The sequence below is a fragment of the Orbilia oligospora genome (assembly GCF_000225545.1).
Source record: "Orbilia oligospora ATCC 24927 unplaced genomic scaffold scaffold00215, whole genome shotgun sequence".
In the NCBI taxonomy this organism is placed as follows: Eukaryota; Fungi; Ascomycota; class Orbiliomycetes; order Orbiliales; family Orbiliaceae; genus Orbilia; species Orbilia oligospora.
Genome location: NW_011645772.1, coordinates 1,578,824 through 1,646,668, shown reverse-complemented (window position 1 = coordinate 1,646,668; position 67,845 = coordinate 1,578,824). Strand labels below are relative to the sequence as shown.

General features: G+C 45.2%; 17 protein-coding genes across 17 annotated transcripts; 5 read left to right on the top strand and 12 right to left on the bottom strand.

Annotated features, from left to right (window-relative positions):
• Nucleotides 1-600: 600 nt before the first annotated feature.
• AOL_s00215g473 (uncharacterized protein) lies at nt 601-3,432 on the bottom strand (the record flags this gene model as incomplete). Its single annotated transcript, XM_011129675.1, has 1 exon — nt 601-3,432. The coding sequence occupies one exon, from the start codon at nt 3,430-3,432 to the stop codon at nt 601-603; it is 2,832 nt and encodes a 943-aa protein (XP_011127977.1).
• A 2,411-nt stretch (nt 3,433-5,843) lies between these two features.
• On the top strand, nt 5,844-10,121 carry AOL_s00215g472 (uncharacterized protein; the record flags this gene model as incomplete). The annotated part of the gene is made up of 4 exons (XM_011129674.1): nt 5,844-6,282; nt 6,345-6,531; nt 6,593-9,006; nt 9,133-10,121. The coding sequence occupies 4 exons, from the start codon at nt 5,844-5,846 to the stop codon at nt 10,119-10,121; spliced, it is 4,029 nt and encodes a 1,342-aa protein (XP_011127976.1).
• A 1,070-nt stretch (nt 10,122-11,191) lies between these two features.
• AOL_s00215g471 (uncharacterized protein) lies at nt 11,192-12,055 on the bottom strand (the record flags this gene model as incomplete). Its single annotated transcript, XM_011129673.1, has 2 exons — nt 11,192-11,406; nt 11,536-12,055. 2 exons carry the CDS (start codon nt 12,053-12,055, stop codon nt 11,192-11,194), a joined length of 735 nt encoding a protein of 244 aa, XP_011127975.1.
• Nucleotides 12,056-14,429: 2,374 nt separating this feature from the next.
• Nucleotides 14,430-18,014, bottom strand: AOL_s00215g470 (uncharacterized protein; the record flags this gene model as incomplete). The annotated part of the gene is made up of 3 exons (XM_011129672.1): nt 14,430-14,939; nt 14,999-17,318; nt 18,010-18,014. The coding sequence occupies 3 exons, from the start codon at nt 18,012-18,014 to the stop codon at nt 14,430-14,432; spliced, it is 2,835 nt and encodes a 944-aa protein (XP_011127974.1).
• A 2,843-nt stretch (nt 18,015-20,857) lies between these two features.
• Nucleotides 20,858-22,489, bottom strand: AOL_s00215g469 (uncharacterized protein; the record flags this gene model as incomplete). The annotated part of the gene is made up of 2 exons (XM_011129671.1): nt 20,858-22,301; nt 22,374-22,489. The coding sequence occupies 2 exons, from the start codon at nt 22,487-22,489 to the stop codon at nt 20,858-20,860; spliced, it is 1,560 nt and encodes a 519-aa protein (XP_011127973.1).
• An 803-nt stretch (nt 22,490-23,292) lies between these two features.
• On the bottom strand, nt 23,293-23,697 carry AOL_s00215g468 (uncharacterized protein; the record flags this gene model as incomplete). The annotated part of the gene is made up of 1 exon (XM_011129670.1): nt 23,293-23,697. One exon carries the CDS (start codon nt 23,695-23,697, stop codon nt 23,293-23,295), a length of 405 nt encoding a protein of 134 aa, XP_011127972.1.
• A 485-nt stretch (nt 23,698-24,182) lies between these two features.
• AOL_s00215g467 (uncharacterized protein) lies at nt 24,183-25,174 on the bottom strand (the record flags this gene model as incomplete). The annotated part of the gene is made up of 2 exons (XM_011129669.1): nt 24,183-24,806; nt 24,923-25,174. The coding sequence occupies 2 exons, from the start codon at nt 25,172-25,174 to the stop codon at nt 24,183-24,185; spliced, it is 876 nt and encodes a 291-aa protein (XP_011127971.1).
• Nucleotides 25,175-26,467: 1,293 nt separating this feature from the next.
• AOL_s00215g466 (uncharacterized protein) lies at nt 26,468-27,340 on the bottom strand (the record flags this gene model as incomplete). Its single annotated transcript, XM_011129668.1, has 1 exon — nt 26,468-27,340. The coding sequence occupies one exon, from the start codon at nt 27,338-27,340 to the stop codon at nt 26,468-26,470; it is 873 nt and encodes a 290-aa protein (XP_011127970.1).
• Nucleotides 27,341-28,720: 1,380 nt separating this feature from the next.
• Nucleotides 28,721-31,096, bottom strand: AOL_s00215g465 (uncharacterized protein; the record flags this gene model as incomplete). Its single annotated transcript, XM_011129667.1, has 4 exons — nt 28,721-30,447; nt 30,511-30,827; nt 30,898-30,928; nt 31,000-31,096. 4 exons carry the CDS (start codon nt 31,094-31,096, stop codon nt 28,721-28,723), a joined length of 2,172 nt encoding a protein of 723 aa, XP_011127969.1.
• Nucleotides 31,097-33,426: 2,330 nt separating this feature from the next.
• AOL_s00215g464 (uncharacterized protein) lies at nt 33,427-33,928 on the top strand (the record flags this gene model as incomplete). The annotated part of the gene is made up of 3 exons (XM_011129666.1): nt 33,427-33,463; nt 33,573-33,673; nt 33,734-33,928. 3 exons carry the CDS (start codon nt 33,427-33,429, stop codon nt 33,926-33,928), a joined length of 333 nt encoding a protein of 110 aa, XP_011127968.1.
• A 2,477-nt stretch (nt 33,929-36,405) lies between these two features.
• On the top strand, nt 36,406-38,799 carry AOL_s00215g463 (uncharacterized protein; the record flags this gene model as incomplete). Its single annotated transcript, XM_011129665.1, has 5 exons — nt 36,406-36,591; nt 36,669-36,792; nt 36,851-36,988; nt 37,044-37,487; nt 37,553-38,799. The coding sequence occupies 5 exons, from the start codon at nt 36,406-36,408 to the stop codon at nt 38,797-38,799; spliced, it is 2,139 nt and encodes a 712-aa protein (XP_011127967.1).
• Nucleotides 38,800-40,109: 1,310 nt separating this feature from the next.
• Nucleotides 40,110-40,588, bottom strand: AOL_s00215g462 (uncharacterized protein; the record flags this gene model as incomplete). Its single annotated transcript, XM_011129664.1, has 2 exons — nt 40,110-40,253; nt 40,391-40,588. 2 exons carry the CDS (start codon nt 40,586-40,588, stop codon nt 40,110-40,112), a joined length of 342 nt encoding a protein of 113 aa, XP_011127966.1.
• An 863-nt stretch (nt 40,589-41,451) lies between these two features.
• On the top strand, nt 41,452-44,832 carry AOL_s00215g461 (uncharacterized protein; the record flags this gene model as incomplete). Its single annotated transcript, XM_011129663.1, has 4 exons — nt 41,452-41,583; nt 41,692-42,087; nt 42,167-44,356; nt 44,488-44,832. The coding sequence occupies 4 exons, from the start codon at nt 41,452-41,454 to the stop codon at nt 44,830-44,832; spliced, it is 3,063 nt and encodes a 1,020-aa protein (XP_011127965.1).
• Nucleotides 44,833-48,818: 3,986 nt separating this feature from the next.
• Nucleotides 48,819-51,716, bottom strand: AOL_s00215g460 (uncharacterized protein; the record flags this gene model as incomplete). Its single annotated transcript, XM_011129662.1, has 7 exons — nt 48,819-49,259; nt 49,355-49,936; nt 50,001-50,189; nt 50,262-51,019; nt 51,093-51,213; nt 51,291-51,312; nt 51,505-51,716. The coding sequence occupies 7 exons, from the start codon at nt 51,714-51,716 to the stop codon at nt 48,819-48,821; spliced, it is 2,325 nt and encodes a 774-aa protein (XP_011127964.1).
• A 2,559-nt stretch (nt 51,717-54,275) lies between these two features.
• AOL_s00215g459 (uncharacterized protein) lies at nt 54,276-60,837 on the bottom strand (the record flags this gene model as incomplete). Its single annotated transcript, XM_011129661.1, has 14 exons — nt 54,276-54,643; nt 54,760-54,830; nt 54,897-55,099; nt 55,171-55,334; nt 55,401-55,648; nt 55,726-55,777; nt 55,835-56,166; nt 56,246-56,289; nt 56,345-56,502; nt 56,567-56,813; nt 56,873-58,213; nt 58,275-60,377; nt 60,446-60,682; nt 60,754-60,837. 14 exons carry the CDS (start codon nt 60,835-60,837, stop codon nt 54,276-54,278), a joined length of 5,652 nt encoding a protein of 1,883 aa, XP_011127963.1.
• A 636-nt stretch (nt 60,838-61,473) lies between these two features.
• AOL_s00215g458 (uncharacterized protein) lies at nt 61,474-63,310 on the bottom strand (the record flags this gene model as incomplete). The annotated part of the gene is made up of 5 exons (XM_011129660.1): nt 61,474-62,360; nt 62,423-62,481; nt 62,566-62,695; nt 62,774-63,096; nt 63,204-63,310. The coding sequence occupies 5 exons, from the start codon at nt 63,308-63,310 to the stop codon at nt 61,474-61,476; spliced, it is 1,506 nt and encodes a 501-aa protein (XP_011127962.1).
• Nucleotides 63,311-64,639: 1,329 nt separating this feature from the next.
• Nucleotides 64,640-66,846, top strand: AOL_s00215g457 (uncharacterized protein; the record flags this gene model as incomplete). The annotated part of the gene is made up of 9 exons (XM_011129659.1): nt 64,640-64,720; nt 64,810-64,877; nt 64,945-65,092; nt 65,169-65,212; nt 65,316-65,929; nt 66,012-66,148; nt 66,232-66,291; nt 66,413-66,477; nt 66,546-66,846. The coding sequence occupies 9 exons, from the start codon at nt 64,640-64,642 to the stop codon at nt 66,844-66,846; spliced, it is 1,518 nt and encodes a 505-aa protein (XP_011127961.1).
• Nucleotides 66,847-67,845: the final 999 nt, after the last annotated feature.

The following is a 67,845-nucleotide window of genomic DNA, read 5'->3' as shown; positions in this document are numbered from 1 at the left end:
CAATTTTGTTATTTTCAACAACGATTTGTGAAATGATAAGAAGGAGCTATCGTTCCCCGACAATGGCATTGGAAAGGAGGAGTCGAGGCGGTTACAATGACCCACTTTTCATACCGACTAGGTGGCTGGTCGTCGAGATAACCATGGTTGATGGTTTCTGATAGTTGTTGATGGTTAGGTGGTTTCACGAATCTGGGTATATTTGATGACCTTACTTATGTGATATGCCGGTGTTGTTAGTAATATCATATCCCCGTGTCAGTAGGACCTAGAGGTTATCTTCCTTGTTTTCCACTACAAGTTGCTCATGGATGTAGTCTACAGCCGATAATTCAGTAGGAAAATCGTATTGAAAGAAGAGAGCAAAATATATTCAATTGATCTAAGTTGAGAGATGACTCTTTTATACACATATATAAAGTAAAGATTCCACTGGCAGCCTAATCGTATTTGTCCGACTACGAGACCGCTGTAAACCGCCTATAAGTAGCCCTTATACCCAAATCAATACCTATCTTACAAACCTCGAGTCAAATTAAACCCGAACCCCATACCCCCACAACCTCCTTGTAACATGAACCCCAGATGCGCAAGGATAACTTATCCCTGCCACTTGAACCTCGACTGCCTCAACATCGCCATTAGCCCCATGGGTAATAGCCCTTCATCCACAATCTTCAATCCTCCAAACCTCTTCATCATGTCTTTCGCATACAGCTGGAAGATCCACTTGTCGTAGTTCTTCCACTGATCCCTCCCCCTCTGCCCTCCTTTCGCGGCTATATTCAATATCGCCTGAACATCCCCAGTCAAATCCACCCCAATCTCAGACGGTTCAAAGGTCAACGCCTGGAATGTTTTGAGGAGTTGATAACTCGTCTCCTCCCGGTAGCTTCCATACTCCTCGCGGGTCAGAAATTCCAAACCTTGAAGCTTCACAGCTTTAGGGTCCCTAGACTTCTTCCGCTTTTCAAACTGTTCCTTCTCTCGGCTATACTCTCTTTCCTCTTCTTTAAAAAACTCATCCATTAACTCGTAGGGGTCATCCTGATGGAAGGAATCGCGGATGAGATAGAGATTGACGAAGGGATTTTGGAGTTCCAGCCCTCCGAGCTTGATGGGGAAGTAGAGGTATCCATCTGGGATATCGCTAACACCGAATCGGTCAACAATCATCTTCTTCAAATGCTCGCCGACGCCACCTGTAGTAGACTTGAAGATCTTCTGTTGGATTCGTTGGAAGGTCTCGAGCATTGAATCGACATGTTGACGCCCGAAACAGACAGATGCTTTACCACAGTTCGTTCGGAAGAACCGTGCACCGTAGATGTTCCAGGCCTGAGTAAAATCGAAAACACTCTTGCAGGCGTTAAGTTGTAGGGAGAGCTCTTCGATATGGGAGTCGACCTTTGTGTTATTTATGGTGAAGAACCCGGATACAGGGTCGAGCTTTAAAAACCCCCAAACCACATCACCTTCAGGAAGCCCGGGATAAGTAGGCTCTACCTTCTTGTTTCGGTCACTGTAGATGTGGACAGACCCGGTTTTCTCCTCGTTGAACTCTAACCCGGTGAGTGTTGCAAATTCGGTGAGGGCACTCCAGCCCTTGCGACAAGAGTCCTTCTCTCCCCACAACCAGATGTCATCGTGAAGTCGGTATAATCGCGCCCCGTTTGCCTTCTGATTGACTGCAAAGTCGGTGCAGAAAAGCAAAGCTTCGCCGAAGAAGTAAGCAATAGGGATCCCAATGGGAATACCTCTCTGGCGAGGTCGAGGGCTTGCACCGATATCCTCAGCAAATGAGACTGGAGCTCTCAGAACCTTTTTAAAGAACTGAATCCAGTCTTCCTTCACTCCGAAGAATTCAAGAACGGCAAAGATTGAGTCGTGAGGAAGTGACGGACCGAACCACTTGAAGTCAGATCGAATAACGGTAGTATCCTTTTCGAGCCGTCTTCGAATAATGATCTCAGATTGAACGATCCGGATCAATCTTTGCACAACAGCTAGTGGACTTAATCGAGTGTCACCTTCATCATTGTCACCCTCATACCCGCCACGTTGTTCGAACATGTTTTCGGGCAGCTGGTCGACGAAAATTTCATTCATCCAGTGATCGGCGAGGTATCCCTCCAAATTTGAGGGCGTGCCTAAAACTGTGTTCGAAAGCTTCAATTTACGGTCTTGCAATAGCTCCTCTGTGATGCTTCCAGGTGCTGACTTCAGGACACCGTAAGTAGTAATGAACTTTTTCAAACTGCTCCGCCATTGCGTCGCCCACACAAGGCCGGTATATTGAATAAATATTGTTTGAAGCAGATCTTCATCCGGGTAGAAACGATACCGACCGTTTAGCTGTCTTCTTTGCTCAATTACCGAAATCCCTTCCCAAGTAAAGGACTTTCGGGATTCCATTCGCATATTCAGAACGTCGGCGATTTCTTTGAGTACGACGTTGTTCCCAAGGAACTCCTTCAATGTTGCCTTCTTCTTGTCATTGATAACATCCACCCGGAGCAATGTTTTGATGGTCGCTGAAACATTGTTCACATCAAACGGCGAGTTATTCCAAAACTCTTGAAGGTTGTGAATCCTGGTACGGAAGTCTTCGAATGCCAATCTGACTTCCTTGGACGGATTCTTGCTGAAGAGTTTCTCGAGGTATGCCTTGATAGCCTCAGTATCAACTTTCTTCTCATTAAGGACGTAACCCTCCCAAGTAGCCCGCTGCTTATGCATTTCCTCCCGTCCAACAGGAACCCAATCCGCACCTGCCTCACTACCTTCACCGTTACCGTTCTTTCCCGCTGAGATCCATTCATTGACTAGTTGGCCGTAGAGTTTGGCAAATGCATATTTATTTGATTGCACATCTAACTCATCTCGAATCGTCTTTTCGTAGTCTCCAAGGAAGCTTTCCGAAACAGAGGGGTCCCGTTCAGACTGTGAGGTAAACCTTCGTATATTATAAAGAGGCAGGGTAGGGTTCGCCCTCAAAGAAGTCATCGTGGGGAGGTACTCTGCACCATTGATGAGGAGACGAACTCGTTTTCGACTATCTAGTTCATCATCGGCATTCTCGAGAAGAGAGTGCTTTGCTGATTCATATGCGCTTGTCTGTTTCGCTAGCTGATCAAGCTTTATGCGAGTGACGGCGTGGAGAGTTTCAGAAAGACCATCGGAAGACGCCATTGGTGAATTCGTAACTAAGGTCCTTGATGTCAAAGACTGAGAAGGAGTTTTGAGTGGAGATTTGGGAAGATTGTATTTATAACTCGAGTGGAGTTCTCTTTTTTGGTCTGTAGAGCTGTACTGAAACTGCTGATATGCTGATCCTGCGGAGCTGATACCGACTACTCCAGCACGGAGAGAAACAGTATTTATACCAAAACTCGAGGGAAACTTGACTAGACATTTTTTGTTACGAAGCATAGTTTTGGAAACTTTGGTGGCCTTGAATTGAAGTTGAGCAAAGCTGACTTTTCTTTGACTGTGAGTGCCTGCGAAGTCATGATATGCACAGATGTGCATATATTATGTGGTGAATCAATCGTTTGCAATGCCTGAGTTGTGCCTAGGCCCGAGTTAAGGTTAAGGTTGTGCCTGAGCTCAACTCGACTATTCAACAAGAAAATATAATCGCATAGACGGGGTTTACGGCCCCGATAAATGCCTATGTAAGGATCCAGTTTCAATATTTTCATTAGCTGCTTTGTATTTCATAACTAGGTACCTATGGCTAGGTATACGTACCACGAGGTTCATTCACATTAACACACCTACTCTAATTAAAGTCGATACTTAACGAAACGAGTTAAATCGAGTTTTTTTATCAAAGATAATATGATCATATCTCTTAATATAATTTTTTATATTATTTTCAACCTTTACAACTATCCACTCTATCTTTAGCGTGATAATTAAGCGTATCATAGGGCTTAATATTAATGCGCTGATGTTAACAGCTTGCGGTTTCAATCGAGATATCGACCATATATATATATGACCTGCAGATCGCAACGGCAAGATATGTCATCCACCAGCCCTGCAGGGAAAATGATACTTTATTTTACTTCATTTTATTTTATTTCGGATCCTAGGCGACCTACGAAGAAATGCAAAATCATGTAGACGATCTCCTAAGCCAATCGAATTGTCGATATTATAATCAATATTTCTTCCAATCCCTAAAGGCATTGAATTTCCACTAGTTTGTTAACATGGTTTCGCGGACTGCGAAGCTTCGATCGTATCAGGCGTGCCTGGAATGACGAAAGAATCTTTAGCTCGAAGATAGCGTTTATATATATAGAATTGCCATTCTAACTTGCAATTAGAGTCAAGGTCAATAGCTAGGGCCTAGGCGCGGAGGCCTGGTCCGGCCAGGCCTGCCTTAAACGAAACCGAATTAACTATTGATCGGTGACAACATCAGCCAATGCTACCGCACGCCTGGTCCGGTGCCATACTCCTGGTAAATGGAATAATTAGCTTGGTCTCGAAACCATCACGTATTATCCAAAGCAGAAATAACCAATTCAATATTCACTGTACCTAACCGACCTCAGCTTTATAATACAGTTTAGTCATATTACTGCAATACTTGGGGTTTGTTCTACTAAAAGAAAATAGCACGACAAAAGTACTAAGTGGAGTTGGCGTTGCGTCTAACGTGTACATGTAACGACGGGACCCCAATATAGGTAAATCATACGACTGATTACAAAATTTAGAAGGTATCTTATTAGTTAGTGAACATTGGTAGATGTAGAGGTATGCGATTAAACATCAAACAAATATGGCTTTTCCAGTGGTCACAGTGATTTAATTTACATGAACAAGGCAAGCCCAAACTCTGGCTAGTGCATCTAGATATCTGCTAGTGTTCTGTATCCGGTCTAGTCTAAAAACAAAATATCTCCACCAACTTTATATGAATCCATAAAAGGCTAAAGGACCAAGAAATCACTTAATCTTAGCTATCACCTAGTTCCTTCTGGTAGTAACACAGAAGGTGGGGTGAAGTTGACTTCGAATTTTTGTCTCGAACTAAAACAAAACGGAGAATTATACTCCAAACCCTCCCTCCACGTGATGGCTCTAACTATTGAAGTCTTTATATAAAAGGTATTGATATTTATTAGCAAAGCTGAGTTTTTTTTACGTTAAAAAATATTTTATCGCAGTATTCATATTCAAAAATTATATTACAATTTATGTAAGTTAGGGGTTTTCGGGGTAGCGATTAGGAGGCCTTTTACCACTTCCCTAGTGAAAATATCTTCTTTTTGTGAATGTTCTAGAACTTGTCATTTAGATTTTCTACTAATGTGATATTTTAAGCTAGCTGTTAGCTCGACGCATCAAATTGGTCATGGCATTAGGTAATGATCAAATTAGCTTGGGAAGCAATGAATGGTGATATATTGCAGCTGACCTTATATCTAACTTATGAAATCCCCGCCAGAGGATTTCTTAGATTAATGTAAAACTACCCCAAAATTATTAGTGTATTCTCTTAGAGTTCAATATACTCTAGATATAATTTATGCATTTATAGGGGCATCATGCAGAAATATAAGTCCGCTTTATATGCACCGACTGTTAACAGCTGTTGCATTTTTGGCCTGACTTGCGTTGCTCAAGATCCCTAATTCGGAGCTCAAACAAACGTTAAACGGGGCTGTGCAGCTTCAACCAACGGACCAGCTCCAAACCACACGACTCCGACCCGTGTCCTCCCATCACGTCCTGTCCGACGTCCCACCATAACTCCTCATATAAACGACAATGTAAACCTGGTCTACGATTCCCACCATAATCTCCCCCTTTCATTCATCAAAATGACCTCCAATCCGATCCGTATTCTGCTGAAATCGCATCCTCATCGGTCTATCGCACTATGCGCGCCAAATCACGTTCTAACCTTCCGACACAACCCGTCGGCGTCCCACCATGCCCCGGCTCCATCTTTCGCCGCTAACCTCCCTTACAACAACAACAATTCCGGGTCCAATTCTAGCTTGAATGTATCTTCAGGTGGGACGAATGGTAATCATCATCATGGAGTCGGCTCTGCGGCCTGCATGGTCGACTTCTCGGAGCGCAACGAGGTCGATTTGTCCGAGTACTATCCTATGGGGAGTGCGCTTCCATGCCGAGGGACGCTGGGATTAATATCGCTGAACGGGGATGTTTTCCTTTGCGTGGTTACGGGAGCGAGCTTGGTGGCTACCGTCAGGCCTGGAGAGACGGTTTACCGGATCCACGCAGTAGAATTTCGTATGCACGTCTTCCTCTCCGAGAACAATGGATTTGTATCTCTGACTTCTACATCGCGATAGATTGCCTAAATTCCTCCGAGTATGATAACATGTCCTTGGACGATATCTATAGCCAGGATTTTGATTACAGTAATAAGCACGGAGATGCGGTTTTTGAACATCCATGCGCGGCATTACGCAAGATGCTGTCGGAGGGTACATTCTATTACTCAACTGATTTTGACTTAACAAATCGGCTACAGAATAGGTACGAATTAATCTTAAGGCTCTTTATTCCGAATATTTTACCTAATGAAAAAAATGTATAGATCCGTAGATCATACGTCGACTTCCACTCATTTTTCGATCGATACGTTCAATGAATCCTTCCTATGGAACATGGCTCTTATCAAGCCTTTACTTCAATTCCGATCCCGGCTGCCCACATCGGCTCGTTTAGCACTAGATTCTACTCGGATACTTACTTCTGCGATCCGTGGCTATGTTGAAACAACCACTGTGAATAGAGGAATAGTCGCAATAAATGCCCAGCAACGGTTCGCAGGGAAAACACATATTACAATCATTTCTAGGTTGTCATGTAGGAGAGCAGGCACTCGTTTCAATTCTCGGGGTATGGACGATGATGGGCACGTTGCAAACTTTGTAGAGACAGAAACGGTGATATGGGATAGCAGGGCGGAGAATAATGTGAGGGGTGTCGGGTTTTCGTACACTCAAGTCAGAGGCTCGGTTCCACTATTCTGGGAGCAGCAGGCTGGATTACTCCCAGGCCAACAAAAAGTCACGATCACTCGAAGTCCCGAAGCGACACAACCTTCATTCGATCGGCATATTGAAGGCATATCTGTCAAATATGGTGCTATCCATATTGTCAATCTGCTGTCGGCCCTAAAACCTGCGGAGGCTGAATTAACGAGGATGTTTGATATTATGATTCAACATTCACCGTACCTCGGCCAAAACGACAAGAACGGAACCGGTGAACTTATCAAAGCCACAAAGTTTGATTTCCACGAAGAAACAAGAGCTGGGTACGAGGCAGCCGCCCAGATCAGACGATACATCGAAGACTCTGCGGATTCATTTGCATATTTCTTAACTGAGGATGTCGATCATGATAACGATGAGGGAACTGCGCCACACTCTACGGTTATCTTACAGCAAGAAGGTGTTTTCAGGACGAATTGTTTAGACTGTCTAGATCGTACAAACCTCATCCAACAGATAATAAGTCAGATGGCGATTGAACGGTTCCTACGGCATCGAAATGAGAAAGCCGTCACCGAACTTTGGTCGAGACATTCTGTCTTATGGGCCGATAATGGTGATGCGTTATCCAGGATATATGCTGGTACCGGTGCTCTGAAAAGCTCGTTCACACGCTCCGGAAAGTCAAGCTTGGGGGGCGTTCTTGCCGATTTTAGAAAGAGCGCTACGAGGATCTATATCAACAATTTTGCGGACAAAGGGAGGCAAAATACAATTGATATGCTACTAGGAAGGCTGGTAGGACAAGACCCGGTTGTGTTATATGATCCGATCAATGACTATGTCAACAATGAGCTTTCGCGGAGGTCCGACCAATTTATGACAACAAAAGTGATTTCGATACATGTTGCAACCATGAATCTTGCTGGGAGAACGGATGGTATCGACCAAGACTTGTCCTCGTGGTTGTTTCCGCCTCCATGTTCGCATTACCAACCTGAGTTGATTGTCGTCGGGTTTCAAGAGATTGTGGAGCTTTCTCCGCAGCAGATAATGTCAACGGATCCTGAGATACGTCAGCTATGGGAATCGGCTGTTCTGGATACCCTGAATCGAGCAAGCAAGACGACCACGAAAGGGAAAAAAGAATACATCTTGCTGAGGGGAGGCCAACTTGTTGGTGCTGCGCTCGGCATATACGTTCGGTCTGATATAATCTCACAAATCAAGAACGTGGAGGGCTCTTTAAAGAAAACTGGTATGAGTGGACTATCCGGAAATAAAGGCGCAGTAGCTATTAGATTCGACTATGGAAATACGAGAATCTGTCTCGTCACCGCCCATTTGGCTGCAGGCTTTGCGAACTACGATGAGAGAAATCGCGACTATCGGACCATTGCCAATGGGCTGAGGTTCCAGAGAGGGCGTTCCATTGATGACCACGATGTGGTTATCTGGCTTGGAGACTTCAACTATCGAATTGGATTGAACAACGATGAAGTTAAACGGCTAATAAAGGCAGGAGATTTGGGCAAGCTATATGAGAATGACCAACTGAATCTTCAAATGGTCGCCGGATTGACGTTTCCATATTACTCGGAGGCTAGATTGACTTTCTTACCTACTTATAGATTTGATATCGGCTCGGATGAATATGACACTTCGTACGCTTCCCTCTTCAACACTGCTAATATCTGGTCATTAATAAAAATCTATAGAGAAAAACTGCGTATACCCGCCTGGTGCGATCGAATTCTTCGCAAGGGTAGCAACGTCCGCCAGTTGACATACAACAGTGCACCCCTGAAGTTCTCAGATCACCGACCCGTATATGCAACATTCGAGGCTACAATCCAGTTTATCAATGAAGAGGTCAAAGAAAAGCTCAGCCAACAGATCTACGCCAGCCGCCGTGATTCCGCCATGAACAAAAACTCATCAACGCCAAATCTCCTAGACGAAGACGAAAGCGAAGAGGATCTAATCGGATACGATCCAATTGCTCCAGGACGTATGTTCAACACCGTACCTTACCTCTTCCTCCCATTCGTAGTCGCGATTGCTATTTTAAAAGCTGGAGATTTGAGAGTTTTGAAATGATTTTAATACGAAAACTATCTTTTTTAAAAAAACTTAGTACCCCCTGCATCAACGGATATGCGAAAATGGTGGCTCGATCATGGAGTTCCAGCGAAAAGTACGGTTAGACCGCCGGGTGATAATTATGAAGTGAATACAGCAAAGATGATGGGGAATCCATTCGCTGCCACGTCAGAAAAGGATTGGGTGAAGAAAGAGGCGCCGGCGCCGCCACCTGCTAGAGGAACGACTCCAAAATTACCATCATCGGGGCAGAACAGTGCATCTCCCACCCCACCGCCGCAGGAGTTTTATTCCCCACCACCATCAATAAGAAGAACAACGACGAGTAGTACCGTTAGTAGCACGAGAGGGCCAAGTTTGAGAAAACTACCACCGCCATATGATCCTTCTGCATTGCCAACGTTGGGGAATCAAATATTACCCCCGCCGGCGGCACCATCGTCGGTGAAACATAGGGAAATATTACCTCCACCATCAGTTTTACACCCTACGAGGAGTATAACTACGACTTCGGTTGCGACACCTATAACGCCGCCCTTTAAGGCCACATCAAGAGCTCAGCCCGTTCCTCCACAAAAACCACTTAGTAGGAGCCCGTCGATTTCTTCCACATCGACAACAAGGGTACCGCCTCCGAAGCCTAAGAAACCAAGCAGCCTAGCCGGGTCGACTATTGAAACTTCGCCCCAGAGTTTTAAGAGTGCGAGAGATTCTGTTGATGATGAGGCTATTCTTAGTGTTGCGGCGAGAATTAGGGGGATGGAGATTGGAGAAGGTGCGGGTGGCGCCAGTGGCATGAAGAGGACGGTTTCTAATCCTGTTGGAGGGGTAGGTCAGAGTGGTGCTATGGCTGGTGGTGTCAGAAGCGTTTCGGCTGCAAGTCGGAGAAACGGGAACTATATGGAAGATGGAGGGAAAGCGCCGCCGCCACCTTTGCCGCAGAGGCGACAGGCGCCAGGAAATCTAATGGATGAAACTGGAGAAGGGGTTAGTGGGTGGTTACCGTTGACACCTGGGAAGTAAATTTCTTTGCTCCTAGAAAGTTTTTTGGTGCCCGTCTTTTTTATATAGATGTTATGCTTTTTTTTCCCCCCGTTTGATTCTTTTCTTTATGGAGGGCTAGCGTTGGTCGTCTGTTTCTTTTAAAAAATAGTTTATTGGACTTGAAGTTTTGGATACACAAAAAGAACGCGGGATTAGAGGGATATATTCGGGTGGCATTCGTTGTATAGAGCGGGAACAAATCAAAAAAGTATTTCATACACTTACGACCGAACGCTACATGCATGAGGTATTGGATTCCAGCTTAACGGCGGCGGATGATCAGAAAAGGACATATATACTAAACAATATACTAGTAGCTAGCAGTGCATAAAAGTTGTGGTGGAGAATATCTCATCCAAAGAGGTTAAAGAGTACAAATGGTCGAGGTCGTATGACAAACAAGAAGAAAAGAAAAAAAAAAGGAAACTCGTGATTATCAGCATCCGTCGACATCATTATCATCATCATCATTATTCGCATAGAACTCATACTCTGCGCCATGTTACAATAAACATTTAATATATCAGATGATTCGTGCAAGCGCTCACTATAGGGGTACCAGCTAACTAAGCTAAATCTTTTTGAAGAAAAAAAAAAAAAAAAGGAAGGAAGGTTCTTTAAGAATGTTTAAACAGGTATTATGTGTAGCTTTCTTAGACGAAGAAATGTAGAGAAAAGTAATACAGCGCTCATACATCGTAATCGTTACAGGGTTGGTTTTTTTTAGCAGTTAGTATGCGAACTGACTAGAAGGATGAAGGAAATTGTAGAGAAGGGAAAAAATGACATCGCAGAGTGGTATAATATATCGTCGGTGGCGGTGGCGTAGAAATCGTAGCGGCACAGAAAGAAAAAGGAATAGAAAGGTAATGTAAGATCGCAATAATCGTTCAAGAAGGAATGTCAACAGAGGAGGGGGTCATTAATGTATCGAAGATCGGTTTTATATCGCACGTCCTGTACAATAAAATCTAGAAGGGAGCCCGGGGAGGAGGCCTGGGGCGGGGGGGTTTTACTCGGCAGATTTTTAGTCTTTTTATGTTTTCAGACTACCTGCTGGTAAAACGGTCTCGATGTCGCTCTGTCTCTTGGACCACGACAACGTCGCTGCGTCTTCTACTACCGTCTTTACTGTGTTCGTAGCTTCTATGACTGACTGAACTGGATCTTGGATCGTATGTGATTGCGCGGGTTTCTCGCATTCTCTTCTCGCGCTCTTGGAGTTCTGCGGCTCTTTGGAGGTGTTCTTCTGCGCGCTGGATTTCTACCATTTCCAATGTAGATATTAGTTTTTGAATTTCATAGATTTAAAATATAATTGGTCTTGAAAACTGAAAATTTGGAGAATTTATGTGAAGTATTTTGAAATTGAAGTAAAAGTGAGATTGCTTACCTGCTCTAACTTCATGATTGCTACCCCTCGGTTGGGGATCCACATATCTATAACTCCCTCTTCTATCATAACTTCCACCGCTCACAACCCTCCCTTGTTCTCTATAATACCCACGTTCCCGACTCCTAGAACTCGACCTCCCCGCCGTAGATCGTCCGTCATGGGATCTTCCGTCATAAGATCTCCCATCATAACTACTGGCAGTAGCAGCATGATGTTGTTGTTGATACCTTCTCGACCGTCTTTCATGCCTCGCACCGGCATAGCCCATGGAACTACGGCTTGAGGTGATACTATTTGTTGAAGAAGCATTTGAAGATGAGGAAGAAGAGTAGCGATGGGATCGAGCCGGTCTTTCGATTACCGCGGGGGCAGTGGAGACGATTTGGGTTTCTCGCTGTTGTGAATGCTGTTGGTAATGCTGGTGTTGGTGGGATCCGCGGACGGATTCGCGCTCGACTACTCGGGCGGGGACGATGACGTCGTCTTCGACTTCGCCGCGGACTTTGACGAGACACATTGTTTCTCCTTCTTCTTTTTTTAGCTAAGCTAAGGAAGGGAAGGTTTTTTTTATACTATTTAATGGGTCGGAGTCTTATGCGACTAGTTTATAGGGGGGTTATTTTTGAGAGAAGGAAAGAGAAACAGAAAGGAATGGGAGTCTCGTCGGCTATTTTAAGAGACACTGTTTATTTTTTCTGGGGGGAAAAGGGAATCGCCGCCGTTGACGTTGGGGGTTATTTTGGATTTTGCGATTGAAGGAATGCGCCGGCTGAAAGTCCTTAAGAATGAGGGGACGATGAGATGGACGGGCGCAGAAGGAGACGAAAAAATGCAAGGAACCGAGCGATTTTTCCCGTGTTCGAGCTAGAGTCGCCGATGCGATACTAATCTAATCGATTGAATCGAATCGCCAGAATTGTTATAGTATAGTTGATTAACAAGAAGTTCAGGGACTGGCGAATATGTATACTCGGAATTGGAGAGAAGAAAAAAGAATAAAAGGACAAAAAAGGTACGGATGTCAGAGGTGAGACTTCCCAGGCTTTTTATTCAGACCTCAGAAGCCCGCTGCCATTAAGTGCAGTTGCAAGTGCAAGTTAAGTTCGGGTGCCTGGCTTTAGCCTCAACTATTGCGCAAGTTCACAGTAGCTAGCTCCTGCCTGCCCACCTTTCCCCCTCCCTCCCCAGAAAGTAGCTGGTCGTTATTTATTATTTCTGGGGAACAGTGGTCAGGCTGGTTTTAGTTTTAATCGTTTTGGGGCACGGAAAAGTAATCAAGTGAGTTGGTTTCGGCAGCTGAACGGTACCTGAAATCAATCTTGGGATCTTGCTCAGGTGAGCTGCGGCTGGCTGGTATCTAATGTTCTGTTCTTCGTCGTGGTGGTAGACAGGGATTCGTGTAGTAGACAGATGGCCGATAAATATAACGTTGATGGAGATTATACAGAAATGGTATTAATCGAATTGTCGAGATGTCGATACATTCATATTGTAAAAGTCAGAATATACAAAACATCAAGTACATATGTAAGTACCTACATCTCGAGTACTAGTTATAACATCTTCGTCCGCTGTCCTTCTTTTCCCTGATTTCGCTGCAAAGCGACGTGGGTGGCTGGGCCGGGGCCCGGTTAAGAGAACTAGCTGCCAGATGACAGCACACCGAAGCTAAATCATATGCGGGACATATATATCAGAAGTAGCACAGCATGAACAGTTAGACTCCTTCGACAATCTTGGAAGGCACTTATTATTTTTCCCTTCTAGAAGATTTCCCGATTTTTACGGAATACAACGGTAACAACCGGTTTGTTACTTTTTCGTTTGCTTCCTTTTTTTTTTTTTTTTTGTGGAAGGGAGGTGGATGCGGGTTTTAGTTAACGTAATTCAAATTAACCTTGCATGGAACGGTTGAGGATTAAGGATGGTCTATGATATCATAGTGCCGTTTATCTCCCGCAGAAGAAAGAAAACTGATTTAAGGATCTGTAGATTGGAGAAGCATTTCAGGCACACACGTCTGGCGAATAGGAAGCCTTGATTGACATGTATTTTTATATATATACCATTATAGTCCTAGGAGGATCCGATTGGGGGCTTATTATTCCTATACGTTTTTGGCATCATTCGATCCATCGATGTTTAGGACTTTAAGCTCGATTTAATTGTAGGTATACGGTTAGTGGTTAATTTGATCGATTAGATATATTATATCGAAAGGAATGGGGGCGGATATATGGTATCAATCGTAAAAATACTTCAAAGGAACGTTGAATATTTGCATCGTGTCAATTCGAAACTAGAAGAAAACTAGCTAAAAAGAGAGAGAGAGGGAGAAACGAGGGAAATCATCCCCTCCAATGAGGAGAACTTCAAGAAAAATAAAAGATAGAAAGTACAGCATATTACGACAGAAAAGGGGAAAAAAACAGTAGAAACGCAACCCCCCGCCTACTCCTTTGGTATTGTTGGAAAACTAAATCAAGTTTCTTATAGGAAGGGAGAAAGACGCAGGGAGATCTTTATATTTAAAAATAGGTGGAGATATAAGGGTTCGAATTGAATGGAAGGGAAAAGAAAGAAGAAAAAAGAAACATCGTCAAGATAGTCAAGATTCTGCGTTATCTCAAATAGCAGACGAATATAGAGATGATATAGAGGGGATATAGAGATATAGAGTCCTGTATGCAGACCAAAGAAAATAGCCTCTTGTGAGGGGAATAACCAGGAATCTAGGTATCGTTTCGGGTAGTTTGAATAGAAGAGAAAGAATTACTTGGGAATCAATCGAAAAGTACAGGGAATAAAAGAAACATAAAAGGGAAACGAATAAGGGCGCCGCCAATGATGAATTTCAAAAAGGGTGTATCACGGAATAGAGGAGATTGGGTTTATTTCCCTCTCTTTGGGTTGTATCGTCCTGCGGTCCAGAGCAAGATAGGGTTGACTTCAGTCGGGCGTGCTTTTTGTGACTTCTTCACAACAACTGGCTTAAGGCTGACTGGCGCTGGAGATGGTTCTATCTCTATTTGGCGAGGCGGAAGTGGTGCTGGAAGGGGCTCGGGCTCTGGCAGTGCAGCGGCTATCTCAGCAATAGTCACCATTGGTGGAGGTGATGGAGGTGCAGCCTCAGGTATGGGCTCCACAATGATAGTCATCTCTTCTGGTGGTGGGAGTGCTGGTGGCTCTGGAACTGGTTCTGGTTCTGGTTCTGGTGGTGGTGGTTCAGGAAGTGGCCACATAACCATGGTAATCGCCCAGTCAGGTTGAACGGTGACATCCCAAACTCCAGGGAGGATGATTTGTCCGTCGGGTCCGTGCAGGTCATAATGTCCGTCAATAACGTGGGGACCGATAATGTCAACATGCTTGAAAGCTTGATGAATAAGACGTTCCATTCCCTGAGTGCAATATTAGTACGGCTCAACGAAAATAAAATCCTTGGGGAACAAAAACATACCTCCCATTTTTGGCAAAGTTGATAAGGGAATTGGAACTTGCGGTTGACAGCATCACGGAATCGGATAAATCGGGGCCTTTCGGCTTCGGCAGCGGCCGCAGCAGCAGCAGCAGCAGCTTCTCCGTCTACTTTAGCCTTTGCGGCAGCAGCCTCCTCCTCTAACTTAGCCTTGAGTGCCGTGGCCTCTTCCTCCATCTTTGCCTTCGCAGCAGCAGCCTCCTCCTCTACCTTCTTCTTTGCCGCCTCGATATCCTCCTCGAGTTTCTTCCTTGCCGCTTCAACATCATCTGCAGCCTTCTTAATTAAGTCTGCTTCGCGCTTCTTCAGTTCCTCCTCTTTAGCTGCAATTGCATCCTTTCGTGCTTGCTCAGCCGCTTCGGCGGCAGCGACGGCGGCGGCGTCATCTACTCTCTTTCTTTCTGCCTCAATGGCAGCTCTCATTGCGTCCTCGATAGCCCTTTCCCTTGCGAGTTTTGCATCTTCAAGGGCCTTTTCATTGGCGGCCTTTGCGTCTTCGAGAGCCTTCTCGTTTGCTGCCTTCATTTCTTCGAGTGCTTTCTCCGCGGCATCTTTCGCAGCTTGTGCCTCAGCGGCTGCCTTTTCAGCAGCTTCTTTAGCCTTTGATTCTTGCTCTGCTAATAATGCCTTCTCTTGTGCCTCTTTCTCGGCGAGAGCATCCGCCTCTGCTTTTTCTGCCACCGCTTGGGCTCTTGCTGCTTCGGCAGCCTTTGCAGCTTCCTCCTCCCTCTTGCGCTCATAATCTTCGAGCTTAGCTTGTCTGTCCCTAGCTTCTTGCTCTATTCTATGTCTACGTTCCTCTTCCCGCAACTTCTTCTCTTCCATCAATCGTTCAAACTTCTTATCCTCTTCAGTTTTGGACATACGAGTTGGGTTGTAAGCCGGTGGAACTGCAAGAACAAGAGCCGTAGATGGGGCAGATGGGGCCGGAGGAGCAGCTGGGGGTGGAGGTTCCTCCTTCTTCTTTTCTTCTTTCTTCTCCTCTTCTTTAACTGGGGGTTGATATGGAACCATTCCCATACTATACGCGGGCATACCCGGCATACCCGGCATTCCTGCCATTCCTGCCATTCCTGCCATACCCGGCATCATACCCGGCATCATACCTGGCACACCAGACATACTCATCCTATGACGCTGCTGCTGCTGTTGTTGCTGCTGCTGCTGCTGCTGCATCGCAGCCCAGGTGTAAGGGTTGACCCCGGGAGGTGGTGGCATATTCGCAGCAGGTGGAGTCATGTAAGGATCATAAAGCGATTCCTGGGGAGAAGTTGGGTTGCTATAAGGGTTATGATGACCATTTGGCATAGTATGGCCATTTGGCATCCCACCAGGTGGCATACCATATGGAGGCTGAGGATAATAGCTTGGTCTAGAGGCAGCCGCTGCAGCCGCTGCAGCCTCAGCTCTAGCTCTAGCCTCTCTCTCTGCCATCTGCCGTCGTCGGTCATCGGCAGCAGCTTCTCTCATTGCTTGATCCCTCTGCATTTGATATTCTCGCATCCGGGCGGCATGTGCTTGCTGTTGCTGTTGCTGTTGCTGTTGTTGTTGATGCGCCGCCGCCGCCGCCGCCCTCCTTCTATCTTCAGCCGCCCTTTCAGCTGCGGTCTCGTAATCATCTTCTACCCATTCGTCATACTCATCATCGTCTGGTCCACCATATGATACCAACGCATCACCGTAGGCGCCCCCTCGGGGCGGCGGGTAATGCGCAGGTGCACCTCGCGGTGCAGCTCTTGGTTGTGGTGGCGGGTGGCCATAAGGCGCTTGAGGCCCCGGCGGTGGCGCACGCGGATGACCATATGATGGAGCAGCGCTGGCCCTAGGCCAAGGGCCCGGTGGAGGAGGCAATGCTCGAGGTTGTGGCGGCTGTCTGCCGCCTGGAGGAGGTCTTTGAAATATTTGTGGTTGAGGCGAGTAATCCTCGGTATCACTCTCTGTGGTTTCGGTGTGATGATCCGAGTAATCACCGTAGTGTGAAGAAGGTGGCGGAGCGTATGATCTGGGTGGACCGGGAAGGTAACTTAATCTGCTAGCAGCCGCCCTCGATGCCGGTTTCCGGCCGCCTGGGCGAGATGCGGATTCAGATGGTTCGATTTCGTCCTGATCTAGATCGTCGAAGGTCTCGCTATCAGACCCGTAGGTGTCGTTGTCTGTATAGTCAGGTGGTGCGAAATGACCCGGAAGCTGCGAAGGGATTCGATTTGGGTATTTGCCGTAATGTTCGTAGCTACTGCTGGCCCTAGACGAGACTAAGCTCGAGCCATCAACGGATTCGGTATGATCGATAGTAATGTTGATTCTATGAATTACATGAGAAAATGCTCCAGCTTTGAAATGAGCGAGGAGAAGACAGTATAGAAGCTATGCAATATCAAAAAAATCTGAACTCGAAATAAGGAAACTAGCAGCTGAGGAAGCTCCAGTACAAGCACAGGATCCGCGGCGGACCCGGAGCGGAGAGCACGTAAGATATACTTCCTCAGGCCGAGTAGCTCGACTTGAAACAAGAGAAAAGTGTCACGACAAGAGATATTTTATGGATATATATGTGAAATGGACATCGAGAGGACAGGTTAAACCGCCTTTGGCTCATTACCTGGAAGGAAATGGAGCGGGGCTGATTTAGACTCAATGTGTCTCTCGATCATCTCACTATTGCAAGCAAGTCGGCAATTTTGGTGTGCATGCAGGGGGTATTTGTAGGCGAAGAGCATCGAAAAAACAAGCAGCAGAAGAGAGAAAAGAACAGAACAGAAAAGTGCACACACACTTGAGTCAAGTCGAGGAGCTTATGTTCCAGCCAGCGCATGCACGTCTGCTTTGGCCATAAGTGTAAAAATAGGAGCCCGGGTATTCTCACTCCCCGTCCGCGCAGAGTTCAAGCAAGTTGGTGGTGGTGGAAACAGACAGCAGGCAAAAGGATTCGTAATGCAAGAAAGAAATTGTGCAGGAACATATCATACAGTAAAGATAAGAAATTGGGTACTTACGGCATCCTAAGTTTGAGCAAAGGTCAAGAAAGACTAGGTCCGTCTTTCTTCAAGAGCGAAGTCTGTCACTGAGAAACCGAAGAGCGAAGCTGAGGGGGAGGCGAGAACAACCCGCAATCAAAAGTTGGTATCCCTATCAGTTTGCGGGGCCGTAGTTGCCCATAATCCCACAATCTCCCCTCGGACAAGCAGAGTGATCCAGGAAGTGCCAGTGGCCGCCAAGGTTATACCAAATGGTCGTTCAAATTCGTGGAGTATATATCCGCTATCGTGGAATATCGTAAAACCTGCATTTCACATGCTTTGGGGTCAGCAACCGTAGACAAACTTACATACGGCGTCTACAATCAACACATCGAAAGGGCCAGCAGGGCAAGCTCCGTGGTGCCACGGACACAAAATTTAGATCTCCCGACCGAAAGATAGTCGACCCTGCCGTGAGGAGGCCGTCTATAGACTTCGTGGCCTTCCTAGAGGCTTTGAAAAAAAAAACGCCATAGTCGACTCTTTCTGGGTAGGTCGAACAATCGACATAAACACGAGATCCACATTCCATCCAACATTTAAACTTGTTCTGAACCCTGCCAGCCCTGTGATGCTAAAATGAACGTCGACCTCGGAGAATAGGATTACTAACAATCGTTTCCTGTTCGCTAGTTGTTCGTTGAGTTTGCTGGAAGATTTGTTGTGATATTGTTGTGATGGTACAAGATCTGATAGCTGTGCCTCATAAATTGAATAAGTATCGAAAAGTGTGGAGGAAGAGGAGGAAATATTAAATGGGAAGATGATTAGCAGGGCGACTGCAAGGGAAAGCTTTCCTCGTGTCTGGCCAGCACTGCTTTGCGTCTAAAGCCGCTTTTAGGTCAACAGATGCTATGCTGGTTTGAAGACTAGGGACAAGGTGCTAGCATGCTTGCAGACCGGAGCTCAAACGACGGTGTGGGAGGCAGGCATAAGAAAAGGAAAGACGACAGAGCCGGAAGTAAAAAAATAACGACAGGCTAGCAGTTTAAGAGGTGGGGAAGGCCATCCTCTTTATTGGCTGGCAAGGGCGGCTTTTGCCAGGGTAAATAGTAACATAGTTCGACGACCTGAACAGCCGTAATCATAACACTTTCCCACCCATCGAAGACAACCTGGGAAATCGCTATTGTACAACTCACCGACTGGGAGTCCCCTATCGAATCCAGGATAGAGATGACAGACTCGAGGAATGGATGGCTAGAACGTTGGTTCTCGAAATTTGCCCCGAGAAGATGCGAATGGTCTATGGCTCCTTTGCCATACGGTACACAACAGCCAGGGGAATTTCCGCCGCAGCTATCGTATTATGCAGGCCGACGGACGACCTTTCCAGCTCCCAAGGACAAGCTCGAAGAGGCTGGCGAATTTAATTGACCCTAAAATAATTGTCAGTCGATAAGCCCGGATCTTATAAGAATAAGACAATTTGGAAACCCGTCATACTTACTATTACAAAAACTAGTCGTAAGCATAGCCATTCTTCCGTAGGATTAGGAGTACATCAACCAATGTATTGTGGACGCTGGTCGGACCATCGAATCATGTGGATGTTTACATGCAACCCGCTGCATGGTGACGATGCAGCTCGATGCACAGAAAGGTAAAGGTCAGAAAAAATTTTCTGCGGGTTTCCTGATGGCTCTTCACCATTCCCATGCCAGTCCTGCGCGATGGCAGTTTCGTTGATGCCAGCTAGGATTCCTAGAAGATGTCGATGAGAGGTACATAGATGAATATAAAATAGAGCTTCAGGCTTCTGAATCTTGTGGTATTTCGTAGTCTGACAGCGTCGACAACACAAATTCCAAGTAATTCGACCGCAGAACGAAATCCGCTCGAAGGCCCCACGTTATCACGTAAGTAGCCGGCGATATATGCATCCTACGAAACGCCATCACTCCCGTCTTGCAGTTCCAATATCCTGTTCCGTGGTGTCTACCAAACAAGCTCCGGCAGCTCCAGGGTCTTGCGACTGCGATACATACGCACGCACACATATATTGTACCCGAGACCTACATCCTCGACGAACCTGCGATGTGCTGCAGCAGGTACAATTGGGTCCACAGCAGCTCATTTACATCATGCCTCTAATTTAAATTGGTTTGCATTAGCCAACCGACCAGGTGTGGGCGGGCCTGGGAGATATTTCTGATTGGATCGACCAGACAGGCTGCCAGACCAATATGATGCACGAAGTCGGACTCTGCAGGCTGCGCACGAGAATCTTAGTCATTCCACAATTTAAATTCCTTCCAGGGCGGTCAAGTCATATACAGGCAAGTATTGATTTACATCAATCCCATGAAAAAGCATTTTTATTGCATTGTAGTTTTCTTTCCCTTTCTCGAGTTCTTGAGGAAGCTTATGTCTTTTGACGTGGATCCAGCCGAAATACGATGCACGTGGTAGTCATAGGAGTTCTTGACATTGATGAGGTTGGCCCTACATAATCACCCCGCTCAAGTAGCTGACCATAGATACCCCGCTATTGTTTTAAACGTAGCGGCACCGAGACCGAATACCATGCAAGTAGATTACGAAACAAAGGCAAGTTTTTGAATGGTCTATGTTAAATAAAAAATATTCGTGTCATTAGTTCTATCGCATTAATAAACAGCCACGAGTAGGCACAGGTGTAAGGCCAGCAATCAGACACCTCCTTCAGTTTCTTTTCCCTTTTTTTTTAAAAAAAAAAAAGTAATTGTCCAATAGTCAACGATAGTTTAGAATTTCTTTTGTCAAAACCCTGTCACCTTCTCGAAGTTCTGTACATGCGTACCAATCACCAAGCGTTCCAGTATAGTCAAGATTTAGAGCGTTTCACTCATCCTCCCATTCGTCATCGTCATCAATCGGGTCCGAACCATGCAGCCAATCATTTTCTCTGTGTAGTTTGTGGCCTTCGTTTTTCTCGGATCGCTCATCAATCTCGTCTCCGTCCTCGTCCTCGTCCTCGTCCTCTTCATCTTCATCTTCCTGTTCCTCTCCCAAACGACCAATAACTCTATACCCAAGGATCTTGATTTCGTCAGGGACAGGCCAGTTATCAACTTCCTCTACCAAAACCGTGTTGAACCCTTTCCCAGCGACTAGCATCTCTTCGTATGGCTTGTGAAACAACCCGATGCACCCAAAATCCTCTTCCTCGTCACTATCATATTCAGACGCATCAGGCCATTCTCCATCCGAGCAATGCCATGATTCTTCATCCGTCCAGTCGTTCTCATCGTCTCCGAGAGGATAATATTCAATAGCCAAACGTTCATTGTTGGGATGTTCGAAATATTGAACTGGTTTGACGATTAAATTTGGCCTCTCTAGTTCCATGGATGTTTGGGGAATAATGGCGACTGGAAGCTCATTTTGTCGACGGGTGACCCTGGTCTCGGCCTCCTCGGGCGCGCCGCGGGTTGGAATTGGTGTGGGTTTCCTTTCGGGTGTTGAACTCCCACTGCTGGAATGGCTGCCCGGGTATATTCTTTCGCCATCTTCTGATCGTAGTCCGACTACTTCTAGCCCTTCAAGCTCCTTTTCGCTAGATGGTTCGAAAACTTGTTTTCTTGGTTGATACTCTAGTGTAGGACGAGCGTCATGCGCCTCCGAGGATGAGGATGACTGGGGCAGCTCCGGTGGAGGTAGTGGATGAGGCGAGTGCTGTCGTTGCGGGGGTACTGATGGCTCTGGCCGTTGTGGTGGAAGTGGTGGCGGTGGGGACGATGGTCCTTCAAGTAATTCCTGAAGCTCTCGATCCGTAGATCGAAGGGTCGGCCTTCTGGCATATCGTCCTCCACCCCGTTTTCGTCTATTTTCCTCCTCAGGTTGCCAAAGACCTAGATTCAACCTACCACCCCTCTGCTGACTTTCGAGGCTGTACAGACTGTTCCCTGCCGTATCCGAGTCACTTGAGGTAACTGACTCTCTGTTGTTGCTAACAGCGATGTTATTGCTAGTGCTAGTAGTAGGTGATACGTATGCATCACTTTCAAGAAGTATCTGTTGATTTTCGTTCTCGTCTTGGGGTGGAGTAGAGTCCGACATAGTGGATTCAAGTCGTGTGGTTTGACCGATGAGGCTCGCGACTCTGGAAATAATTATCCCTTCACTGGGAGCTCCAGGGTTGGTACTGGGTGTTGAGATAGACCTATGATTATTGCCGAGCACGAAGCCTCTCGGCATTGGACTGGGACTACGTCGGTTTAGTTGACTTCCTGGAATGGATTCCCATGAAGGGACTCGTCTAAGACCACGGGGTAGCCCACCCGGTCTATTTGCAGTTTCGGTTTAGTCTTTCTCAAATGGAATACTTCAAACAAGGAATTTTAAAAGCTTAACTTACGGCAACGAATGTACTCGAATCTGACGGTCACTAGAGGCAGAGCTAGAAGAACTAGCTCGGGAGAGTGAGGTGAGGCGGTCGAAACCTGTGAAGGATGATACTCGTCGCGGCGGCATCTTTTGAATTTACCACTATACTCGGCTGGCAATTTGATACGGGTTAGAAAAAGGAAAGTTAGGAGAATCGCAAGATATTGGAGATCGGGGAGTATCAATCGTCAGGAGACTATCCAAACAAAGGATGAGAAGGGTTAGTAGAATTCCAATAAAAGTCAATCTTGTGATGATCTTCAAAAATTGGTTAGAAGGTGATGGTAAACAAGAGAGGGCTCGAGAAAAGTCCGAACCGAAAAGAGAAATGTTTATGGGTTAAAGATTTAGTCTCGTAGTCTTTTTAAGAGCCTTAAATCTGGTTTACGAGATAGCTCGTAACCGAACTTCTGTAGGGTCCTTTTAATTTAGCTGTAGAGAATTGCTAACTTCTGCAGCCTTAGAACCATGACAATAAAAAATACCTCTAGTGCTATGGTGAATCTGGTAAGCACCCAATGGCTACTATACTCTCGTCACGTCAATAAAATGACATATCATTCTGTCCCCCTTTCTCTTCACAGAAACTAAATGCATCCTAAGTAGTAATCTAGAATCCCTTAGTATAACTCAAGGAAGGTCACAGAGTATATAACCAACTTCACGACTTACCCCCCCAAGTGTGTTGATCTGTCGTCTAACCCCCCAAAATACCACACGTCGATCCGACTTCCGTCCTCAAAACGGACATCAATGTTCCAAATCGAGAACAAAGAAAAACTCTATAAATCACCTTTGTACCACCATAGACCAAAAGTTTAGTCTCGTGGGAGGGGTAACAGCCTATACCACTAAGTAACTTTACAAACCTACAGCTCTATAAGACCCACTCACCCAGAGTATCCAAACTTCTCCTCCTCCTCTTCCCTACCCCCAACCTTCCTAACAATCACATCTCCAACTTTCCTCCACTCCTCTACAACCTCTGCTAAATCCCTATCCTTGGGTGCATACGACCTCAAAACCATATCACCGTAAGTAAACTTTGTCCCCTCGGGCACTAGTTTTTTCTCAATAGCTCTCGAAGTAGTGATTGTTACAATTATCATATCATCTTCAATACTTTCTTCAGATTGGCGTGGGGTTGTCGTAATATCGGCGCTACTATCTAGGATATCAAGGCTGTTATAAAAATCATGAAGTGGACGGGAGGTGGCGGGGGTTAGAGGGGATACATAGTCCCATGTTGATTTTACGAGCCTTTGGATTGTTTCTTTTGCGGGTGGACGGCCCATCTCTTTTTTTTTTTTTTTCAAATTTTGATATATATATCTATGCTTTTTAAGCATAGGGCGTCTTAAAATGAATGGCAAATCTTAAGAAAGCTGGTTCAGGGACTACGGAAGACGTATAGGTATACACAAATGTGGCGCGCAGGAATATATATATCTCGACCTCACTAGTTTTGAAAGGTATAAATGTATATCTTAGTCTATAGGAATGTTTCTGGCATCCCTGATCGTGGGCCTGCTTGTACATGCTTGCAACTCTGGATTTCGCAAGCATTTCATGTTTGGGCCTTTGGCGCCCGCACACGATAGCATTCATTACACAATAACGGTGTTAAGCTTGAGGTTGTGATGATGAGTTTTAAATTTGACCTAGAGTCGTTCCCATTTTGTATACCCACGATACTTTTCTAGGAATATATACTACCAAATCCTTTAATGACGCTGATAAAGCAACCACCTAGGAATTGTTAAACATAAACCAAGGCCAACTACTCTCTCCCCTCAGAACCCCTCCTATCACTCCAAACACTATTCTTCCCCCCACAATGACTACAATAAAAAACATGCTGACAGCCAACCTCCCTACCAACCGGACTCTTCCCCCCATCCTCACCAATACATCCCCAAAAAGTAGGTGACTTGCTACCTTCTTTTTCCTTCGCCCTTTTAAACTTACCAAGCGCACTCCCAACCCCCTCGGCTACATGGCCTTTCGTCCGTTCCAATGGTAATCTACTTGATAACGCAACCACAGGATCACGGTATGCTGACCGCGATGATGATGGTAGCGGAACTGTTGGCTGCTGCGGACGCGGATATGAACCTTCTGGGGCGATATACTCCGTAGGACTGTAAGTTGCGGAGGTAATAGGGAACTGGGAAGGTGTCTGTGAACGTTGGGATGGTAGGGTTGGGGATAAGGTGGGTTTATTATTACGATTCGTTGAGGTGGCCATGGACGTAGATGTTATAGATGTAGCTGACTTTGTAGTGAGATTCGGAACAGTTGTGCTATGAGATGGTTGACATTGACAACGGTTTAGTGGCCTTGCTATTGTTGATACCTCGATGTCGTTTATTGTTGATGGTCTGTAGCGTTTATAGATCGGATGCTATATATCACACATCAGTCATACCAGATTGATTAAAATCTACTATTCTTATAAAAATCATACAAACTACGTAGGCATGCACATCATTGTATATATCGAAGGAGGGGGGAACTAACCGGCTCTTCAGGATCATCAGTACCATCCTGCCCCACCGTACACTGTCTATTCGCCTTCCAAAACTGTCCACAGCATTTTATAACTTCTCCGTGTTCTATAATCGAAGCGTTAAGATCGCCGTAAAAATCTGTGACTATGAAGCCTCTGGTACAGTGTCCCGGGTGCCATATCATAGATCTTTTGATACGAGGTCTGTAGGGGGAATCTGGTAGTGGTGGTGAGGAGGGTTTGGAGGATGAGGGTTTGGCCATTTTTTATTTTAATCTAGACTATCCTATTTATTTTCTTTGGTCCTTATAGCGATGGGTACAAGGGTACTTAGCTGACCTAGGTTTATGTATCTTTCTTTGTTTTTAGGCCCGTGATGATGTGGGTGGGATACTATAGAGGTTGTAATTGATGAGCAAACGATATATTGATTTGGAGTAGTGTGTATCGTAATGCTACCTCAGTCAGCACAGATAGAGGGGGGTTCGTATCCTAGTTTTGAAACTTATTCAAGTGAAGATGTTTTTTCTCTATAGTACTCAAGATCTAGAACAACTGACTATGTATTTTTTGTGTCTAGATATATCCCATCTTATAAGCTTATAAGCTAGATGCACAAACCTCGTGGACAATATGATATCAACATTATATTCTCACAATCAAAAGAAACAAACCGTTTCATATCTATATCTATATATTGGATTATGTATCACATTCAACCTTCTAGGTGGAAACAACTATAGCTGTATGAGTTTATAGGACAATAATATATGAAACGAATAGTATACTCTGTGTCTTGTTATCAACATGCGTATCCTTACACTTCTCTTTTTAAGCTAGATCAATAGATTGTGAAATAAAAGTTGCCATTAGGAAGTGACTTTTCTGAAACAGGTTTTTGTAGAAATATGATTCCTAACTAATACGGTGCTGCTCACCAAAAGAAGGATGCGCGGTATAAATATTTACCGAAGTATACCAAGATAAAATCAGCATAGTATCGTCGGCAAATAGATCTAATCGTGTGATAAGATTTGTAGCTCTACGCGGCAGCGGTAGGCTAATAAAGTATTCATCTAGTCTATAGCTAGCTACAGTTAGTAGCTCGTCAATGCTATATCCTTCCAAATCACTTAATTAATAATAAACGTCAGGGAAATGTTGTTTTTCGAAAAGGATAGGTTTTATATTCCACACACGCCACTACTACTACAAACTCTACAGAAGAAAGAATAACTGAAAAATCAAAAAAGTCTATATTAGTTACAATTTAGGGGGGCGGATAGAGGGGGTAAAGTATTAATGAACAAATAAACTGGACAATTGTATGTATCTTGTTATCCGTCTATATTGTCTATTGTCTATAAAGGATATATATATGGTATATGGTTGTTGTCGTACATGAGGCGAAGAGTAGTTTGTAAGGATACATATGCATTGCGTTAAACCGAATAGTTGATTCCGTATACCCTTTTTCATTTTCCAAAAAAATCCTATTCTATATATATAATAAGGAATAGGGAAAAAAGAAAAGAAGGAAGAAAGGGGGGGACCATCTACAAGAAAGCAACGATGGCAACAGCAATGAATCCCAAAACACCGGAAGCAGCGGTCTTAACACCAGCACCGGTGTACATTGGTGGTGGAGGAACGGTGGTGTTGCATGGAACCTCTGGCTCGGGGTAGACCTTGGTGACAAATCCAGGACATTCGGGGCCCTCGCAACCACTTGGAACATATGGAGTTGGCTCAGGAGCTGGGGTTGGGTGAACTGGTGGTGGGTATGGCTTAGTCTCTGGGTGAACTGGTGGTGGGTATGGCTTAGTCTCTGGGTGGACAGGTGGTGGGTATGGCTTGGTCTCAGGATGAACTGGTGGTGGGTAAGGCTTGGTCTCTGGGTGGACTGGTGGTGGGTAAGGCTTTGGCTCCGGGTGGGGGTTACATCCCTCTCCTTCACACTTTGGTGGGTAGGACGGCTCTGGTTCTGGCTCTGGGTGTGGAGTGTATGGAGTTGGCTCCGGGGTAGGCATGTGATACCAGTTGGTGTAAGTATTTCCCTCCGGGCAGACGACTTCGTCTTTATAACAACCTTCACCATAGCATGCTGGAGTCGGGGCTGGGTTTTCCCAGGGGCATTCAGTGACTGGGACGAAGGTTGGTTCTGGACCGCAGCCTTCTTCGCACCATTTGGTCTTTACTTCCCAACCGTAGGGGACTGCGGGTTGCTCGCAAGGAGCGTAGTCGCAGTGTTGTTTGATGGTGTAAGTATGGGGGACTAGACCTGTGGCGCAGAGGGAGGGGATTACGGTGGTGTACGTGATGTCGGTTTCTTCCATTACCTGTGAGGCATAAGGGAAAGTGCCGTTTTGGGCGGCGGCCAGGGTGGCAGTCAAGAGAAGGGTGGTGGTGGATTTCTTGTAGGCAACCATTTTTGAAAGTGAGTGTGGGTTTTTAAAGAAGGTTCTTTAAAGATTGATTATCGTTTCAAAAAAAAGAGTGACTTTGTGAAGCTGGAAAGCTCGAATGAGTGGAAGCGATCGTAAGGATTGTAGTGAGTGAGTGAATGTAGAAGCTGTTGGATGGTGAAGAGAAAAGAACAGTAATTGGGAAGGATCTCTATCGTCCTTATAAGGACTTTCCTTCCCTTTCTCCATCGTTAAGATCCATACGGATAGAAGGCCCCGTGCCGATGATTGGGCTTGCTCCATTTCTTTCGTATGTACAGTGCACATGCACATGCTACTCGAATGTCTTCTGCATACACACATACATCACCCTGTGGAATGGATACTTCGAACTCGACTTTTCCAAATATCCAAAATTTTCTTGACGTATGTATTTTTTTCTTCATTTGCCTGGATTGAACATAGCTTCATTCAATCCAATTAACCAAAATTCAATTCAACCTTTAAAAAAAAGCTCAAAGGGGGTGTGTGGCATCGGAATGGATGCGGGGAAGGGGAAAGAGAAAAGGAAAGGAAATAAGCACGGAACGCTCGCTAAACGCAATAAATGTGAATATGTTGGGTGTATGTTGTTTCTGCGTTGAGAACGTGGTATATTTTGCTGCAAGGGGGCAGATGATAAAATGCCTTTCAACTGGAATGGACAAATGGGCCAAAATTCTTCTCGAACAGGCGGCCAGCGGAAAGGAGGGCGGACATGGCATGATCCTGTCCTCAGATCCTATGTAGCCAGATCTAATGCAAGAGAATAAAAATAAATAAAAATAAATTTCAATATATTCATTCATGATATAATATCATCAGGGATTGGTAATGCAATTGCAGTTGCTCCAACATTTCAAGTTTCCACAAAGTCAGTGTGCATGACCCCCATCTATATCACGAATGTTAGGGAGCTAAGGAAGCCTCAAGACTTCTTGGTAAAGGTAAACATTTTCATGTCCACAGGAGTGTGTAAACACAGGGTAGCCAAATACCCTCAAAGAAAATATGGTTCATGAAGGGGACGGGGGATGTTAATACATGGCCCCCAAAAACATTATCGCTCTTCGCCACACCAATCGCTAATAATCTTTCCCAGTTGGTCATTCCAAAATCGAAGAGAGAAGAAAAAAAAAGACAGAAAAAGGTTACACGCAAGAAAAGACTGCCAATATTTTCCTTTTTTCGTTGGTCTCGCTCATGGAAAATCGCATGCAATTCCGATCTCAATCGCTCATGACTTTCATAAAATACACAAGGGTATTGCCGCTAAGCAGAAGTGAAAAAGAGAATGCTTCAAACCTGCACACTAAAGAAATTTCCTTACTTCATTGCATCCTACGTGTGATGCAAATATTGAGATCAATTACCGGTGGGCGCTGGCGCCGGCTGGGGATTCGGGCTCGTATTTTCTTCCTCGTACATATCTCCTTCTTCTGCATCAACCCTGACTAGGATTTCTTCGAGGAAGCCTTCCAGAAAGCTTGTGACTTCGCTTCCCATTCCCACAGGAGCAGCTGTGTCCCATTCCTCGATCTCCTTGAAGACACTGGCTACTTTGATCGCCAGTTTTCTTACTCTCTCATGGGCTTGTTGCCGTTGCTGAATTACTTTCTCGGCAGCCGCTTTGAGTGCTGGCGAACTTTGAGCGGATGCTGAGGAGCGCTTGATTTGGTTTTGTAAGTTGTGAGTTCTCCGCCCTAGTGCCGCCTCTAGAGCGGGTAGGATCACACCCTCAAGCGCTGTAACTTCATGCTCTGCACCTGCCTCAGGTTCTTGTGGTCGAGTTGGCTGGAGCGGCCTAGTTTGATGGTACGATCGGTTCAAAGGCGAATCCTGGTCCGTCAGTGACCTCAGAGGAGGTTGTGGTTGGAAACCGTAGTTCTGGTTCGCAGGTCTGAATTGTTGTTGCTGTTGCTGTTGTTGTGCCTGCTGTGAGTGATGGCGCTGCTGCTGCTGCTGCTGCTGGGGCATTCCAGGTGACATAGGTTGCCGTTGATCAGCAGAATAAGATCTTACAAGCTGAGGTTTCTGGTCGGGCCGGGCCCCAAATGTAGAAGGAGTCTGATTTGTTGATGATTGAGGAATACCAGATTCACTCAACCTCATCCAAGAGAGATCCTGCGCTAGAGCCGCCCGTGAAGCCGCCTCGTCATCATCAATCATCATATCTTGACTCGAATAATGAGACGGGGGTTGTTGATGTTGCGGGACCTGCTGAGCAAATTGATGATGTTGCGGGACCTGCTGTTGCTGCGCAGCTTGCATATGCAACTGCTGCTGCTGCTGCTGCTGCTGCTGCATATCATGCATCTGGTTTTGAGGAGGGGTTGGATGCTTGAATCGAGGATCGGATCCATAACCAGAGTCTCGAAAGTTTTGTGGTTGAGGCGAACCCTGTATATTTTCCTTAACGTTTGAAGCCGGTAGATTCTGTTGCACTGGCTCGGCAGGTTTCTGCAATTGCTGCATCTGAGACCGAGCATTTCGCATCTTGGCTGCGGCCGTGGAGATAGATTTCAAGCCTTCTTTAGGCCCTCTAACGGGTCTTACGGTACCGAAATCCCACATGTCTTGTGCGTCCTCCTCCTTCGGCGGCTCTTCCATGACCTCATCCTCGTCGGCTGTACCACTAGGATGTTCAATTGCCCACCGTTCGTGTCGTTCGATCAATTCGGTGAGGTAGGTGGTCTTCTTCGCACGCCGAACGAAGGGATGTTTGAGCAGATCTCGGGCGGTAGGGCGATCTTTGGGGTCTTTCTTCAAACAAAGATCGACAAATTCTTTAAATAGAGGGGTAAAATCGCCCTCGAGTGCTGGAGAAGGGTTTTTCGGTATCAGGAAGAGGACTTTCATCGGGTGTATATCGGCGTATGGGGGTTCTCCGTTGGCAAGTTCGAGGGCTGTTATGCCGAGCGACCAAATATCTGCCTTTTGATCGTACCCGGCTTGTTTGATGACTTCTGGGGCCATCCAGAAAGGTGTACCGACAAAGGTGTTCTTCTTGGTCATTGTAGCGGATAACTGACCGGAGACTCCAAAGTCGGCAAGCTTGACCTGGCCATTTGATCCCAGTAGCACATTCGCGGCTATATGAAACTCATCAGCGTGTTACCAGACAACGTATATACAGACCTTGCAGGACGATATACCTTTAATATCTCTGTGTAGCTTGTTATCGCTGTGTAAATACTCCAATCCCATGAGCAGCTCCCGAATAATGATGGTAATGTAATCTTCCGGAATAAGGCCGGGTTTGAGGAGGTCTGCACAGCTTCCGCCGGAGCAGTATTCCATGATGATCCAGAGATCGGATCCCTTAAGGTATGAGCCATAGTATTTGGTGACATAAGGGGAATTGAGTTCGGAAAGAATGTTTATCTCTTGAATGATATCCTCGACTTCGTCTTCGGCGTTTTCGACGTCGATGATCTTGATAGCGACAGATTGGCCGGTTCGTTTGTCGACACTGGTAGAGGTGGATTATATTAACACTAACATCTTTTTCTATTATTTGTTTTCATGTGAAAATAGGTTACCCTTTGAAGACCTTGCCAAAGCTTCCTCCACCTGTAGACGGAGAAACGTCAATTTTCAAGTTATTTGTCAAAACAAAAGAAGGAAAGAAAAAGGAGGCGTACCGATGATGTTCTGCTTGGTGTAGTATGTTTCCGGGTCGGTTACTTCCATCTTGCCACGACCTTGGCCTAGAGGGTCATGGGACGGCCTTTTTTCCATACTTGGTCGTCGTTGGCTATCCAACGAGGCCGTAAACGCCGTTCCGGTGGCACGAAAGGAAAAAAAGGCGGGGGAAGTACCGAGGGGCAGTTACTGTCGCTGTTGTTGAACCGACAAGCGTGAGAATTTTATATTAAGATCGGTGGTGGGGTGAACAGAGGCTATTGAGTTCCCGTACCGAGGATGTACAGCTAAGCACAGCTAAGTTACAGTCCAATAGAATGCAGTGTCGCCGGTGACCGTACAGTACGGTACAAGTCACGAATCCAAAAACAGCGACAGGGCGACGAAGCGGGGATTGGGGTCCAGAAGACTGTGTGAGGACTGTGTGATGTTGGAATTGGTGGGAAGAGAGAGCGGGAAGTTGTTTTTGGTTAAACTGCTTTTGGCAGAAGGCAGAAGGAAGGAAAGGAAGAGGAAGGTCGACCGGCCGTGTGGAACAGAACAGAACCAAAAAACCAGAAACCAGAAACCGAAACCAGAGATTGGAGATCAGAAACAGGCACAAGGCACAGGAACAAAATACTTTATCCGACGTTGTACTTGTCTGTTTGTCTATTACCTATCTGCCTGCCCTTCTGTTTGTTTCGGACCGCCTTGTCAGTACTACTACTGTACAGCTGAACTAAATTGAACCGAGTCGAGCTGAGCTGAGCTGTAGTTAGTGCTGTATGTTTGATTGTCGCAAGCAATGGTGGTGCTGCTGGTGGTGGTGGTTGTAGTGGTGGTGGTTCGGATTGCCTGGGCTGGTCGACTCCGAATTATGTTTTATTCGCTAGAAGGAAGAGGAGAGGAGAAGAGAGGAAGAGAAGAAGAGGAAGAGGAAGAGAATATTCAGCCAGGTGGAAGAATTAATTAATTAAGAAGAAGAAGATCGATATCAATACTACTAATTAAGAGCCCAGGAGACAGAGATGGAGGGGAGATATGGATGGAGGGGTGATGGACTAGCTGGTACCTACTTAGCTGTTGACTGACTGCACTGACCGACCGACCCTACCTAAGTAAGTACTAAAATAATATTGGATTGGATAAGTAGTATATATTTACTGCATAATTATCAACGCTAGTAGCTATGGCAATTGGCAGATCAGGTTCAAATTAGACGCCCTAGACAGCGCATCCCGCTGCACTGCCAGTTCCCTAGGCAGTTTCACCAACAGTCGCACTACAATCGATCTTTTGGTATATTATTAACACCTAGCAACAGCTACTTCTTATTATATGTATCATGTATCATGTATCATGTATGTCATATATGTATGATGTAGGCGGGCAAGTATGTATGTCCGTTGTCAATACATATGCTTTAGAGGCTAGTGTTTGTACCCAATAGCCAGCATACTTGGTTACCGAGGATTGAGGGAAGTACCAATTATCGAAGGGAAGAAGGAGGGGAAGCTTAACTTAGAAAAGGGAAAAGGGAAAGGGAAAGGGAAAGGGAAAGGGAAAGGGAGGGGGAGGGAGGGAGGGGAGGGAGGGCCCGATAACGATAAGACAACCAGCCAGCCAGCCAGCCAGCCTGGAAGTGGAGGTGGAACTGGAATTGGTTATTGCTAGCCATTGCATGGCGGGGTCGGTACTATACTAAGTAAGTATATAAAATTACATACAAACACGGCTCATTCTGTGCATACATAGTATAGTACATAACATAAGTACATACGTCGTCTACGGCTAGACTCGAAATTGATACATACTTTATTAGAGGGTTTGGGTCCATGGAGGGGCAACTTGCAGATGGACCCCGGTTTGACTTTTCTGTTAGTCCAATTCGATTCCCACCCACGAACCCCGCGTGCATTGATCTTATATACACATACACACTCTCTAACTAACCAAAAAGTCTGAAGTTACGTAGTAGGCTATAATTGACCAACCTGCAAATGGTGGGGGTTAGTTTTCATTATACATTCTATTAAACTTTGAGGGGGGCGGGCGACAATTGCAGTTGGATTAGTAAGTCATCAACCCCCCGAATTGAGGTTCTACGAGGTGCACGACGCCACAACACGTTGTTGTCCATCCCTCCCGTCCCAACTCAGCCCAGACGTGTATGAGGTATGTATATTACCTGTCACATACTTTAACTTCCCGTCAACTGCAACTGCAACTGCAACCACTAACCAGCTAGCTAGCCCTGCGGAATTCAAACCAGACATCGACCCATCCAGACTCAATTCCATTTATATACTTACTTCCTACTTATATAAGTACGTAGGGATTTAAGTACTTGCTGATACACCCCCACCCAACTACCTAGTAGCTCGGAATAGAAACACGGCAAGGAGAAGACAAAAAAAAATACTCTGATAAGCTCAAGACGCAATATGGGCCTCGTATCCGCTTCGACGCAGATCCGAATAAGTATGTCATACATTTACATACGCTTATGCTTATACTTATACAAGTACTCAAGTACTCAAGTATATACATATACATGATATCAAAGCTTATGCGTGCTGACTTGGAGCAGTCTCGGCCTTGCATCTGGCCATAGCTTACCACTTGATCTTCCAACCGAAGCTGCTGGACCAGCAAGGTGTCGTCGTCCTTCTCGGCCAGGCGATGGGAATCGTAAGTTTCTTCTTTTTCTCCTTCTTCTCTGAGTTTCTATTCTCATTGATAATTCTGCAGGACGAAGTGGTGTCATTCTCGTCAGCTGCCGTCCGGCCCGTGTCATCATTTCTCGGTCTCCTATTCGGCTTCATCGGCTGTAGTGATCTCATAGCCGCTAGCATCGACGGTATCCCCTTCTACATCCACTGGGGCGGCCAAGGTATGTTTTATCTCTCAAACAGCATCCCGTACTCTTCTGGTATCACCCTCTAATTAACAAATGATATGCATAAATTTGTGATTTAAAAAACGTAGCTCCCATCAGAGTTACATTCTTCTTCGCGCTCGCGTGCTTGACATATGTATATGACGCGAACCCTCAAGCCCAAAAGACCTTTTTTACCGTTGGATTATCAACTCTCAAAACCAATTGGGTGTTTAGCTGGGCCTTTGTTGAGATCATAGGCTGGTTCTCTATATATTCAACCATTCGCGAAGAGAGACAGGCTATTTTCATTGGGAGGGAAAACGAGACCCGGAACTCATAGTTTCCGGTTGTCGTATTGCATTGACATTGTCAAATGCAATCAATCTAACTTGACTGTTTTAAATTAGAACTACCAGCTGCCTTCTCTTTTATCAAAATTGAACTATGATGATACGTATACTCAAATGTCCCATCCCAAAAGAATGAACGAACTGGTATTTTTTTTATATTTTATATTTTTTTTACCATGCACGCGACTCGAACTTAACAGAACAGAACGTTTTTAGCCTCAAAGGCCTGACCACCACCATCAATCCCCCAGTTCAGGGGAAAGGGAAAAGCCGCCCTTCCGTGTGTTCCAGAATCTCCCACCCTGGTGCCACGTGACTTGATTTTCCCTTACCAACGATTGGTTGGTTGGCTCGAATGCCTCCCGCAAAAGTGGGTCGAAACGGCCTGTCCCAAAGAGGGGATCGCCAGATTTCATGCCTGGACCTGGTCAGGGAGAGAGAAATCGGGGAAATTAAACGATCGTTTAAGGGGACAAAAAGACCTGTCAAGCTTTGGCACTTTTGATATCAGACTCAATTGATCTTTGAACCTCTGCGAAGAGATTAACAAAACCATATCGGTATTGATCTCGTCGACAAAGATACAATATACTTAAGTATCTATATCGTGTGATACTATACTGACATCCATATATGTATGTAAGCTTTTTTTTTTTTTTTTTTTTTTTTGTTTTATACATTCCCCGAAAAATGGAAGAGGAAGAGGAGTCTCAACGGCCCCGCTCATGAGCCTTCCTTTCCCCCCTCCTCTCCTGAAAAACAATATACCTCCAACAATCCAATCAATCCAATCGATATATTCTAGTCAAACTCGCGCTCATCGATGCTTACAAAATACTAACATGTAATACATCCTTCAATATAGCCCTGCGCTAGCGTGTTGTTTTCAATAGTCTCTTCCAATTCGATTCGACTGTGCGCCCGTTTGTAATTGTCAAACCCTCCCGCCTTCACCCGCTGTCTGGATCCCTTCCTATAATTCCACCCCCCGAACGTACATACATCCACTGCACAGTACATTGCATCCACCCCCGCGTCGCCACCATCCTCCGACGTACGGTCATCTTTTCTCTCTCTCTTCCTCTTACTCATCTCGTTCCTACTATTCTGTCTATGTATAGCCTAAGCCTTACCTGCAGCCGTCGCTATTTTGGTTCCTTTCCGATACCCCGTCGCACGTCTCTTTGCCATTCGATTTCCACGTTCAACGACATCTCTTTCGTCATTATAACATAACTATTGCTCGACAATCCGAAAGCAAGAAAGAAGAAATACACCCGTTTCCTCCCTTTTATCGTATACCGAGTAGATATATATAATCAGTAAAACTGGCGAGCCGTTCGCTACTTCTTACCTCCAGGGACGACCGCTCTTGGACGTCACCAACGTCCCTATGCAGGCAAAGTCGAGAAATGAACGGCAGACCCAGAAGACAAAGGTCAGAGCACCACCCTACACATACATCGAGTTTAGTTCGGTGCACACACTCACACCATTACATCACTCTCGTTGTCGCACTTCTTTTCTCTAAGTGGAGCAACTATAACTAACAACTATGCCTTCCATCCGAATAGCTAGCAGAGTCGTATAACGAACTCCTAACGTATGCGCAAACTCCTCCTTATGCTCCTTCATCACCATCATCCTCATCTTCATCTTCAAGCCCCTTGAACACTCTCTCAGTCCTGTCCAACACATTACTCCCGTTACATATTGCCGATAGCCAAAGCTAAGAATGTGCATCCCATCATTATAGCGAATTCTCGTCGCCTGAATTGAGACACGTAGGAAATTATACTCTTGGACGGTTAATTGGGAAAGGGTCGTTTGGGAATGTTTACCTGGCGACACATAAGCTTACCAATGGATCGAAGGTATGCCACTTTTTTCCCGTTCAATTTTCTCAGCCTTAGAAAGCAACATCCGTCACGATATTTTTTTATTTTTCAAAAAAAAATAATAATAATAATAATAATAATAATAAAAAAAACAATAAAAAAAACATATTGCTAATAAACTCATTACCTCGGCGGCTTTGGCGAGGGGTATTTGATTGGATCACCTAGGTTGTTCTCAAATCCGCACAGAAAAGCGATCCAAACCTTGCCAGGGAGATACATCACCACCGGCAGTTAATACACCCCCATATCGTTCGATTATACGAAGTTGTCGTTACAGAATCATTAGTATGGATGGTATTGGAATATTGTCCCGGTGCAGAGTTGTACGATTATTTGATAAAAAATGGAAGGCTGTCGACCGAAACGGCGCAGAAAATATTCGCGCAATTAGTAGGCGCAGTGGCTTATGTGCACCAAAAAAACTGTGTGCATAGGGATCTCAAATTGGAGAATATTATGCTAGATAGGCATGAGAATGTATGTCCCTATTATAAGCATCCTTTTTGTGGTATGTGGGGTTAGATACTAATGGGTGGGGTTTTACTGTGGCATAGGTCAAGCTTTGTGATTTTGGTTTCACACGAGAGTATGAGAGACTTCGGCCACTGCAGACGTTTTGTGGGACTGTGTGCTACTCGGCGCCTGAGATGGTTAAAGGGGAGAAGTACCTTGGGCAGGGTAAATTACCTCTGCGACTAATCACTGAAACATTCAATCTGGCTAATTTCTTTGTTAGCTGTCGATGTCTGGTCGTTAGGTGTCATATTGTATGCCTTGCTATGCGGAGAATTACCGTTCGATGAGGATGATGAGACATCAACAAAGCTCAAGATATTGAACGAAGAACCAAAATATCCAGAGCATTTAGATGCAGGTCAGGACACTTTGCACCTCCTTTGCTAGTACTTCAAGCTAAACTTTGGGGTTAGATGCTGTTGCTTTGATCAAATCTCTCCTTTCGAAACGGCCTATCTCGCGGCCGACACTACTAGAAATCCTTGTTCACCCATTCCTCATGCACTATGGAAACCAGCAGAAGAATATCCTTGCAATGCAACAACCAGCTCTCTTTAGCACCCGGATAGAAAAGGAAACCTTAGACCGCATGAAATCCGCCGGAGTTCAAACCGAGGTTGTCGTTGAAAGCGTCCTCGCCCAGAAATGTGACAGTCTAGCCGGCTGGTGGAACCTCCTGATAGAAAAAGAACTACGTAAGGAAAAACGGCGTCAAAAGCGACGAAGTGAGAGCCGGCGAGTTAGTGCGGGGAGTATGCTAGCTGCTGCTGCTGCTGCTGCTGACTTCCTTAAGCCACCGAGAGAAGAAGCCGAGGCTGAATGGGCCAATATTAGCGTTAAGGCTTCTTCAGCATCACGTAGGTCCCTTGATGACTCTTTCTGTAGCTCAGAGAAATTCCTCCGCGGCTAATTTTCACGTTAGTCGATGATAATGGAAGCGGTTCAGCTAAAACCCCAATAGTGCCTGCAGGACCGACACAGCAACCTCCGAACCCGAACCCGAAAGATCGACATCCATACAATAAATTACAGCGGAACCCGTCGAATCAGAGTCAGATACAGATCATGTCGTCACCAGATTTAAATCGTGATCCGACTTTCCCGTCGTCAGCCTCAACAAGACGGCCGAATCAACGAAAGATCCATTTTTTGACTACTCTAGCTGCTTTGAAGCACTGGTTATTCCATTCCACGAGGCGGGCGTCGACTGCTAGTGATGCGAAATATCAGCCCAGGCTGCAGAATGGAAGTACCTCGCAGTCAAACCTTAATCAAGGAAGGGGTTTGCATAGTTCGCATCAAAGTGGGAGCGTTCGTACACGGGCGGGGAACGTGCTTGAAATGCTCAGAGAAAACGATCGACAGCGGGATGCTAGGTCTAGAGGGAGAGATACGGCAAGGCAGGGCGGATCATCGAGTCATGTTCCCCCGAGCTTAGTAACGGCGCAGCAAAGGAAACGCCAGTCGATATCACCATCACCGTTGACTCCGCATTCAGCGCGGAGAATGTCAGGTCGTGGATTGGGAGGTAGGAAGTCGACGTCCTCGTCGTTGTCTTCAGTACGATCATTTCACAAGTCGCATTCTAAAGCTTCTTCGATTGCATCCTCAAGTTCGGTCAACTCTGTTCAGCTGGCGTCGCCGAGGAGTCCCAGGGCGTCCGGCGTAAAAGTTGTAGCAACGACACCGAGGACGAATAGTTTCCCATCAAATGTACGGCTTGTTCGACAAGGCACTGGGGTCGACGCGTTCAATGAGACGGCAGTGTTTAATAAAGAATCAGTTGCTTTCGCGAGGAGGAAGAAAACGGCGTTTAAAGGGCCAAACCTAAATTTAAGCCATGCGAGGAATTCATCACCCAGTGTTGCGCAAGGGAGACGGCGGCATTCAGCGAGTAAACGGGCGAGTACCAGTTCGGCTGGCGCGCAGGCCGATGCTATACAGGAGGAGGATGAAGACGAATGTGAAATTGAGGAAGTTGCAGAGTTTTCACCGATTATAGGGGAGCATGAAGAGGTTGTGTTTATCAAAGAGGAGGGAAGCGATGTTGGAAATACAGACGGGGATTGCAGGGACGACGTGAGTTTGAATCGGATAAGGAGTGATAGGAGTGATGTTCCAGATGTCGAGGAACCGAGAGGAAGGAAGTTGGAGAAGCAGCCGGCGTAACGCACTTTTTTATTACTATTATTGTGGCGAAGGATACCCTATTTACCTCTTCATATTGTACATCCGTTTTTGGGGGATTCCTAGGAGCCTGATGGGGAGTTTGAATTGGAACTATTATTATAGCAAAAAGGTGATTTTGGGTTTGATATAACATCCTCCTTTTATGGATTCCCCCCCTTTCCTTTCTACTTCATTGTTATTAGCGAGACATTCGTTCTTCCTTTCTTCTTTTTGATTCATTTCATTTCTGTCGGCATCGAGTATTCATGAGGTTGATATTGCCGGCGAGTTTCTTTCTCTTTACATTGCGCATAGATTGTTTGCAACATTCGTTACTTTACTACCTCGCTTTTTCCCTTTTCCTTTTTTCCTAATTCTCTTTTAACAGACAAGCACAACAGTACTCGTTGCTTAGTTCTGGCTTATAGGTCCTTTTTTTCCTATATTATGTTGTAATGAGTATTTTCATAAGTTTCTCTTTTCCTCTTCGAAAGTATCTCTCATCTTCTCTCTATCGCCATATATATATAACAGCACCTCCTCCCTTCTTTTTTTTTTTACCTTTCTCCTTTCCTTTCTCCATGTTTCTTTACCGCGTTTCTATTTTAATTATTTTTTTCTTTTGTTTTGGATACCCAGTGCACTATCACACCTACTGAAAAAATCATATAGTTTTTCTTTATATATATATACATAAGTTGATATATTCCTGTCTTTTCGTTGAATATGAATACCCGGCTTGGGTTACCGCAGCTTCTTTTTCTATCTCTTCGTATGCATTTGTGTGTGCATGTTTATAAATAACTAGCTGCTTTTGATACCTATCGATGAGGAAATGGATGGATGGAAGGTATGGAAGCTTGAGGGAGGTTTATAAGAATACTCCTTTTGTTTTTGATATCTACCTATATACCTAGTATCTACGTACCTACCTACCTGTTTCGTCAATCGATATTTGACGTCGTCATCATCGCGTCGTCATTACACTCGGTTTTAGATTATACATATTTAGATTTTAATTATGAAAATATGTAGATAGCTACGTCAGAAGATCTGGGTGGTTTTGGACTGAAAGATAAATCGCTCCTAGAACGCCTGTGGATATATATAAAGTACATGAGGGAGTGGTGTCGGTATTCATACAATTTGGGGAAGAAGGATGGGTGCGGGTACTTGTTCCGGACAAGAGTGTCGATATCTTTCAGGCGGCGAAAAGGGCTATAGAGATCCCGCCCTCCAGGCTGGCAAGGGAGTACAGCAGGACTACATCCGGTGGGATGAAGGTATTATCTTTAATGATGTTTTTTTTTTTATTTCTCTCCACCAGTGGTGGTGCTACCAGAAGCCGCAGTAGCTGAAGAAGAAGACGAGGAGCTCTCGGGACTGTCGTCACCAATTTTGAAGCCTAGGGATCCCATGGCCTTCTTCCAGCGTTCGGTTTTTCTTTCTTCAACCTAAAATATTGACGAGATATACATAGGTAAGTAAACATTTTAGCCTTTACGATCCAACGAATGTATATCTATGCCTTTAGGAATCTAAATGAAGGAAATTTGTGGTTTCAAAAGGACTGGGAGGAAAGAAAACGCACCCATTTCTTCTTACAATCCCTATAAGCCTGGAAATAATCGGTACACATCTCCCGATCTCCCATGTTCCTTCTTAAACATTTGAGAGACCTATTTGCAGCGTCTTGACAAGGGTCGTAGAATTTTGAGGTCTCTTTGGTGTCGAATTGACGTTTTGTGTCTTCGTCGACTGGGTTTTCGCGGTATTGTATTTCTGGCATTGTTCCCTTTTCCCCTTCCGGGTTTCCGGTAGTCCTTGATAGTAACTTTCTAGCCTTCTTAAGCTTTAATTACCGCGGTTTGGAAGCATGTAATGCAGTACTTTCAAAGCGTCTTTCCTTGTCGATTCTCAAGTTGCGCTCTTCGTAAATTCAAATGATATGTATGAATACTGATGTAACTTGAATTGAACGACTCGGATTAGTCAAAAGCAACAGTATGATGGGTTGAATGATATCTTTAGAACTAGACTTGGAAGTGTGCTAAAACCATGTAGGATATAGATATCATATGAGATTGAGGTGTTATACTTTTGGCTTTTGGTAACAATGTACGGAAATACAAATGCAATTGCAATTGGAGGTTTTGGGGGAGTTTGAAAGCGGAAGAGCTTAAGAGGTGGGATTTAGCCGCGATAGCCGCTGAGGTGGCGTGTCTGTGTTTTTTTCCCAGTTGTTTATTGTGGCTTGATATGGCAGAATCCTGTGGCTTTTTCTTGACACTTCAATTCTTTCATTCTTTCTTGCTTCATTCTACAACAAACCGACATCCACCACGGGAAAAAAAAGATAGTATCTGCTGTACGACCCGTTTACGACAGATCGCAGTGGTCTTTCGGTGACTAGTAGCTTCTTCTTCGAGGAGCTTTCTGGCTGGGACAACACTAGATTTTGGAACGGTAACGGGGAGCTTGGTTTTCTTCTAAACCCCACTAGGCCTTGACTCACGATAGCTTCATTTTTAACTTCAATTTTTTGGGACTTACAAAAGGGGACATTGATCCTCTTTTCCCCCATTCTATTGTATACCTTTTTTCGGCCGGCGTCCTCAAATGCGATAGACTATTGAAACGAAAGAAGAAAATATGGCTACACCATTCGATCGAAAGAATCAGCAGGTATGGGATACGTTGAATGCACCGGGCGGGAGTGCAAAGCAGGCATTGCAATTGATTGCCCGTAGGTTGAAGAAAGGTGAAAAGGGCGATTATTTGACGGTATGTAACCAGTTTTGAATCTATGGAGCTATCCTCCAGACCAGGAGCTATCAAAAAATGAGTTTGGTTATCCAATCTTGCTAACTAACGATAACATGAATTACACAGGCTATGAGAGCATTCATCCTAGCACATCTCCCTACCGCTGGTCTTCCCGAACAGACCTCCCCACTTACCGAAGCCCTCCAAATTTGCAATTCTCTGGCGTTTCGAACCCCACCGACCAAGGACAGCGAGACAATCCGACTAATAGAAATGACATACATCTACCTCGGGAAGAAAGAAGAAATCGGAAAGTTCCACGAACATTTGTACAAGGCCAGGATAGCTACCCCGGGGAGGACAAAGAATGTTGACGAAGCTGGCTTGAAAGAGTGGTATAGTGGGTGTATGAGGGCGTGTGATTGGACCGGAATGCAAAAGGCCGCGATGGCTTTGCAGAAGGGTGTTATGGGGAACCGGGGGTATTATTTCTGGGCTGTTGCTGCATGTTTTATTATGGTCGTATGTTGCCTATTTTCCTCCCTCGAATGGGAACGGCTTTTGGGGGTTGCCTGGTTAGCTGACCAAGAGATATCACAAGGTAGCCTGCGATGACGATCAACGATCGAGTGTAGGGATATTTGGTATGCTTGCTTCCCGCATGATATCGAAAGCGGCAAGCGAGATCCCAGAAGGGAAGGAATCCGGGCCAATCCGATCGATTCGGACGGCTGCAGAGCTACAACTGTTTTACGATATCTTGAGCTTCACGAAAGTCGATGATGTGGAGCTTGTCAAGTATCTAGAGAGCCAAACGACAGGGTTCAACAGTCGCCTTGGCTCGGACAGTTACTGGGAGTTCTGGTGGATGCTGGTTGAGACGAAATTGCGGCTGCAAGAGTTCAAGGATGTGAACGACCATTGTCTTAGCGTCCTATCGACCGGGAGTGTAGCTATCAAGGACGGATCGGACGGGACGGGTCTAGAACAACCGAAAGTTAGCAGGGTCTGGAAGGATGACTGGAAAGTATGGGCCGCATATGTTGCCTCCGCAGTTGAGATTGGAGCGAAAGACCCAGAGGATCCGTTATTCACCAAAGCTGCAGCGCTCCTTGCGGGGAAACTCAAAGATGGAGAAGAGCGTGCTTCACGAAATGCGCTATTAGCTACCGTCGAATTTGCATCGCTCTGCCGTCCTCATTCCAACCTAAACTGCAAGGAAGACGTGTCAACTCTCCTTGCAGTATGTTTTGCATTTTTCGAAAAACAAGGCGGCACGAGTTCATGTTACGATGACTTGAGACCTTATGTGGCCCAACTGAATACGGATGAACAGAAAGAACTATTAGTCAAGATGACGGGTCACTGCAAGAGCAAGGATATCACTTCATCTGAATCGTCTACCAAGGAGTTGACCAATGCAGTCCGCGAGTGGGTCACCCTCTTGAAATTTTGGTTTTGGATCGAGATAGACAATCAAGAACGGCTACCGGTCACAGAAGGATTGAACGGCTTTGTCCAAGAATGCTTGGCTGTCTATAACGTCTCACTCAAAGTCGATATCGACCTTCTAGTCACCGATATGAGGATCGGCGACGAGTTGTTACTATTGGTCGCCAAGGCACTTATGTGCAAATACACTGCATCTCGTATGCAAGACCCCCTTCCGGTGAGGGTTGCAATAATAATCCTTGAGCACCTCCTCACGAAGTCGAAACATAACTTTACAGCACTACTCATGCTAGTTCGATTGTACATGATTATTGGCGCCCCGTCTTGTGCAACCATCGAATATCAACGACTGAGCATCAAGCAGATCCAAAATGACTCGCTATCACATCATGTTTTGACAAGGCTATCTACCCTTCTTCCATTTTCTGTGTCATCTGCAGCTAAACTGCTGCATCCTACGGATATGGCTGATGTTGGTATGCACGTCCCACACAACCCTACAGACAGCTTGGAAATGTACGATATTTCGCTCAGGCTATATAAAAATGCAAACCGCACCAACCCGGAAATGATCAGCCTGGCGTTTAAGAATGGGGCATACGGACAAATCAAGGATATGGTATTGTTCGAAAAAAGAGTATCTTCGAGTATCTCAGCTTGCCAATTTGAGATCGAACGGAGGCGGGTACAGAGGTTCCGGGGGGTGACCGTGACGGAAGGGTCAACGACAGCAGCGGGGGCTCTGTGGGATAGAGCTCTGAATGCTAAGACGTCGGACAACCGAACGTTTGATTTGTTCGGGGAAGACGGCTGGCATACAGGCTGTGACGTGGGGCCTCGTGTCGGGGTCCAATGGGTTCAGGCATTCTTGTTGACTGAACATATCGCGGCGACTCTGGTCGCACAGTCACAGGCATCTTCTGCTGCAGACTCAACGAAGGCGTCATCAGCGGCAGCATCAGGATCGAAGGCCAATGAGGGCGCCTCAGAGAAGGAGCACGTGCCGTTTTCCAAGCATCTCCGTGGAATCCTTGAGGGTGGTGAGGAGGGCGTCAAGGAATTCACGGGTGTTGAGAGACAGGTCTTAGATATCGCCTGTCTGATGGGAGATATTCAGGTGGAAAGCGAGGGTGGTTCCAAATCGAGTGGGAAGGTTAAATTGCTGTTGACTGAGATATCGAGCAAATTCCAAACTCTAAGGGGTAGCTTTCAGCCACCATCGAAGGGCAATCGTGAAGATGTGTCCTCTGCTGTTGGCGATATGTCTCAGTTGTCACTCGATGATGGCCAGGATCGGACGCTTTGGTATAGTTTACATCAAGCTTACATGATTTTAGAGGTAAGGGCATTTCTCGCAAATACGATGTCTTGGTCTCTCTTCTGGGGGCGTTTCTATTTTTGAAGCCTTTGATGACGACGCATATGATCGGGCTGCTAACGACGAACTATCGCAATTTTTTTGCCATCTAGGCCTGCAAACACATTTTGATACTATGCGAATACTTGGAGAAGTCTCCGGTGGTCAAGGCTTTGAAGCCACAAATTCCTAAGTCTCAAATCACGGAGATCAAAAACATGATTGGTTCATCGTGGAAAGCTGTCGTACAAATGGCGAAGGAGCAGGCAAAAGACGCAGTCCAGGTGACGGAAAGTGATATAGACGCCGTTTTGAGCTGCAAAGGGCTTGATATGGCGTCTGTGGCGGAATTTGTGAAGACCACCATTGGAAGGGGCAAGGTTGAAAGCTATATGGACAAGATTGCTGGAAGCAGGTCGAGCACCTGGGCGGCGGTTGGTGGTGTCAAGATTGGATAATTTACATTTGAGTTGGCTGCCTGCGGACCGTGTGTTCTTTTTTTTGTGTGGCTGTGAGTGAGTGAGTGGGAGCTTTGAAGGAAGGTTTACTCGAGGTTGGCGCGGGAGGACGGACCCAAGGCCTCAGGGCCCATGCTCAAATGGAGATCCAGTTATGTAGCTGGAGGACTCTTTTGACACACTTCAACGGCTGGGAAGGGCGTTAAAGTGAGGGGCCGGCGGCGGCGGGTTCTATCCTTTTCCTCTTTTCGTTCTCAGCCCAGCCAGCTTGACATCTTTCACAATCAACTTGCATCACATATTGCAGCTGGCGATCATGCCCTTTGTTCTCCCACAATCACACTCTTGCTTTTCAACATGGTTCAGTTTAATGGTCTACATTACATACGCTGCGGCTGCTCGGAAAACAATTAACCCTGTACATTCTACACCACTTGCCTGTCATTTAACCAATCGCCTTCACAAAATGCCATCCCATTCACCTAAACCCCGTAGCCTTTTTTCGAAATACCACCCCCTCCGAAAAAAAATAAAATAAAAAACTTGTGTTGATTTTCCTTCCATTTTTATTTTCCTAAAATCACTTTAGCCGGGAAAGGACAATCGGCGACGGCGAGTTCCGAGATCTTGATTGTTGAGGAGGCGAGGGCTTGATCGATTTTCCCGTAAGCTTAAGCGTGAAAAGAAAAAAATTTTCCTCCCTGGTACTCGGGTTTGCTATAGCCCTATAGTATTCCCGTATTATTGCTAAGATATAAAAAAAATTTCTTTTATTTCCTTCTTTCCCTTTTCCCCGTCGATAGCGATATAGATATGTAATGAGAGGGTTCTAGATTCTTAAATGCTGCGTTGGTGGTGTGATATCTTTCCTTGTAGGTAGAAGCAGGGATTATGGATCATACTTTGCGTTACCTGCAGAGAAGTAACTTTTTACTTTGGTTCTTTACTGTGTAGTTATTTATTTATTTATTTCTTTTTCTTTGATCAAATCTAATCAATGATGGAATCAGCTAGGCAGTTACAAGGGTGGGGAAGAAAGTCATGATGCCTGGAATGGCTTTTTTTTGCTCGGTATAAGCTTGCGGTACATACATGCGGAGCGCACTTCGTGACCCGCCGCATCTGAGCTTAGGTAAAGTAAAGTCCGCCCTCTTTTTTTTGTTCCTTCAAAGCTCAGGAGCAAGAAAGGGAAAGAAAAAAAAAGATTAGATACTGGGATCAGCATGCATGCAGCACGGACTTTAGGATTTCATATCAACATCTGTATTTTTCTCTCTCTTCAAGCTTGCCAAGCATCAGGCGGCCATGGAGTTCGGCGTATAGAAAGAAAGAAAGAAAGAAAACCCTTTTTACTTAATTTAATTCCCCGAAGAGAAGAAGAATCACCGGAACTTGAGCTATGTACTCAAGATATCAACGAAAAGGAAAAGAAAAAAACAAAAAACAAAACAAAAAAAGGATTGGGCATGTTTTTTTCCTTCAGAGGATATGTAGAATGCATGTTTTGATGGCGCAGGGATATCTTCGTTTCGTTCAGGAATTACATGTAAGTAAGTACTTACTTTGCCCTTTTTTTTTCTTTTACTTTGCATCCAACAAATCAGATCATTCCGATATAGTACTAGGCCGGAATATCGGACTAGTACACTCGGTAATCTTTCATGTATGTTTGCTGCATGTAGCAGATTTGAACGCAATATTTGGAAGGGAGGGGGCAGGTGTGTGGGTTTTGGATATTCGGCGGCTTACGTTTTACAGATATGTATGTAATGATATGGACGTACATACTAAGAAGCGTATGTACTTCCATATGTAAGTGTAAGTACATTACATTAGGTATACTACGTAGAAGAGAGCTCTTAAGACCCTAAAAGTCATGTGCTAGCTTTCGTAGCTGGGCGGATAGTTTACGAAGTTAGTTTTACCGTTTCCTTCTTACCTACTCCGGTGAATATAAGAAAAGATGAAAAGGGTATGTATAAGGGTATCGTGACCATCGATCTTGAAGCAAAGCGACGATCAGTAAAGGATCTAATATAAGCTTTTTTACCCGCCTTCCTGCGGCACAGCTTATTAGAGATTAGTTTAGCTAGCTAGCTTTTGGGAGAAAAGAAAGGAACTCGTTATTGAAGCTAGGTTAACCTTAGATAACTAGCTGGTCGTCTTCTTGAATACGATTCAAGGTCAAGGCGAGGGGGCGCCCTCCATAGGTGGATTTAAACTTCCAATCGTCAAATCGGTGGTATATGCACTGGATATGCATGGAGAGCATGGGTTAAACGAGGATTCTTCCTTCTCTTCCTTTTTCTCTTAAAGAAACAAGGCTACCTAACCTTTGCATCTCCCCCCCCCTCGCCTCATCTTTAAATTCTCTCCAAAAATAATCCGATTAGTTTACGATTCATCGATTTCGTGTGTCGCACACCAGACAAGTTAGCGAAGTCTTGGGCGGTGATCACTAGCTACAAGAGGGGCTAGCGCGGGAAGGGAAGTGGAGAATTCTCCAAATATGCAACGGGGCGGCCTGGAAAGCTTGGGGGGCTGCTGGTCTCTAATGGACCAATCATGTAACATTCGTGACAACGTCCTTTCATCAAACAAAGCTGTTGTTTAGTTAGAAAGCTGAACTTCAAAGCCAAGACAAGGCCCCAAGGGTTTGATATTGAAGTAAAACATCCGCATCCACAAACAAGCATAGTCGGTTAAAATATGATACACATTTAAGGGTTTATAGGTTCGTAACATTAGTTAATAACTATTATTTTCATGACTTGCCGGAAATACAGCCCGGGACCGGGTGGGTCGTGGGGAGCTTGGTACTTGGGTAGGGTCTCAGCATCAAGTTCGCCAAATATGCGTGTGGCGTTTCCTCATCCCCTTTGCCACAGCCATGAGGGTTTTTTCCTTTCTTCGAAACCTCCTACGGCGAAATAAAGCAAGGGGGAAAGGAAAACCTATCAGTAACGCCTTACATATTAGGTATTGAATCGAAAAGTGGTTGGAGTTGAGAGAAGGATAACTCAAAAAACCCTTTGGGGCCTGGAATAATTTGGTAACAAATTTCCACGTGGCTTTTTAGCCTACGCCCCTTCCCGCAAAACCCAAGACCTTTGCTTGAACGAATTGGAACCCAGCCGAAGCACGGTTTTTTTTTTTTTTTTTTTTTTCTGTTTTGGGGGCTTCGAATAACACCGAAGAATGTTGTTCCTTCCTTCTTGCTCCGATTTTTACGGAGAGTACGTACGTACTAGACATATGTATGTCGGGGCGTTCCAATGTTGGCGTTATTCCTTTTGAACCTTTTCCCTTTTTCTCTTTTCCTTTTCGGTATTCAGCTTAACGCAACGGTCAAACGGAATAGACGAGTACATATGTAGTTACTAAGTACTTGTTAGGAACGTTTGCCACCGCCATATGGCAGGCCTGTTTAGCTGTTTTCGGACGGGGCTCGGTTGTACAATTGGCAGGTTATAACGCCACCGCCTTGGTGGTTGGTTGGAAAAAAAGTTCATCTTGTGATCTAGCTTTCAGGCGTGTAAATTATGATTAGGTATTTTTTTGGTTTCGAGTTTATATTTATAGGCAAATGAAAAGAAGTTCGGGGGGGTTTTGTTCTTTAACACAGAAAAAAAATACGCTAAAAAGACATGTCGGATTTAACTCAGCCCTTCCAACTAAGGGGGGCAAGGATAGAGAGCTCAATTCATGATGATTCTGCTTGCAAAAAGGGGACCAATGCTCTGAAATATGCCTGTGGGTGGAGGGATAAAGGTGTGATCAATATGCAACGTGAAAAAGGATACGCTATGGAATAACATGGAAAGAAAAACAATTGCAATGAGAAAAAAAAGACCGCTTTAGAAGACGGACAGTTGTACTGTTGAATGTTCGCTGTCGAAAGGATATAGCCCCCCCCCCTTCTCCCAAGTTTGAACCGTATTTATAGTATATAAAAATTTCCCCTGCCTGCCATGTAGTAAATTAAATTAAAACCCAAAAAGTGCCACTTGGACTCCGAAACCGCAAAGGATATCTTGCCATGACCTGCTGGTGGAGGCAACGGCTCCAACCGGATGCAAGGCGGCGTTTTGATTCTGATGTTGGTAAATTGTTTGTAGAGCTGATTTTACGACGGTACAATTGCGGCCGACTGTGTGAACGCCCGCTCGAGTAAGGGCGTCAAGGACCCATGCTTGGTCTCGTGCGTCAGTTGCTGAGATACCCGCCATGAAAAGAGGGAATATGAGAAAGCCCGTGCTGAAGAAAACTGCTGGGTTGTTGAGAACCTGTGCGGATTCTGACATGATGGCTCGGATCGAAAGGGCGATTTCATTTGAATTAGTCTCAACGTCTGCAGTTTCTCGTGTCTGGTTGGGCCACATGCTAGTCCTAGCATAAAGATTAAGTGCGTGGTAAAAGAGTTTCGCCTAAAATGTGATAAAAGTATAAACCGTTAGAATATTTAGGTAAAAAAATCGAGAAAAATAAAACAAAATAACGTGGCGTCTCAATAGAGTTATACCTGGCTTTGAAGAACCGTGAGCCGGGTGGACATTGCGCTATCCGTTTCTGTTGCTAGATTCGTCATCCCATTTTGATGGAATATCCAAACTCGCTGTAGCTCCTCTAAAATCTGGTGAATTTGCGATTCTCTAACCGAGGCTTGTATATCTGAGCTTGAACAAGCGTCGTCCGACCCATATTCTGTGACTAATGGAGTCGATGTTTTCAATGCAATCCGAGTTTTCGCAATCGTCGATCCCAGAAGGATTAGTTCCTGATTCAAAGAAAGAGCTTGAAGAAACGCCTCGCTTTCTAATGCTTGGTGAGCCGGTGAAGAATATATCGAAAGACCGTCCGCTACTGCGCTGGGCGCAAAAGTTTTCTTGAAATCCGTGATAAGATGGCTTCTCAAGAAAGATTCTGTAAGATCCCCGTCTTCAACCCCTGCTAGCGAGGAGATAACATCGATTGCAACCAAGTACCAGATGATAAACGGGGTCGCTCCCGAAGTATCGTGCAAAACCCTTTCGAAGAGGAAACTGCGTAGCTGAGATAGATGTTGTTGCCATAGATTCGGCCGTCCAGCTTCCGCTGCTGCAATCTGGAAGCCGGTGAGTAATAAGGTTTAGGAATAAAATAATCGTAAAAAAGGCTAGGAAACTAACTTCATAGAGCAAAAGAAAGAAATGTGTGTAAATAATCCCGTCCGATGTTAAGTCGACTGGGCTCGATAGGCTGGATTGTAGGGCCGGTAGAACAGCTTGGTAATGTTGTAAAGACTGGACAAAGTTGTTCCCATTTGGACTCCTGTGCTCGAAACTGAAAGCTGACACTGCCATCATCGCATGAAAAAGCTGCTGAGCAATTAGTATACCACAACTGCACTATCCCAACCAGTCCTCCTATCACAAATACGGCGTACCTACCGGCGGAAATCTAGTGGCCTCCAAGTCGAAAAAGTCCTCGCCGTGAATCGACGCTGGATTCCAGATACTTCCAACGCCCCTAACATGGAAAACATGTTGCGAAACATAGCTTCGATAGTAATTCAAGTAAAGAGAGTCCGTTGGATTGAGTGTGAGGCCATAATCTGGTATCGAAAATGGTAGATGAACATGGACAGGCTCTTCTTTTGGAATAACAGTTGGTAAGATTTTCGGACCATCTAGTTGGGGCGAGCTTTTAGATGTCGCAGTCGAACTTTGGCCAGCGGAACGGACAGAAGCAACAGACAGGCGTCGGCCTGCAGAGCTATTTGTGGTCGGTGTGAGTGAAGCAGGTTTGGGCAGATTAATTGCAGGTTCTTCGAATCGTGCCAGAATTACAATGTCGGGATCGGACGCCATACTCGGGGACGAAGAAATCGCTTGATTCACCAAAGTCCGTCTGAAAGACGGAATCCGTTCAGAAATTGGGCTCACATCGTCCTCAACTTTTATTTTCTCCCTCAGTGGTGAGGCTAAGTCGTTTGCGTCGTATTCCGTCTTTACCTCGACGTCATTTTCTTGATTTTCGAAGCTCTCCTGTGTGAGTACAAGATTGAAAGTCGCAGGTGGTCGAGTCGAAGCTTTCAATTCTCGTTCCTCGTCGTTCCCTAGCTGATGGAAAGGTGGCAATGCAAGAGCTTCCGGGCTAATCGCGGGCTCTCTTGCAATGATCGAGGTCCGTCTCAAGCGTGCTTTCCCTATCAGAGTATTGTAAGTTCGGCCCGAGGGAGTATACAATCGGACAAATGGCAGGCTATGGAAGATACTCACGGTCCCATGTTACGCTCCCGACGGTGGAGACTTCAGGCATCCGATCTACGATACGACGGGTATCATCACGGAAGGAGAGCCTCGGATGATAGTCACACTGATGCTGTAGCCGAGCACATTGCTAGACTGATCATTAGCTTCTTCGAAGCTCCCTCAAGCGAGTTGATTTTTTGATCCAAAGTGTAGGGCAGAACTTACGCTACAGACGGGATGTTCCTCACTACATTTCACTTTTCGAGTCTATAAGAGTGATGATACAAAGATGTTAGCGAGAAACGAAAAACCGCCACGTACATTCCCTAGATAGTCAGAAAGGCATACTCGACAAGTCCTACCAAGGGCCGTCCAGTTAATTATCGTTCAACGTGGAGGCAAAAAAAAGGATTAGAAAACGGATGAAAAAGCCACATACCAACAACCAGTCCGAGAACGGGGTGGCAATCTATCCTTGAAGACACCATCCTTCGGAGACCGAGATGGGCCAATTCCCTTATCCTTCTCGTTGCGTGGAGCTATAATTGCGAGCTTAGAGCGTGACGAGGAGCTTATATTTCCACTACCGCCATCCTCCCTCATCTGAACATGGGGCACCGAGTGCCGACGACCTTTCCGTCCTCTATCCATACTGTAGATAGCTTCCAGGATTTTAAAGAGAGAGACGGCTACGGTTGTTGAGTGCTGTAGGAGGAGGTAGGAGCCATTAGCATGGTGTTACAAAGGAGGAAGAGCAAATCCATGTGTGAGCTAGCAAGACAAATGGTAAAATAGACAAATCCGATTCGAGACCGTCCAACCCAATGGTTTTGAGCAAATCGAAAAAAGGAGCACCGGGGTTTTAGTTTTTTTTGCAAGGACAAAAACTAGGCGGGCGAGAAAAACATTTCGATGGGGAAAATAAAGAACCAGAATCTGAATTACCTTGTATGTAGTATCTGGGTTAAACTATAGGTTTTGATATTGGCGAGTCATGGGCTGGGATCTTCCATAGACGGTAAAAGAGGCCCTTCGTTAAATGAAAATATGATAATACTTCCAAATGGGATTATCCACAAAGTGAACCAATACTGGGGTGGCTTTAAAACATGGCTTGCAGGAGCCCACAAGATGATTTGCTGGATTCAGCAATCCAGTGCGCGTCCCAGATCAGATCAGGCACAGTGGAACCCGGCGATGGCTTAAGTTAACAACAATAGATAGAATTGATAATAAATTCGTTAAAGCCACAAATAGGGCTCGAGCCGTTGCAATTGCTGTCAATAATAATAATACTGGCGGGTCCCGAGGAGGGGTGGTCTGACCCTAGGCTTGTGAGTTGTCCCACGCTGCTTAATTTACTTTCGGGGCGGGTTTCCCAGGATGTTCGATTTCCATCCGTTCTAATGGAGAACCATAGCTGGGGGCCTGATTGAGGGAACGGGGACTGGCTGAATTGATTGAGGAGATCCTAGGACTAATACCGCAGAGATTCACGGCGAGGAGAGGATCTCGAACGCAGGAGTTAGGAGGTTTTAGTTTAGAAAGGGAGTGAAAACGTCACGAGCAAGATGTACGTCCGGCTCCCCTGATATAAATTATAAAACCCAGAAACTCGAGTCGAGTCGACTAGCAGCTTTGCCATCCATTCACCTACTTACCTACTTGAGTACTGACATTTAAAACTTTTTAGCAAATTTAGGTAACTTTCCAGGGCAGGGAAGGAGAAAATCGAAAGGCCTAGGAAGAAGGAATGAGATCAGGCAGTGACAGCTCTCTCCTTCAATGGTACATTATTACATGTACGCTACAAGGATGTGACCAAGTTCACCAGCAGCTAAGCAGAACCTTCGCTCCTCGGGTGGGCATGCACAACAGAAAGAAAGTTTGGCATCCCGCTGACGCCTGCCTGCCTGCCTGCACAGACCATTTGCGATTGGTAGACTAACCAGCCATTCGGACGTCCATTGCCCTTGCTGCATATAAATGCTCGGTCATCTAATAACCTGGTACATAGTTTAGTGCGCAGGTGGTTCGCAGAATGGGAGAGCCTGTGGAGAAAATTTTCAAAGAAGTTTAGGTCGGACAGTTTCATGCCTTGCTTCTTCTTGGTATTTTATTTTTCTTCTTCTTGCGTCTATTCCAATTGCTAATTGCTAACCCCCGCAGGAATACAGATGTGGATGGATGTGGGCGTGTGTGGGTGTCTCTAATGTCGTTGGCCAACTGCATGGTGCGACAACGATCCGAACCCAGGTTTTAGTGGATAAGAAGCAAAAGCTCTGGAGCTTATCGACGACTAAGACTGGTGCACTGGGTTTGGGGTACCTACATGACTACCCTTTTGGGGAAAATTTCAGGTGCAGCCAGCTTGCGTGTTCCTGATTCATTTCTGTGGAGTCGAGCGAGAATAGAGCGAGTTGGAACCTCGTGCAGGACCCTGAAATCATAATCCTGAACACAGCATGCAGTCGGCAAGAGTTTCAATTAATTTTGCGAACATTCGAAATAGTATTAATGCTAATGGCCATGGCCCCTGGGATTCAAATTCCTCAGCCCAAGCGCTCCATTTGGGCGGGTCGCCTCCAGCGGCTGCATTGCTTGTCAGTTGTGTCGCACGATTTGAGCGGTGGGAGCATCAGCTCGTACTCGGAAAACGCCACCCCACTATCCTCCGATCATCAACCACTCCTGTATGCTACAAAGAGGAGTCTATGACGCTTCAATCGAAATCGAAAAGGTTACATACCAACCAGCACTGATTTGGACTAGACGCTTGATGTGCGAGGTGATTCTGATGTGCGCGTGGAGGCGATTTCGGAGTCGCCTGCATTTGTGCGGTTACTTCCTGGGATGTATGTATTAGAATCCTGGGTGCCTGGTAAATGCATTTGGATGTTTTGAAGAATTTTGTCAGCAAGTAAGTACATGATCTCAAGACCAGTTTACCTATGACATAGTCACGCTGTCAAATCTAGATCCCCTTTCGACAGGTTACTTCCGAGCAAAAGCAACGATCTTAATTTACGGGGTAATACCTAAAAGAAGCATGATCCCAGGTGGAAAATTTTTCCTGTGATAACTTGAAGATATTATTGTTATTTACTCATGATGGCGTGTTGCAAAGCCTTCCTCTATATGAAACGGTGGGAGGCAGAGCCTCGCTAAAGCAGGTTCACGAGCCAATCGTTGCATTCTTTATCCGATGACTTATGACTGCCCAAGGAATTGGTTAACCTGATCCCGGGCTTGCACCAATTCCGAGATGCTATCCCCATCGACTTGCAACCTTCCCATCCATATGCACAGTTTTTCTGTGGCGGCTTTTAGTTCCTTTCGAATTTTTTCATTCTCCGAACTTGCCCCCTTTGAGACCAGGTTGAGGTTAGTCCAAAGCTGCACGAGAGACTTGTTCCATGTCTTCGGGTCCACAGGCGAGACGGCAGTTGATGGCCCGTTATCTTGCAGACGACTTAAAATCCGTTCGACAAGCTCGATTGCTGCTGTTTTCACATCCCGGCTACAACTAGGCAGTAATTGTTTTTCGACCAACGCAAGGAGGGTCTCCACTTGTGAGGCTGCAGTGAAAAGAAAATAAAATATTGCGTCAGCAAGCAGGAGATTGGCACGCTTTTCACAGCCCGTCTACGCATGAGCTGAAGGGGGAAGGGCGCTCGTGCTCGTTTAAACCTACCTGAATCTGGGTATCTTTTGTGCATGCTCGAAGCTAAAAGCTGAAGACTACTTGCTAGCGTAATTTGCCACCTAACATCGGATTAGGATAAGTTCAGCTGCCACAACTGAAAGGTTCGGAAAATTTTCTCCACTCACAGCCTCTCTGATGATTTACCATGGGTGTCTGTGTCCATTTCATCCTCGTCGGTAATTGCACCGGCTTCAAACACGTTTCCTACGATGTCCACTACTTCGTCGTACAGATTTGTCTCACTTTGAACCCTCAAAAACTTTGCCAAGCTGTCAAATGCGTGCGGGCGGTAATCTTTATTATTTCGATTAGCCTCCCGAAGAAAAATCTGTAGTTAAAATATATTAGCTTGTTTTTGTTCTAGGAAAGCCCGGTTTACTAGGTTGATGTTCAACTCACCTTCGAAACTTCTTTGAGTTTCTGGGTCTCCGTAAACTTCGGCGAGGTGCAAAGGGCTGCAAATCCTTCAAGGACCCTGTACTTCGACGGATAGCTCTTCCCTGCAACACTACGGACTGCAAGGGGATACACAACATCGAGTTGTTCTTGGGTGAGATCTGGGCCTGCCCATGGAACCCGTCAGTTGTGGAACATAGCATGTGGCAGCCATACCTGTGGAACAGGGATACCTAGTACAACGCATATATCTGCGATTGACAATGCTGCAGTCTGTTTAATCGTCCATCTCGCTGAATCAAGATGGGCACCAGCGAGAGCCGCGATCTCAGGCAGATAGAGTTTTACCGCCCCAGAGCCCCCCGTATTGTCGGACCAACATTTTGAATATTCTTCCGCAACAGATTCTTCCGGATCATGTTTTGCAATAAATGCAAATGGGAGAATATCTGAAGCAAGAGCCTGAAATCGATCCGAGGCACTTTGCGTAAGTAGTTAGTAACTTAAGTTAGCCCTTAGTCCTAACCGGAGTTTCCCGTGAGCCAACGACCCACTTACTGTTTTGAAATAGCATTCAACACCGACGCAGATAATACCCGCATTCGCTCCTCTAATTTCAAGTTTAAGTCGCTAATTCCCAAAATAGAGTGGAAAATGCTTTAAATACCTTGTTGCTCAAAATAAAGCTTCTGGGCATATTGCAAAAGTTTGATGACGGCTTCATCGCTAGCAAGTCTTGCAAGATAACCACAAGCAGCAGCATACGATGCCGATACTGTTTCATTCCTATCCACAAGGGCGGCGGACATCACCTTTAGGGTATCATTTGCGTAAGGCCTAAAGAGAAAGCTATGGCGAATTACCAAAGTGACGACGACTCTACTACAGCCGACTTTCGATGGCATCCCGACGACTTTCTTAATAGCTTTGTTCAACCTTGGGATAAACACCTTCATGACATCTGCGTCCGCGATGTCCAAACAACTTTCGATAGCGTCCCTGTAGAAGGAGAAAAAATGTAAGAACGAGAGAAAATGTTAAGAACTCTTTGTCGTTCTCAATTGAACAATCAACTCACATCATAGGCGATGTGCGAACGCTAGATAATCTGGCGGCATCGATCTAGAGAAACCCCTTGTTACTGTGTAGTTCGAAATACACGGATTAGGAATATTACCTTGTCTTCTGTCAGGTTGTACTTCGCAGCATTGAGGTGTAGATAATTAATTGCTTGTGGTTCTAAGGAGCTGAGTAGATTCAAGAATTGATCAATCATATCTGGCACATATGGCCGTAAAACACGCCCACATTTTTTGACTAAGTCAAGAAGGGTTTCTTTAAACGAGATATCAGTAATGTTAGATGAATCAAGTTCCCAAGTATTTAGTTGAGGACTTACTCAATGCCAACATTTGGGCATCCTCTGCCTGGTTCTCGAGGCCGTTAGGTCCCATCAAGAAGGGCATAATATTATCCAGCGCCTTTTTGGCATCCTTTGGAGATGTATTGTGCTCATCAGAAACCGTGTGGATGAGAGACTTGGTTAAAGTTCGGCACAGTTTCATTGCCGCTTCCCGAACCGAAGCTTTGATGTCGTCAAGGACTTTAAAACTCATAGTCCAGATGTTTTGGATATGTTTTTCGTACTAGCACCAGATATTTAATTAGTCAGGAGACAGGAACACTACAGGGCCAAGCTGCTTACTTGAGAGGGTTGCCGGCCTTGAATTAAATCAGCAATTGCCCCACAGCTTGCTTCTCTTGTTCTCCACTCTCTATCAATGATCGTCTTCAGAAGGTCCTCCATAATATTATCGAAATACTTGTCAATTGTAGCGCTTGGGTTTTTGACCAAGGCTTTCCAGATATCGTTCATTGACCGTTGTACGTTTGGATTGGGGTCAAACCGGTATCTAAAAAGCTTAGCATAAAGTTTTGGGTTCTCTGCGAACATTTCTTCAGAATTCGACATGATAGTTCCCAAGCCAAATCGCCCAAAAGCTGCCCGGCTAGACCACATAGCAGAATGAGATGCCAATGACATGAACTTGTAGACAAGACTCGAGTCTCCCACTTCCGACGCTAAAGACAATATATCTTTGTAAGTTGAGACGGATCCGTCGCCAGTTGGCAGCGCGCCGGGCTCAAACAATTGAGTATCTGCTTGCACCTGGCCTGCTAGTGTTTTCGTTGTTCCAGTGAACGAGGAAACGAGATTCCTAACAAGCTCTTCTTTTAGGCTTTTGTCTCCGAGTTCGTAGACTTTCGTCAGACCACGAGAAGCGGTCTCTTGAACGAATTCTTCTCGATCTGTTAAGTATAACCTAAAGGCGGTATGGATATCCTCGAACCGTTCGCGAACTTGATCTAAATGTCCGCAGTACTGCACCATACTGAGGAGCCAGACACAAGCTGCTTTCCGAAAGCTCGCACTTCCGCCCTTTTTTCGCATTTCAAGCAACTCTGAAACGAGATTTCTCAGTATTTGACCGTCCTCTCTCTCTCCGAGGCCCGCTGCAGAAACTTTTCCATCAACAAGATCCATTTTCCTTGCGAGTATTTGCGAGTCCCATCCAGCCGCCAAAATGGACAATGCTTCACCAGTGGCGAATGAGAGCTCAGGCATTTTATTGTCATGAACACTAGTTAGGATTTCTTTTATCTTTGTGATTTTGTCCTTTTCCTCTGTTGGCCCGTCAGGATTATGAGGAGCCGGGTATACGAGACTGAATGCTCCGAGAGCAATTATTGCCTTTTCATGCCCAGATTTCCCAAGAGCTCTAAGTTTTTCAAAGAGTTCCGAATCCTTCTCAACTTGGGATGGTTGAACAACTTTGAAATAACAAAGTTGCGTCAACGCTACGATAGCAGCGTCGCGAAACTCAGTATCTCGAGAGTTGATAGTGATGTCTATGTAAGCTGATATTGCTTTTGAAACCTCCCCAGTACTAGCAGATGCCACCGTACTCTTATAAGGAGCCTCGACATTTAACCGAGAAAAGTAATACGAGATGGCGATAATCGATCCATGCGTTCGATTTGATTCCTATATAAAACTTTAGATTAGAGCTTATGTTGGGGGGAGATTACGAAAGTAGGAAACTTACTGTCGTCGGGCAGGACTCCCACGATGTGATTCGGGATATATGAAGATCTAGCCACTCTTTGGTCTGTACTCCATCATGATCAATTGGTGATAGTGCCTTGAACATGCCGAGTAGGTAGGATGCTGACTCTCTCTCTGCACGTTTCCCTTGCCAAACCATTCGGTTAAGCTCAGCCCATTGATTTTGGCTAGATATTCTGAGTAGACGTTCCAAAATTTGCCAAGAAAGCAGAGGAAAGAACTCCATCAAAATGTTGCCAAATGTTGGAGCGTCGGATGTATCTAGGAGCGCTCGAAGAAGCAGTTCGAAATAATTGGAGGTCACACCAGTATTCTCAATATATCGGCGAACGAAAGTCCGCATTTGGTCCGAAGTAGCCAATTCACTGCTTATCTTGTCATCCCAATCTCCATCAACAAGAAGCGCATCTTCCGTGCCTTTGCCTTCAGGTTGTTCAGTCGATACGCCATACTCTAGGCAATTAATCAATAGTACACTCCGAAGAAACGTAACCATCTCAGGTAGCACGAAAATCGGGACACCATAGACTGATCTAGCGGTTGTAAGTCTGTTCTCGAAAGCGTTGGGAAGTCGAGCATCATTCGAAAGAAGAAAGGTAAGCAAAGGTTGAAATTTTGCTTCTTCGGCTTCCGGGGTTTCTTGGTCAATATCCATCTTGCCGTCGTCGGAAGTTGTCTCGACTTTAGGGTTGCTTCCGTTATTCAATTTGGCCCGTGGATGCAAAATGCCGAACCAGTAGGGATGCAATGCTTTTCTCCCATCATCTATAAGATCTCGCGAAGCTTTAGTGCTCCTAGCACCTATCGTAGCACAGGCTAGAAGACACATCCAAATCCTGACAGGATCTCCAAAGGACGAGGCTCTATTTGCGATTTTGAGATACGACCCCCACCCTGAGGTATCAGCGTCCTCCAGGAGACTTTGGAATGCGAGTTCCTTGACGTCTTTCCGTTGGGTCCGAGTCATCAGGGAAAAGCACGGTAGTATCGAACTGATTGCTTCTTCTGCCGAAGACCTCATCTCTTTAGTCTCGCCTCGGACCGCAGAAAGAAGAAATCTCAAAATCTGTAAATCATTCTCCACAATAAAAGCCGGTACCCTCCGAGCAAGGAGACCGATTGTGATATAACCTTGCGATCTTAGATGGTTTGAAAGCTGACTAGTGTTAACCGATGTACTTCTTGGCCATCCATCAGCATATATCCAGGTTCGAATATTCTCTACAATGACATAGCCAACAGTTTGGATAAGGCTATCGCCACCCAAACGAGTAACGTGGACTAAGAAGGCAAACACCGAGGATCTAAATTTGAAATTGTACTCCGCATTGTCGCCTAAAAGCCCTTCCTCTACCAGACGCTGGACTTTCGTAGGAGAGACGACTTCTTCTTTCAAGGCAAGTATTGATTTCGATAGAATGTTGAGAACTCTACTTTTGAGGCTAGCTCTCGCAGCAGAGGTATTCGTCTCAGGAATACCGAGGTAAAGGTTATAGAGCTTCTGGATAATGTAAACTCCCGTCTCATTCGGTTTCATAAGTTTCTCATCTGGCTTCGTTGTATCCGAAATTTCCAGATGATCAAGATCGACAGTCAGCCTTTTCAAACCATCTTCGCCAAGATTTATGAGCTGAGACCCGGAGTCAGAGCCAGCGGCGACGAGAAAAGGGAAATAAAGGTCCCTATCTGAGAACCCTGCTACAGCGATGAATTCCAACACTCTCTGCTTGATGCTCGATAAACGTGAATGCGAAAACGTCTCCTTTTTCCCCAATGTGAGGAATTCAAATCGTTCAGCAGACAGGCCTGGGCAAGATAGACCGGGCCCCGTTTCGGTGGATTGGAACGGAGTTAATATTAACAACAAAAGATCTTCGAACTTTTGGGACAGGAACACGGTTGCTTTTTCATGATTGCCAAGGTCGAGCAGTTGCCGGTATTCAGCAGCAGCGGGGCTACCTCTTGCGGGAGGCGAGGGTAGCTGTGAGAGGGTATTAAGCAGTATTTGAAACATTGTTCGGGAGTGGCCCGCTGATATCTCATCAAATGCATGCAAAATCCCGGGTAATAGTGGTTTCAATTCCTATTTGGAGTCAGCATCAGTCAAATATGTTTATAATCCCATATTTTGTTGGATTTTGATATACTTACATCGGTTGGAACTCTTTCCAGGCCCCTTTGTATATACATCAGATCGAAATTCTTGAGAAGAAGACCGGAATTTGCGCCTTGGAACTGGGCCAACAAAGCGGCAACGGGGAGTTGTATGCCAGATGGCTTGATCCTAGTGTTAATATGCTGGCATATCGAGATGGTTTTCTCTCGCACGGCCGCATGGGGTGACTCAAGCTTCAGGAGCATCGGACATAGAAACGTCTTCAAAATCGTCTAGACACAACAGCAACATAAGTATGTATGTTACGGCTTCCCAATAGTGGCGATTCTACGCTGCAATTTACCTGGAGAGCCGCATCATTTTGGGCAAAGACGATCCTGTTCTCGACGTTTTTGAGAAGGTTCAGTTCCTTTGCTTCGTCGGCCATGGTTGCGGATGTAGTTGATGAATTATATTAGCCTGGTCTAAGACGTTGTCGTGTTGAAGCTTGAAGAGGGTGGGATTTTGAGATTCAATTGGTGCGCTATTAGCTATAGGCGCAGGCACAGATACACAGTTGTATACAGCACTGGACCGCACCGCCACCGCACTAGAAAATTTGCCGCAACTCGAGGTAATGCAGCTTCGTCTGATGGTCTGCGAAAGCCCGTACTTATAAAAGAAGCCCGGGGCGCGGATTCGTAACCACTTTTCTGACGCGTATCTTGTTGCTGACAAAGTTGCTTGCGTGGCGAATCGCAGAAGCTCGAAACGTGTGGAAAAGTAGACAACGCAAAATATCCAACAATCCGCATCAAAGTGAGCCGCCGGTTAAGGTCGACCAGTCTTGCATGTAGTCACGGCTGATCGAAGGAAGGTGGACGATGAGGCCGAAGAAATAGTATTACCAGACAACATCAACAGGCCTTTGAAGCTTTCATATTTATGTTTGCTCTTAAACTAAACCACCAGGCAACAGTGTACGCATACCCAGGTTACGCTAAGTTGGTGCATCTTGAAACTCCAAGCCGACTTTTTCTAGCTAAAACAACCAGAACTAAATCGCACAGCGTCAAGGATAGGTTTATCTCCAACGAAGGAGGGTATAACTCCTCTTCTCAAAATTATAATTTCCACTTGCTGACCAGGTATCCTCTTGGATTTTTATGACTTCTTCTCCAGCCATATTAGTATCAGTTATCTTGAACCTACTTCCCCCAATTCTAAAAACCTGGACCTTCGTGCCCTCCGCGATAGATAACTGTGTCAGAATATCTTCATCTTCCGAAATATTAACCACGCTTAGGTTTATCGTTCCATCTTCGGAAATAGCGCCAGAGACGTCGAGCCAGGGCACTTCCATTGTTGTACCGATCCATTCCGGCACTGTTCTGCCTTCATATGTTCCAGCGCTAAGGTGGACCCCCAAAGTTTTCCCTCTCATATAGTTAGAGAAAAGATAGAGAACATAGTATGACGTCTGTCTGACAATGCCTCCCTTGGTTGTCATCAATGGAGATATTACATTCACTGATTGTGCTATATTCGCCATCCCTAAGTACCTTGCCTGGCGGATGAAAACATTTAGCCATACGCCAACTGCTAATGCATCTGATAGAGTATAGCTCTCCTCCGCACCCTGGTCTCCAGGAGCGCGCGTATACATCCAAACATTCCATTCGTCGAAACAAATTGTCGGTTTGTGAATGATATGATTATCAGAAGTTGGCGGATTCGTCAAACGATTGTTGATGCGTGCAAGGTCGATTAATGAAGCTGTTACTTCGATCGCACGCTCTGCGGATAGCGGGGCTATAACATTCGGAACATGCTCAGGGTCGGCAGTATATATGTGAATAGAGTGCATATCGATATATTCAATGGAATTCTGGAGAACATATCTATCCCAATCGCTAGTGCCGTTCTCTCCACACAGAATAAGTTTTATGCTTGGATCAAGGAGCTTTAGGGCTGTGAAAGCTGTCGAGTCAGCAAACAAAAGAATATGAAGTGGTAAATCTTGGCTTCCGTACCCTTTCCCCACTGATGCGCTTTCTTTGCATAATCTTCTTTCGTCATTTGCCCGACTTGCCTTCATGGATTACGGATTGAAAATTTAGTAAGATATACGTAGCTAGCTTGGGATCAGCTTCTGTGCGAAAACTTCAATACATACCACGGGCCCCACATCTCGTTTCCAAGTGCCCAATATTTTACTTTATAAGGCTTATCCCTTCCATTTTTTCGCCGCAGGTTTGCGTAATAAGTATCCTGATCAGAGTTACAATACTCTAGCCATCCTAAGGCTATTTCACATATATATTGTTTATTTAGCTCTGGATTAATCCAACCCAAATAGTTGGTAGTTGTATGGCATCACAAACCTTCCATGAGGGTCCCAGTTGCCATGTTTAGACAAATATATGGTTCAGCCCCAAGCGCCTGGCACCACTCCATGAAATCATCCGTCCCGAATTGATTACTTTCGACACCCTTCCAGGCAAGCTCTGGGCGTTTTGGCCGGGCTTCACGGGGCCCAACACCATCCAACCAAGAATATGTGCAAACGAAGTTCCCTCCCGGGTATCGAAAACATGGCACTTTAAGATCTCGGAGTGCATCCATAACGTCCTTTCGAAACCCTTTTGAATCGGAGAGGGGATTCCCTGGGTCATAAATCCCGCCATAGATACATCTTCCCATGTGCCTATTTCGTTGAGACCAAAAAAATGTAAGCAACAGTACCAACCCCAACCTCATATGACAGCAGTATTCAAACTTAAATTCATATTTTTGAATGATTAACAAACTTACTCCGTGAAACCAGAGTATATTAGAGGGTCGATATCATAGAGTGCACGGCGGCCATCAATAAGTATTGAGGCCTCCGTTCTACTTGAGATTTTTGTGAAGGTGGTCATTTCGCAAATTCGCCGAATGTATGGACTAACATATAGCTAGTCGCAGCTCTGTTGTGGATATATTGGTTGTGAAAGAGTATATATCTCTATCCAGCAGATATTTCAGAGAAGCCATGGGTCAGCTTTAAATTCATTACAATAATCTAAGGAAAGCATTTTGACCGGAATAACAGCTCACTAACTCCCCACCAAAAATCCCCATTGTAAGAATACATTAATTTAAAGTGTCCTAATTTAGTGATACAACTCGACTAGTCATTGAAATAAGCCTTTCTGACAAGCTTGATTACGCCGAACTGGCGGCAGAGGATCCATTCCCCATCCCAAACCCCACACTTAAAGCTGGGAAATAACCGGAGTTACCATGGATTAGCCTAAATCTTTCCGAGCCGTCTGTTCGCAATACCCCAATGTGGGTTGGATGCCGAATTCTCACCCGGTCTGGAGCAAAATGCGGAGAAGTTTGTCTATCATATGCATATGTAATGTTAAGGTTTCTGAAAGTTCGGCTGACGTCAAGCGAATGCAGGGAGTTTTCGTGTCGAGATGCGAGCCGAACTCAAGGACCCATGTCGGATATACCCAGTCTCAGCTTCTTATTGATGGAAAAACATAGCGTCTTAAGTTAATATTTTCGACCTTGGTTTCATGGTGCATGAGCGCAGAATGCAACAAGAGTTTATCTCATCCATAATACCGTTAAATAATAGTCATATGCAGGATACTCTGGAGATCAGCATATATCGTGTCTCGGAGTCATATACCCCGTTCGGGTTCACATATCTTCGTAGTTTTACACACATACACGCATGAATCAAGCCTATCGTGCCAACTAGTTTTTCGACCTCCATCCTAATAAATTCAAAAATGATCTAGAAAGACTCTAGCCAGGTAAGTACTCATATTGTGCAATTGTGGACCCATATGGATATCCGATATCATGGATAGCTTGTTGGACGAAACCCCGCGCCCATTCATTCAATGGCAACATAGTTAGCATTGAAGTTTATTTGAGACTTCATAGCGCGGATGAGTACCGAGGTTCATAATAGTCATGCGATATATTGCAGCAGCTTAGTAAGTCCCAGAGTGACAACTAATTAATTGCAAGTTTGAACGCCCGGCCCTCCCATGATTGGAAATTCCAGCAATTAACATGTCGACCGTGGGTTATTCTTCCGAGCTCGAAAGCCGAAATCCAGATGGTGATCGACAATACATAAAGCGATGGTTCCCCGCAAATGGCCATGGCGCTATACACCTGTCTCCCCCATAACTCTGGAGATTCAATAATATTGATCGTCCATCCAATTCGAGTACATCGGTACCATGCCTCTACCACCAAAATGGTACCAATTCCTCGTGGGAGTTTTTGCTTCCTTGGGGTCTTTTTTATTCGGTTACGATTTGGTTAGTTCATCATCCTTTGCAATACAAATTTGCTTTACTCTGAAGCTCCCTCGGGAATTAAGTTAATAGTTTGATTTGACGTTCTCAAGGGTGTCATTGCTGAAGTTGTTCAATGCGAGACCTTTATTTCGAGATTCGGAAATGACCCTGACGAAATGTGAGCAGCTAATCGGTTAACCTCCATACTCATCAAATGAAATAAAGTAACATGTATTTTGGATTAGTGGTGCTGTTGTCTCAACATTTACTGGAGGTGGATTTATTGGCGCATTCATTGCCGGCCACATATCGGACTGGTACGGTCGTCGTATTACAATCTCTATCGCCACCGTTATATTCCTGTTGGGGGCTTGTTTACAGACTGCAGCCCAGGTATGTTGATATTTCAGCATGCTAGATGTTGACGTCATGGCCGTTTCATAGCTAAACAGAGTATACCAATTTATAGACATTGGCATACCTTTGGTCTGGTAGGGCTATCACGGGAGCTGGGTAAGTACCCTCCCCTATCGTTAGATCAATCTAGATAATATTCCTTCGTGTTCGTATCTATAACCATTAAACGTACTCCGCTAATACTACGAAAAATCTAAAGTGTCGGCATTTTGGTTATGATCGTACCTTTGTATCAAGCAGAGCTTGCTCACCCCTCCATCCGTGGTCGGATTACTGCATTGCAGCAGTTCATGCTGGGTATCGGCGCCCTTTTAGCAACCTGGGCTGGATACGGTACATATATCCACTTAAGTGATGATAGTCAATGGCGGATTCCGTTAGCCTTACAAATGGTTCCGGCCATTATATTGGGGACCTGCATTTTCTTCATGCCAGAGTCGCCTCGTTGGTTAATCGACAAGGGAAGAACAGAGAAAGGCCTTGCTGTCTTAGCTCAGCTCCATTCAAATGGTGATGAAACGGACGCTTTTGTCAGGGCAGAGTTTGAGGCTATCCAAATGAGCATAACTACTGAGCACGACAGCGAAGCAAAGAAATGGTCTCAGTTGATTACAGATAAACTTAACTTCAAGAGGCTTTTCATCGCCGTCAGCGTCCAAGGGAGTATTCAGATGACTGGTGTCAGCTTTATTCAGTATTATGCGCCATCCATCTTCAAAGAAATTGGCATTAGCACTAGCACCACGCTTCTATTACAAGCCATCAACTCCATTATCGCACTTGTCGCTCAATTCTGTTGCATCATGTTCATCGGTAAGTAACTGGGCCCCTTTGCTAAATGCAATATTATTCTATAATAGTACTCCTTAAATTTTCTAACAACAACGGAATATAGACCGCTTTGGCAGGAGATGGGTTTTGATTCTAGGTAATCTTGTCAACATGGTTGCTTGGATCATCGTGACTGCTTTAGTTGCCGAATACGGAGGACGGACAGATGCGACTGGGGCGCACTGGGCGTTCATAATAATGGTATGATACAGGTCATTGAAAATAATAATCCAAACCGGATGATTGATACTTGGCCTTGCTAATACGTAACGTAATGGTTTTAGACATGGCTCTATCAATTCTCTTTCTCTTTTGCATGTGGACCATTATCCTGGATTATCCCGGTACGGAAGATCCTAGATCCATGATAGTCTTTTTTTTAAAAATAAAAAAATTGCAGCTCCCGGCCTGAGGTCTTGACAATTTGTGGAACCTATGCTGACTCCTATTTTTGTATGAATCCAGGCCGAGATTTTTAATACTGCAACAAGATCCAAGGGTGTTGCAATTGCAACAATGACCTCCTTTGCGTATGTTCCGCGATAGCCCCGAATCCATTTGCACAACTACTAATTTAGGCCGATGTTCCAAAAACTAGTACAAACACCTTGATTGGACAAGTTTCACCCATCGCTCTCCAAAACGTCGGCTGGAAGTACTTTATGTTCTTCATCATTGCCAATTTCACCAACGCAATCTTCTTTTACTGTATCCTTCCGGAAACTAGTCGAGTTCCGCTAGAGAATATGGATCAACTGTTCGATTCTTCATGGTGGGTTCCAGGGTGGAGCAAGCAGCACATTGCCCGCCTCCGTGACGAATTGGATGAAAGGACCGAGGAGATTAAAGAGAAGGATGACGGAGTAGCACAACATGCTGAGGTCACGAAGACTGCCTAGGGGGGGGATTCGGTAATGATACGGCTCATATCCACGTAGGTGCTTAGGCGGGATGTAGGGTGCACGCATGTCCCATATTATTAAAAAACTATTTATTTGGGTAGTTTCGAATTTGATATTATATTATCGTAGCTTTTAGATCCGTATACATAGGGCGAACACAGAGTAGTCTCGTTCCCAGACGCCAATTAACCACGAGTGCGGGCAAACGTGAAGAGCAGTGTTTAAAATCATTGAGTCGATAACTTTCCCCTCATATCCCTCCCTAGCCAAGTTAGCTAGTATAGTTGTTCTATAGTAGTTTCGAAGCTAGGTAGCCCAATAAAGGTAATTACATGTTTGATAGGCATATATAATTGTATAAGTGTATTGATATGATTAAAAATATAAAGGAACAATATATAGCATCTCATACCATCCCATCGGCTCAAGCACAAGTTCAATTGGTAGCATATGTCCCACATTTAAGCATATCAAGGGTTCCTTTTAATCCGATTAGCGTAAATCACTTGCGCATTCCCCTATTTGGCAGAAGACTTGGTGTCACCCTACGCGCTGCCAGACAACATCCCAACACGAAAAACACAACACTTATCTATCCGAAGTACTCCACTAATATATGAAATCCATACCCTAATATAATATGATGAAACTTTTATGGTGAATTTCCACTCGAATGGTACGAGACAACATTCGAATATGTTGCTCGAGTTCTAATGTTTATAGGATTAGACCCCCCCCTAATAACCCTTCCCTGTGTATTTGCGAATGTCTTGATTATATCAAATTGAGAACGAAGCGTTAATTGTCTCGTAGCCAAGCCCGCGCGCCTACCTTCTCTTGGAGATCTCTCGTTGACTCCTATCAATATATTGCGGCTCACATCTCCCCACTCATCTTCCGTTCTATCACCTTCGTATATGTACAAATTTGATGATGAAGCTTTGAAATAATCAAGCCTAGCTATCACGAACAAGAAAATAAGCAAAAACTGAGCTG